The sequence below is a fragment of the Sciurus carolinensis genome, chromosome 12 (genome assembly GCF_902686445.1).
Source record: "Sciurus carolinensis chromosome 12, mSciCar1.2, whole genome shotgun sequence".
Classification (NCBI taxonomy): Eukaryota; Metazoa; Chordata; class Mammalia; order Rodentia; family Sciuridae; genus Sciurus; species Sciurus carolinensis.
Window position 1 is genome coordinate 93,473,644 of NC_062224.1, and position 72,089 is coordinate 93,545,732.

Below are 72,089 nucleotides of genomic sequence, written 5' to 3' on the forward strand. Positions count from 1 at the left end.
AAAAATAGAATATTGATTAGTGGATAATGAGAAGAATGCATTGAGTGGGTGGGAAGAGCAAGGTTTTATTTGACCAGTGCATGTTCCAAGCATGTATGGAAATATCACACTGAATCCATTCAAATGTTTAATCAATATGTGTTAACATTTGAAAAAAAACATTGGGATTATGAATAGATTCACAATAAACAGCTTAATAAAACCACATGTTTTCAAAATGCTTAAACACTAAGATGGTGAGTTTCTACAAGAGCAAATGTGTTTGTTTTAATTTTTTATTGGTAATATTATACATAATGGTGATATTTGTTATTATGTATTTGTACAAACAATATAACAACATATTTTTAAGAGAATAATAAAATGCTATTGAGGATAAACTCAAAAATAATAATATCATACATCTATTGTTTTAAAGACATATTTTGGGAGACATCCTGTGGTGTTTTTGACTATTTTCTGAACTATGAAAGAAGTAAACAGGTACCTGAGATTTAGGAGCCATGTTATTAATTTCTAATTCCATCACATGCAAATATCATGACACTTTTCTTCTTCAAATAATTTTATCATATTTTTTTGTTCCCTACTTCATAAATCTTGATGTAGATGAATGTTAGATTGGTAGAATTTATGGTGTAAGAGAAACTTTAGCAAACATTCAATATTTCACATAAATACCAGGTGCTTTGAAACTTAAAGTGGCACTGCTTTTCAACAAAAATCACTTTAAAAGAAAAATCAAGCTCCTACTTAACTCAAATATCATTATGTAAATCCACTCATTGTTTAATGTATCTGAAAGAGTATGACAAAGCCAAGAAGGAAGGTAGCAGCTTTTATACTTTTTCCCTTGAAACACAACTCACATATTCTTCTTCTCTAAGAATCTCATTTTCTCTTACTTCCTCCAAGTTCTCCCTTTTTTACCTAAGGGTGTCTCTCAAATCTAAGTATGCAGCTCAGAATTCTTACAGTATCGGTTGAATACAAAAATCATTTTTCTGTGGCTTTTGAATTTGTCCTTCAATTAAGTACTTTGGAAGAACAGAGGGAAAGAGGTGGAAAAGAGGGGGTAGTTTCAACAGTTACAAGCTCACAAGATCTTGTTTCCAAAGAAGGATGTGGTCAGAATCCTGTTAGACTATGTTAAATAGAGAAAAGAACAAAAGGAATCCAAAATATCTCTTTCTGTATTCCTATTTGTGACTTCTGGGAACCTACATTGCACAAATAAAATGTACATTGCAATGAATGGGCAAAAACTGAAGGTAAGTCCTCTAAAATCAGAAATAATACAAGGGTGTCTACTCTTACCACTCTTATTCAATACGATTCTTGAAATTTAAGCCAGAGCTATCAGGAAGGAAAAAAAAAAAATGGGGGTTGGGGGGGAGGATGGGCACAAAAAGGAAAACAGAAAATTATCCCTATTTGCAGACGATGAGTGTATACTTAGAAGCTCCTGAAGACTGCACCATTAAAAAAAAAAAAAAAAAAAACCTCTTGGAATTGAATTGATTAATTCAGCAAAATAGTAGGATGTAAAAATCACCGTACAAAAATCAGTACCTTTTCTATACACCAAAAACAAACTCTTGAAGAAAGTAAACAGGAAAGGAAAACAAACTCAATAATAGCCAAAAACAAAATACCCGGAAATAAACCCAACCAAGGAGCTGAAAGATTTCTAGAATGAAAATTCTTCAACAATGAACAAAGAAAAAAACACGAGATAATGGAAAGATCTCCCCTGTTGATGGATTAGTATAATTAATATTGTTAAAATTGACATAGTATCAAAAGCAATCTATGGATTCAATTCAAGCCCCATCAAAATACCATTGATACTCTTCACAAAATGTGAAACAGTAACACTGAAATTGCATCTCTCACCTTGTACAAAAATCAACTCAAAATGTGCCAAAGACCTTAATGGAAGACCTGAAACTTTGAAACTACCAGAGAAAACCAAAAGGGAAACACTTTAAGATACTGGCACAGGTGGTGGTTTCCTGAATAGGACTCTGAAAGCTCAGGAAATAAAAGAACTGACAAATAGGATTATATCAAATTTAAAAGTTTCTGAAAGCAAAGCAACCAGCAGAGTACAAAGACAACCTATAGACTGGAAGAAAATCTTGCCTAGCTAGTCATCTGACAGAAGATTAATATCCAGGATATATTTAAAAAATTCAAAACAGTTAACAAAAGACCATGCAATCCATTTATTGCACAAGCAAATAATCTGAACAGACACTTCTCAAAAGAACTGTAAATGGCCAATAAATATATGAAAAAATACTCAACATCTTTAGCCATTAAGGAGATACAAATCTAAACACACTGAGATTCTATCCCATCCCAGTCAAAATGACTATTAACAAAATAAAAAACTTAAAAATAACAAATTGTAGGCAAGCATATGGAGAAAAAGCAACACTAACACACTGTTGGTGGAAATGCAAATTAGTACAGTCACTATGGAAAACGATATCAAGTTTCCTGAAAATAAATCTACCCTTCGATCCTACACCACTACTGGGTATACACTTGCATACTCACATTTATCACAATAGCCAAAATATAGAATCAGTCAAGGTACCTCTCAACACATGAATGGATTAAAAATTATATATTACAAAGGTATTCCACAGAATTTAATCCAGTCATCAAGAAAATGCAATCTTGGTCTTTGCAGGAAGATGGATGGAACTGGAGGTTTTCAAGTCAAGTGGAATTAACCAGACATAGAAAGATAAATACCACATTTTTTCTGATATATAAAAACATTAACAACAAGACTATTAACAACAAAAAGACTATTACGAAAGAAGAAGGTGACACAGGAGGAAAGGGAAGAAAATGGGAATAGAGTAATAGAGAAAGGGAAGGTGAATATAATCCAAGCATGATACATGCATGTGGAAATGTCAGTCTTAGCCCATCAACTTGCACAATTAACATGATTGAATAATAAAAGTGATTTATGATTGAATAATAAAATCTTTATCAACTATTTTCTTTAAAATGAGAAATAGGATGCTGGTAGGAAATCTCCTTTGCTTCCATACATGAATTATTTTTTTCAAATACCAAAAATAGTATCCAGGTATAAAATTTGAAGCTGACAGCCAAAATCATACTTAGTATGTACTTAAAATTTTCTTCCTTCATCAAAAGGACATCAGCCACATTTGCAACATCCTAATCTCATGATATATATAAGTATGCATGTACACATACCTGTCAAAGGATAAGCCGTGTGTATTCTTGATAATCCCCATTGTGCTCAAGGTGGAGTGGAGGTTAGAAGTCAGAGGCTGCTCTGTTAGCATGGCAGAGCAGTGAGACTGGGGATAAGCAACAGTGCTACATTGACAACTTGAAAAGGGCACTGAGAAAGATTTAAACAGAATATATGATGGCATTTGGTTGAAAAGAGGAACGGGAATCAGGAAAATTTAGGAACTTTCATATGTAAGGATGGAAAGTAGAGCAAAAGATGCTTTGGGAAATGACAGCTGAGAAAGTTCATGGAAAACGAAGAAACTAATACGGAGGTCATAAAGTTCCTTGCTTTGTGGCTGGTGACATATTCTCCTTTTTGATCCCAATAAGTCTTCAATAAAATTTCCATTACTCATGTGTGTTTGAGGAGTACGTTTTCTTTTGAAGTGTAAAGACATGGAATGAGTCCTGCGTCAAGAATAATATTTTTTTAAAAGTCCACTAAGATCACAAATAGATTTTAGTTTACCTAATTTTGCATTCCCTCTGTAACACTGTACTAAATAGGTATCTAAATGCAACCCAACAATGACAGAACAAACAAAAATGCAAATAAAATTTTCTACCTCTAAAAATACTGATTTTGTAAAATTATCTAATATTTCCAAAACACTCACAACTTTGTTTTATTAAATCTGACTCCTTGTAGTTGTTTCTTGGCTTACTCATCACAGAGGAAAAACCATACGTCTTTCTAAAAATACATTAATGCAATTATTATGGTTCTCACATCTTCAGATTTCATAAAAATAGTTGTTTTTGGTTCTGAGTAGTCTTTCTAGAGCACAACAGCCTGACAAAGGCCATCACAAAAGAGTACAATAGTTCATTAGACAAGCATGAACACTATTCAACAATAGCCAATACCATTTCCAAGTGGGTAAGCGGTGAAATAAGTTATAAACTAGAACCAAGGGAAATAACAGTAAAGGAGATAATATGCCTCCAATGTCTCACCCAATGGGATGTACATTTCAGCTTTGATAGTAAAGTAGAAGGTGGCAGAATGTAGTTCTAAATAGTGTCAATGACCCAGCTGCGGAACAGAGAGTAGAAAGTAACTTTAGGATCACACAGACTGAAAGCAGACAGTTTTAGAGAAATCGTAGGAGTTGATAGTAGAGTGTGGTGGAAGAGAGGTTAGTCTGTAAAACTTTGGATGTGTTTTGAGCAGCGTATAAACTATGTGACTATGAACATGCCACGTAATCACCCCGAGTCTGTTTCTTCATTTGTAAATATGAACAAATATATGACATCTTCCTGATAGCATCAGTGTATTACATAAGGAAATACATGTAAATTGTACTCCACAATTTTAAAAAATTAAATTCAACAAAGTACTCCCATGTGTTCTCATTTTATTATCACCACAATTTTCAACATAATTATTTATTTCCCCCACTAAACTCTGAACTTCAGGAGGATGGGAATTCCGTCATATTGATACATGCTTAAGAGTGCTCATTTAGCATTTCTTCAATGAAGATGGAGAAGTTATAGATGTAGGATTTTAGAGTTTTCAGCAATAGGCAAAAATAATTTTAAAAATCCATTCAAAGGTTAGACAACAAAAGTATGGGATTCATAAAATTAAATCACACATAAATATGAACTGAATCATACTTAACTGTATGTGGTCCAAGAATTTGTAGCAACCCCTTAATGAGAATTAAATATAAGTATATATCTGAAGATTTGTGGTATTATTCAAATTACTGCCCCTCTCTGATATGCCCACACCCACCATTCATTCATCTCTTGAGGATTAATTCATCACTATTGCTGTTGAATTCAGACATGAAATATGAAATACACAGAGATGAGATGTTTCTTCAGAGCTGAATCTTAAATGTTAAAATTCATAGTTTGTCATTTTTCTCCCTCTGTTTTGACCATTAATATCCCTGGGAGAACCATTCAGTCAGTGTGGGTGCTGGAGTGGAGAAAGAATGAAGCAAAGAAAAATTCAACTCATATTAGACAGTAAGGAAATAAATGAACTTGGGTGTATTTAGCAACTGAGAATCTGTGTCCAAAGCATAATTTAGCATAAATTAACTGAGAGAATAACAAAACCTAAATGTGATTTTTAGTATTCGTACAAAATTATGTCTAATTTAGTTTTATGAGAATATGCCGATGGTTTTCATTCCACACTGTAAATGCAGGCATTCTATGATAGATCTTCAGATATTTTATGGAGTGTTTGAAAAAATACTCTAGCAATTGCTAAATAAACCATTTGTCATCATTGCTAGTGAAAGTTCAGTATGTGGGGTTGGGGAGTTGGGTGAGGAGTAATATATTAATAATTCCCTTAAAGAATGTGTTTAAATAAAAGCCTCCCAACCAAGCCCCAAGTACGTTATTAACCTTCAATATCACGGGTATACAATTACATATAAACCTATCTTGTTGCTGAAGTATTTAAATGAGGTTTATACAAAGAAATTCAATAGGACAAAAAAATACGATACATCATATATTCCTTTGAGTTACATATGTAAAACTACTAGGATCATACAATGTAGCATTTTATAGGGTTTAACAAATATTTTCAATCTATTATAACATCTATGGTGATCTTAATAACCACTCTTTTGTTATTCGAAGTGAAATGCCTTGCATTTTGTCAGTAACAAGCAACACAAAAATTATTTTGGGCTAGAAAATAACTAAAGAATGCTTAAAAAGCATTTCACAAAATATAGCATATATTCATGCTCAAAACACCAGAAAAACTAGGGTAGTAGGAACTTACCTCAACATTATAAAAGTTACATATGCTAAACTCAAAGCCAACATCATTCTAAATGGAGAAAAATTATAAGCATTCCCTCTATAAACTGGAACAAGACAGAGATTCCTTACTTTGCCATTTCTATTCAACATAGTCCTTGAAACCCTAGCCAGGGCACTTAGGCAAAAGAAAGTAAAGGGATATGTTTAGGAACAGAAGAGCTCATACTATTTGTCAATGACATGATTCTATCTATAGAAGACCAAAAAAACTACACCAGAAAGCTTCTAGAACTCATAAATGAATTCAGCAAAGTATTAGGATATAAAGTTAACTCCCATTAATCAATTGCATTCCTATAGACCAATGATGAATCAGCTGAAAATTAAGAAAACAATCCCATTCTCAATAGGCCCCCAAAAAATAAAGTACTTGGGAATTAATCTAACAAAAGAAGTAGAAGACTTCTACAATGAAAACTATAGAACACTGAAGAAAGAATTAAAGACTTACAAGATGGAAAGACTTCTTGGTTAGGCAGAATTAATACAGTGAAAATGGCCATACTACCAAAAGGGCTTTCCAGATTTAATGCAATTTCTTTTAAAATTCTAGTGACATTCTTCAAATGAATAGAAATTAATTTGGAAAAATAAAGGGCCCAGAATAATTAAAGCAATCCTTAGCAAGAAAAGTGAAACAGGAGGCATCATAATATCAGACCTTAAATTGTATTATAGAGCCATAGTAACAATAGCGTGGCATTGGCACCAAAACAGACATGAACATCAGTGGAACAGAATAGAAGACACAGAGACAAGCCCACAAAGGTACAGTTATCTCATCCTAGACAAAGGTACAATAAACAAACACTGGAGAAAAGATAGCCTATTCAACAAAAGGTACTGGGAAAACTGGACACCCATATTTAGCAAAATGAAATTTAACCCCTATCTCTTACTCTGCACAAAAGTCAAATCTAAGTGGATCAAGGATCTAGGTGTTAGACCAGAGACCCTGCGTCTACTAGAAGAAAATGCAGACCCCCATCTTCACCGTGTTGGCTCAGGAACTGATTTCCTTATCAAGACTCCTAAAGCACAAGAAGTAAAATCAAGAGTCAATAAATGAGATGGTCTCAAACTAAAATGCTTCTTCACAGCTGGGCGTGATGTGCACACCTCTGATCATAGCAATTCATGAGACTGAGACACTAGTATCACAAGTTTAAAGCTAGCCTCAACAACAGGCAGACCCTATCTCAAAATAAAAAATGAAAAGGGCTAGGGATGTGGTTCAGTGGTTACACAGCTCTGGGTTCAATCCCTGTACCTAAATAAATAAATAAATAAATACTTCGCAGCAAAGGAAACAATCAAGAATGTGAACAGAGAGCCTACAGAACAGGATAAAATCTCTGCCACATGTACTTCAGATAGAGCATCAATCTCCAGAATATACAAAGAACTCAAAAAACTTAACATCAAAAAACCAAACAACACAATCAATAAATGTGCAAAGGAACAGGCACTTCACAAAAGAAGAAATACAAATGAACAAAAATCATGAAAAAATGTTCAACATCTCTAGCAATTAAAGAAATGCAAATTAAAACTACACTAAGATTCTGTCTTACTCCAGTCAGAATGGCAATCATCTAGATTACAATAAATGTTGGAAAGGATGTGGGAACAAATGTACACTCACACGTTGCTTGTGGGAATGCAAATTGGTGCAACCACTCTGGAAGCAATATGGAGATTCCTTAGAAAACTTGGAATGGAACCACCATTTGACCCAGCCATCCAACTCCTCAGTTTATACCCAAAGGATTTAAAATAATCACACTGCAGTGACACAGTCACTATAAACATCAATGTTTACAGCTACTCAATTTACATAGTCAAGCTATGGAACCCACCTTGACAGATTGATAAAGAAAATGTAGTACATGTGCACAGTGTCATATTACTCAGTCATAAAGAATGAAATTATGGCATTTGCTGGTAAACAGGAGGAACTAGAGAATATCATGCTAAGCAAAAAAGACAGTCCCATAAAAACCAAAAGTCAAATATTCTGATATGTGGATGCTAACCCACAACAAGAGAGGGTGGGGAGGGGAAGAATAGAAGTCCATTGGATTAGACAAAGGGGAATGAAGGAAAGAGTAGGAATGGGAATAGGAAACACAGCAGAACGAATCATACAAAACTTTCCTATGTTCATATGTGAATACATGACCAATGAAACATACAACTGCAAGAATTGGATCCTAATGAGAAATAAGCTATACTCCGTGCATGTATACTAGGTCAAAATGCACTCTATTATCATGTATATCTAAAAAGAACCAATAAATTTTTTTTAAAATAACTAATGGTAATACAAATGCAGTGATTCGAATCACCATATTAAATTGCATTCCATGATATAAATGGACAATTCAATTAAATATCTCATAATAATTATTTTAAAATAAAACATCATAATGCATGTTTTATATAATCATTTTTATATAGTTTTATTTTTCTTTGATGACACAGAACTTAATAATTTTTATTATACCTCTGATACAATCTATAAACATCATGTATCATTGTGCCAAAAGAAAAAAATGCCAATTACCAGAATAAACTCTGAATGGAAGAATTAGAAAATAATAAGTATAAAAGTGAAAAGTATTTTATATTGTAATTATTAATCATTCATCATGTATATTTAAAAGCTTAAACTTTGAAAATTTCTTCAAAGTATGTTGTATTATTTCTAAAATATTGGCATTGTTCCATAAATAAAGCTGTTGTTTTCAAGATCATCCTGTTTTTCCCAAAGACCTATTTATTATGGTCCATAAACACACAAAAAGGAAACTTTCATTTTTGTTCTCAAATGTCACTCATATAATAGCCTCAGCCAAGAACAGGGTGAAATATTCTGGTGAGGAATCTTACAGTAAGATCAAATTATTCAGTGCATTCTCTGATACTTCATAATGCTTTGATTTTATAGTACCGAGTAACTCTAAATAAGAACAGGAAATCTCTTAGTATTACAAACTTTTCCCTGGGGCAGTTCTACAATATCAGCATATTACCATTGTACTGCAGAATAAGAACTTGAAATGAATTGTAGTCAAATATCTTTATGTGATTTTTACTGGCATGTTACTAATTTTTAAAGGGGGAAACATTCTGATAACAATGTTTTAAACAATAAAAATGAGAATATCTAAAGGATTCAATGGTACTATATATGTAATAGTCTTCACTCGGACTTCACAGAACTGTCAAACCTCTGTGCAGTCTTCTTGGCTGATATGTTACACTTGTTTGTTGAGTGATCCATACATCGATTACTCACAGACACCCATATGTCTCCCACAATGCATTGTTAGTAAGACCAGAACACTTCCTGAACCATCTCTGGTCAGAGTTGTTACCATTCTATTTTCTGTTTTCCCTCATTTCAAGTTATCACTTATTTCCCAAATATTTCTATATTTTTAGTATCCACCACTACCAGAATATGACCAAAGAGTCAACATCTTTATTTCATTTTCATCACCCTCTCTACCTTGCCTTTTTGAGGAAAGATTCCTAATGAAACAGGACACGGCATAGCATGGGCAAAGACCTACTCGTCCTCCAGAATCTGATTCACATCCTTGAGTCAGGATTAATTTCTTCCTTTCATCTACTAGAAATCACTGCCATTAGGAGTCATGTTTACTGATGGCAGGGATCCCAGTTCAGAGGGAAGCTCATGACTCTTCCCCATCCACACTCTATCCCCTCATGGAACATCCTGAGGGAAAAACTACAGTCAGGACTGACCAGGTTTCAGAACATTATATGAAACTCCATGTGGAATTAACAGTCACAGCACATGTAAACCGATTGACTTTCCTTGGATGCTTGCTTTTTCTTCTCCCACACAAGGTGTTTGTCCTTGTAGTTTGGGTCTGGACTGTCTCACTAAGGCCCAGGAGTCAAAGGCTTGGGCACCAGCCTGTGGTGCTATTGGGAGGTGGTTGAACCTTGAGTAGGTGGGGCTTAGTCAAGGCAGTGAGGTCATTGGGAGCAAGTCTGTAGAGGAGATGCTAGCCCCTAGCCCCTAGCCCCTTGCTCTCTCTCTCTCTCTCTGCTTCCCCACCATGAGGGGAACAGTCCTCCTCCACCAGGTATAATATCTGCCACCACAGACCCAAAGTAATTACTAAGTGGCAAGGACTAAAACAATGAATACTCTAAGCCAAAATAAATCTTTCCCCATTTAAGGTTCTTTGTCACAGAGACAGAAGGCTGACTACTGCATCCTAGATCTCCAAAGCAACTACTTCAAGAACCGCCTGCTCCCCACCAGCCCTAATGCAAGCAGCACTTGGCACTGCAGGTGGTATGCGTGCACAGGCAAGGTCTCTTGGTGCATGCGATCCATCTTTTCTCACATCAAAATAGTCATATCCAGGTTTGAGATTTAGTTTAAAAGGGTAGAAAGGAAGATTAAATCTACAGTCAGCTTTACTTCTGGGCTATCAAGGTTTTAATTCCTTCTCCTCTTCCTAGAAATTGGGGATAAGTTAAGGTCAACTGCTCCAAGTAGGTATAAGCTTCATATAGAATTTATCTCCTGAAAAGCATTTTCTTCACTCAAGACTAAGCTGATCTATTCCTTCCCCCAACCATCTGCAGGGATTCACTCTACCTTTAGAATTTATAGAGAAAGCACTATTTTCCCTTATTTGCATGTTATACACACTGCTTTTCATTTGTATATACATTCGAAGATTGCAACTGAGAGGGCTCAATTGTAATTTTTAAAATCAAAGAGTATATCTGGTACCTGAATAAATTCACTAACATGAGTATAAATAATAATCATAACTAATGCAATCATGAACAGAGAGGAAAACAGATGAACAGTAAAGTTTGTAATTCTAATCAATCTTTATATGAAGGTACTCATCATCTGAACTTCTCATGTCTACACGGTTTTGCTCTGAACCAGAAACAAGAGCCAGATTTGGATCTTTTTAAATATCCTAATGGTATACAAATACTTAGAACTTAATGTTAATGACTTAATTTTTTAATTGACTTTATCAACCACAAATCTAAAGATTAATTGTTTCACTCAACATAAGTTAATGGGTACATATCTATATTGGCAGTATTCTGATTAGAAAGTATATTTACACATTGTACGCTTATTTATTAATATTGGGCTATCTCCTTAAAGGATCCTAAGTCTTATAGAAATGATCTTTTCAACAGATATTTTTTTCTTGTTGAATTAGAAAATAAGGAACCAATTTTACAATTACTGATAGAATGTACAAACCACAATGATGTTTAGAGTTGCTGAACTAGAAAAACCACTATTACTTTCCATGTCATAGGTTTTGCTATTATACAAAGTACAGAATAAATATTCTTTGCTGTGTGTAGCTGCATGATTTCTTACTATTGCTGGTTGAAATAGATATTATTTACCAGATATTCAGTTTTAGCTATTTTTCTCTGTTCTTATTCAGAAATGAATGTGTGTAAGTTTTAACTTTTTTTAAGAGAACTAAAAAAAATTCTGGAGGAAGATTTGCTTTTTGCTGGTAGATAAATCCACATGAAGCTTACATCTACTTGGCTCAGTTGACCTTACCTTATTCCCAGTCCAGTCTGAAACATTTGCTTTGCATTAGTTTTTTACCATTCCATACTATCCAGAGTTCTTACAAAAACAAGTTAAAATTTCACAGCAGCACCTTTCCTTCCTTCTCTTTCATGTGACCGAGAAGATCTATTGAGGTGGTGGCTTAGAAAAAGCAAATAACAAATAATTATCAGGAAAGGGCAAATGTAAGAATTAAGATGTTAAACAGAACAAAGCAAAATCTCAGCTGTATACAAGACTGGAGTATTGTCAGAATCTTACTATAAGCTAGAGGTCCACTTTTATTCTTCTTATATTGAGTATTTTTGAAGCATCCTCTATATTGTAAAACACTACCTCAGATGATATGTCTCCATACATTTGTATTAAATATGTATGTGTGCAATGTGTATATATATGTACAGATATGCATGCATGCTTATATATACTATACATACAACAAAGATGTTATATGTATGTATATATACATATACACAACACACACACACAACAGAAAACCATACTTATTCACAGAATAAATTAGAGATTTTGTAAAGTACTCCCTTAACTGTATCACTGTATCAACAGAAAAGACAGGCAGATAATATTTCTAGACAATATTTCTCTCCACTTGGAATTTATATTTAAAATCATATAACAATCTTAATTATGCACATTCATTTAAAAATGTTATTTGATGAACACAGTGTACCTGAGGTACTGTCATTGGCATCCAGATTTTAATGAGATAGAAGTTGTGTTATATTTACAGCTGAATCATGGCTCTAAGAAGCTCTGCTCAGCTCAGAACACCCAGATCAAACACTGAACAGAAATCATCTTTTCCTGTATTGAAGGTCACAGGCATTGCATCAAAGAGAAAGCAGAGTTTCATAAAACCAGAGATTTAAAGTAGACTCAAGAGCTGTCAATGAGATGCAGGACTGGGAAACTAAAAAAAACCTGTTAAAAATCTCCTCCTTGAAAATTTGTGTTTTTAATAAAGCAAGGTATTTTATGATTACTAGAAACTTCAAAGTCTCCACACTTAAAAATTCACAGTGAAGGATTAGAGAGCACAATATGAACATCAACTAGCAAATTGTTCACTGGACACATAACAACAAACTGGTATTAATACAACAAAGAGAAGTCAGATTACGAAGTCACTTTTTTAAAATAAGTTATTTTGACGGTGGATTAGAGGAAGGATGCCCTTCTCAAGCAGCTCCTTACCTCCAGACTTAAAAAGTGGGAAGACACCTCCTCAGAAAGGTGGCTAACTAAGGGAACTCACTGAAATTCAGTATGATCAGTAAAAGAAACCATAAAGACACAGAAAGCCAAAGACTTCAAACATAATGTAAGAAATAGTACATCAGAGTTGCACCAGCTTGCCTGGCAGCTGTGGATGCTGAGGAGAGTGAAACTCAGGCAGAGAGAGAACCGCAAGGTAAGGGAAAATTGACTTGAGGAACCTGTGGGATAGAGAGGAAAGCTGATCTTGAAGGGCCCAGAGTTGGTGGAAGTTGTTTACTGAAAAGCAACCAAAATCATTCATCCCATGAGCAGATAGTTTAGTGGAAACCATGGTTGCTGGCATAGAATTAAATTTTAAGCACACTGCAGCTGGGAGCAAAGGCAGGAGACTGGGATCTCTTAAAGGAAGTTTTCAGCTGACCCAGCAATTGCCTTTTCTGAGCCCCATAGTGTGGCTGGACCAGTATGACTGAAATAGGTACAAAGAAAATTGTGCCTAGGGCATCCAGGCTTGGGATACTGAAGAGAAATCTCCCTTTGTTGCTCAAGTTCCACGAGAACTATTGGGAAGATGTCAGTAAGGGTGAGAGAGGAGCATCTGCACTCTATATGTGATTCTGAGTAATTCACCTCACAGTAGGTCTCTGAGACATAGACATCCAGGAGAGATCAGCAACAGGGTGTGCGAACCAAATATCAAATACCCACCAACACAGTGCCAAAGGTCAACCAAGACTAAATCCCACCTACTGGAACTTCCAATTTAGGTTCTACACCTGGACCACTCTGTGAGTATACAATGGTCAGTGCACCCCAGCCTATCCCATTCTGTACTGGGAAATGGGAAGCTGAGAACTGCTACAGCCAGTTCTGCCTACTAGCCATAATGAGTGACAGTTGGGTGAGAAGCACAACGATGTTGAACTTAACATCCCCTAGTCATTAACCTAAAGGTTGCAGAGACCAAAAATAAATAAAAAGAATGAAAATCCATCCTTGCAACAACTTTGACTACTTCAACAGAAATAAGCCCCTTAAGATCTTTTTTTTTTTTTTTTTTACTTCTTTAATTTTAGTTTTGTCAAATTTCATTTCAATATATTTTATTATTTTTTTCATTTTTTTCCATTCTACATGATCGTGAGGGGGAGTGTGTATGTGAGTGTGTGCATTCAAAGAAGATACATTTAAATATGTAAAATTTTATATTATAGTGCTTTCATTTTCATTGCTTTCTTCTTCACCTGTTTATTATTCAGCCTTGGTTAGACATAGGTGGAATACATTTATACGTGAATTTGAACTGTTTTGACCTTACATTTGGTTTCTCATTCATACTTTAGTTTGTTCCTCTTATTGTCCACTCTTCACTCTCTTCCCTCACTACTAGCCGAATTTTCCTATTCCTTTTTCCTCTCTTTTATAACTTTTAGTTATTTTTATTCTTTTTCTCTGTAGTCATCATCTGCTACCTATTTCCTGTCTCTCTGTTCACTTTTACAATATTTCAAACTTTCTCTTTCCTTCCTACCCATTTTTTGTTCATTTAACAAACGAATTCCACTGAGACAACTATATAGCTTATGTATTTTGCCTCATTCATGTTGTACTGTTAATACAGTGGATGATGTAGTAGACACCTGTTGATTAGTGTCTGATATAGTTAACAGTTGGCTATTGTTGGTGCTGATGTTAGATATTGACCCCACTATTCCTAAACCAGTGGTAATTAGTGTTAGAGATGTCAAAGAGAACACTGAATATTTATCTTAAGGCAGTACATCTGTTGCTAACATCATTGCAATTACTGGCTAATGGCTTTCTTCCAAGACGGGTTGGAAAATGATTGGGACATTTCAAGTTCACAGAGTACAGATTCTCCCGCTGAGCAATACTCACAACAAAGTAACAGTTAATCTCACTCCACACATAATCTAGGCTTACCTGAGCTTCAATAATAATTTAAAACAAAGTAAGGGAGACAAAAATCTCAAAACCAAAATCCAGGTCTCAAGTAGGAACAACCAGAAGGGGACTTTAGGTCCCAATCCTAATCATCTAATTATACATCAAAAATGGAGAAGATGCACAATTAATATCATCCAGTGTCTGATCACAGAACCCTTTTCAAGGTCCACACATGGCTCTCCTCTTTGTAATACACAGGGTGAACTCTACTGATAACATGCAAAACATCTGTTAAAAGTGAATCCAGCACTTAACTGTCATTACACAGAATTTATTGGATTAAAAATTTATAATATATAGTATTTTAATAAATTTTCTGTATTCAATTTCATGCACTTATATATAAATAAACCTATCTTTAAAACTAAAAAAAAAAAAAAAAAAAAAAAACAGAGAAGACCCAGAAGAAAAAAACAATAGATACACACAAAAGGACATACATATAGAGGAAGGGGAATTCAACCCCACTTCTGTGCAAGTCCAAAACTTCTAAAAATATGAGGAAACAGGGAAACAAATCTCCCCCCAAAATTCATAATTAAGGATCTCAAAGATATGGAAATGGATAAAATTCCAGAGAAATTTTATAAAAAAACTATCAAAATGTTCAATGAACTAATTGAAGTTCTAATGAATGGATGAAGATGAAAGATCATTTCAATAAAGAGAGGTGTTATAAATAAACCAATCAAGACTTCTAGAAATGAAAGAAACAAATTAAAAATTCACTTGACAGCATCACCAACATATTATACTATATAGGAGTGGAACTCAAGACCTTAAGACAGAACTTCAGATCTTGAAGACATGGAATATGAACTTGAATACTCAGCATGCAACAAAGGGCAGGGGGCCAGGGGAAGACCATGATGAGAATGTATAAAAACTTTGGGATGGCCTTAAGAGATCAAACCTGAGGGTCTCTGGAGTGGAACATGGAGATATGGGCAAAAGGAATTAAGAATGTCTTAATGGAATTAAGAAATTAAGGAATGGAATTAAGAATGCGAGAGTAGTAGAAAAAATTTTCCATATTAGAAATAAGATAGACATTCACATACAGGAGGCATAGAGGACTCCATATAAACAAGAGCAAAACAGAACCTTTCCAAGACTCATCTTAATGAAAATGTCTAATGTAGAAAATAAAGAAGTATGTTAAAAGCTGCAAGAGAAAATTACCATGTCACACTTATACACAAACCTAAAAGGCTCACTTCTGACTTCTGGACTCAGAGCCTAATATTAAATAGGGCTTGGAATGAGATATTCCAAACTCTAAAACCAAACAATCACCAGCCAACATTGCTGCAGCCAGTAAAAGCATCCATAAAAATCCATGAAGATACAAAAACTTACCAAGACAAAGATAAACTACGAGAATTTATAATCAATAAGCCAACACTACAAAGGATACCCAAAGAGACCCAAATGCAAACCCCAAAGCTCCCATATTGGTGAAGATCCCTAGAAGAGAAACAAACTCAATGAAAATCAAGACAGAATTAAAAGTACCAAACAAACCAAAATAGCAGGAAACCACAGACACTTATCCAGAGCAACAATGAATACAAATGTTCTCAACTCTGCAATCAAGAGACATACATCACCATAAAAATTATGAAATAATAATAAAAAAGGCCTAACTATATTCTGTTTTGAAAAGACTCATCTCAGAGGCAAAGACACTCACAGGTTGAAAGTAAAATGATGAGAAAAAACATTCCTTGCAAATAAGAGTCCAAAAACAAGCAGGAGTAGCTGTTCTTACATCTGACAAAGCAGATTTGAGGTAAAAATTAATCAGAAGAGACAAAGAGGGTCACTTCTGGTAAAAGGAACTATCCAACAAGATGTAATGATACCAAATATATACACCCCAAATATCAGTGCACCTACTTACATTAAAAAAAAATACTTCTTGACATTAAATCCCAGACAGACCCCAATACAATACTCAGTAACTTTAACACACCTTTATCACCAATAGGTCATCCAAACATAAAATTCAAGATTTTTACAACCTAATTAATAGTATAAATCAAATGGTCCTAATAGACCTCCACAGAAGTTTTCACCCCAAAACAGGTGAATTTACTTTCTTCTCAGTAGCTCCTAGAATCTTTCCCCAAAATAACATATTCTACATCACAATATAAGTCTTAGAAAATGCAGAAAAAATATTGATATAATCCAGTTCCTTCTATCAGATCATAATGGAAAGAAACTAGAAATGACGACCAAGAAAAATAAAAACCTCATGAACACATGGAGATTGAACGATATTCTTTAAAATAAAGAGTAGATCATAGAAATGAGAGAAGAAATCAAGAAGTTCTTAGGAACAAGTAAGAACAGAGATAAAAAAGAAGAAATCAAGAAGTTCTTAGGAACAATTAAGAACAGAGATACAACATATCAACATCTCTGGGACAGTATGAAAACAGTTCAAAGAGGAAAAAATGTAGCATTAAATGCCTACATTTTTAAAAAGTAGACCACAAATGAGCTTTTGCTCCATCTCAAGGTCTTAGAAAAGGAAGAATAAATTCCAAAATCTGGAGAATACAAGAAATAATTATATCAGAGTCAAAATTAAGGAAATTGAGAATGAAAAACAAAATCACTACTCAGGATCAATGCAATAAAGAGTTGATTCATCAAAAAGGTTATTATCTATAATCTTTTAGCCAAACTAACGAAAAGAGAGATAAGATCCAAATAAACAAAGAAGTATATATTACCATAGATGCTTCTGAAATCAAGAATCATTAGAAACTATTTTGAAAATTTATACTTCAAAAAACTGCAAAATATAGAAGAAACTGACAATTTCTATATATATGACTTGCCTAAAATGAACCATAAAGATACAGAAAATACAGATATACCAAATACAAGAATTAAAAACCCTCTAATGATGGAAAGCCCAGGATCAGAGAGATTCTCAGTTGAGTTCTACCAGAACTTTAAAGAAAAATAACAGTCTCTCTCAAATTATTCAATGAAATTGAAGGGAGAGAATGTTCCCAAATACATTCTGTGAAGTCATTATAACCCTGATACCAAAACCAGACAAGAACATCAAGAAAACTATAAATCAATATCCCTGGTGAACATAGATGCAAAAATACTTAATAAAATATTAGCAAACCACATTTAAAAACATATCAAGAAGATAATACACTATGGGTTTCATTACAGGTATGCAGGGTTGGTTCAACCTATGCATATAAATAAATGTAATTCACTACATAAATAGAATTCAGGACGAGATCATCTCAATAGATACAGAAAAAGACTTCAACAAACTCCAACACACATTCATGCTAAAAATGCTGAAGAAATAAGGGATAGAAGGAACTTACCTCAACATTATAAAGGATATATATGACAAACCCAAAGCCAACATTATACTGAACAGAGAAAAACTTAAAATATTTCATCTAAAATCAGGAACAAGAAAATAATGTCCACTCTCACCCTGCTATTCAACATAGTTTTTGAAATTGTAGCCAGAGCAATTAGACAAGAGAAGGACATTAAAGGGAAACAAAATAGGAAAAGTAGAAGTCAAACCATCTGTTTGTTGATGACATGATCCTCTATGTAGAAGACTCGGAAAGCTCCACCAGAAGACTTTCAGAACTGGTAAATATTCAGCAAAGTAGCAGGACACAAAATTAACATTCACAAATCAATAGCTTCTCTACATTCCAACAGTAATTCTGCCAACAAAGAAATCAGGAAAGCTATCCCATTCCAATAACTTTAAAAAATAAAATACTTGGGAATTTATCTAACCAAGAAAGTAAAAGAACTCTACTATGAAAACTACAGAACACTGAAAAAAGAAATTGAAGAAAATCTTAGAAGGTAGAAAGACCTCCCATATTCTTGGATAGGGAGTATTAATACTGTCAGAATGACCAAACTACCAAATGCAATACACAGATTCATGCAATTTCCTTAAAAGCATCAATGGCATTCTTCACAGAACTAGAAAAAAAAAGTGCTAAAGTTCTTTGCAAGAATAAGAGACCCAGAATAACCAAAGTAATCATGAGCAGGAAGAGCAAGGCCAGAGGTACCCACACTACCTAATCTCAATTTATACTACAGAGCTATACTGATCAAAATGGTATGCTTTGGGCATTGAAATAGACATGAAGACCAATAAAATAGCATGGAAGACACAGAGACAATTCCACATGCTTACAGTCATCTGATACTTGACAAAGGGGCCAAAAATAGTTGTTGGAGAAAGATAACCTTTATAACAAATGGTACTGGAAAAACATATCTGTAAGTAGAACAGCAAAACAAGATTTTTATATCCCACTCAAAAGTCAACTGAAAGTGGATCAAAGACTTAGGAATTAGATCAGAAACTCTCCAACTGCTAGAAGAAAATAGGTTAAACACTCCATTATATTGGTACAGGCACTAACTACCTTAAGACCCCTAAAGATTAAGAAATAAAACCAAGAACCAGTAAATGGAATGGCATCAAATTGAAAAGCTTCTGCATAGCAAAGGAAATGATTAAGAGCATGAAAAGAGCCTACAGAACAGGAGAGAATCTTTGTCAGCTATTCCTCTTACATAGGATTAATATTCGGTATATATAAAGAACTTGAAAACCTCGACACCAAAAAAAATAATAAAACTCAAATAATAAATGGGCAAAGGAATTAAATATGCATTTCTCAAAAGAAGAGATAAAAATGACCAGCAAATACTTTTTTTTAAGTTTAACATCTCCATCAGGGAAATGCAAATTAAAACCATACTAACATTTCATCTCACGCCAGCCAAAATGGCAATTTTCAAGAATACAAATAATTATAAATGCTGACAAGGATGGGGGGGGGGGAGTATACAATGTTGGTGGGACTGCAAATTAGTACAACCACTGTGAAAAGTATGGAGATTCCTCAAAAAAATAGGAATGGAACCATCATATCACCCAGTTGTCCCACCCAGCAAAATGGAGACAATCAAATTCCATGCATGTATGATTTTGACAAAATGAATTTAGTAATTATGTATAACTATAATGCTCCAACAAAAATAAGTTATTTCTGCTATAAAACAGACATTAACATGGTAAAAGTATGAAGGAGGACAAGACAGTACAAGTGAAAAAGAAATGTCTCACTTGCTAGGACATAGATTATTTTTATTTTTCCACATAAGCCATTGTTACTCCAATACACATTATTGAATAAACACTATTCTCCCCATTGAAATGAAAAGAAAAGACAGCTTTACACATCCAAACACTCATATGAATCTGTTCCTGAATCCTATTTTTTTTTGCACTGAGTCAGATATGTCAAGACATATATATTTTAGTACTAAATATTCTGTGGGTTTAAAATATATTTCAGTATTTAGTAAGATAATTCTTTGCCTGCCTTATTGCTCTTTTTCATAATTGTCCTGCCATTTTAGCAGATAAATTTGCAATTAACTTTAATTCCAAGAAACAAATTCTATCTTGCAATGATATTGATACTATATATCTTATTAATTTAAGGAGATTATGTGTTTTCATAATCTAAAATATCTCTCCTAATGATTGAGGTATTAATTAAGCAAACTTATGAGAGAATGAAGTGGGATGGAGGTTGTATATGGGAGGCAAGTTATTAAAATGGCCCATAAATGTATTCTGTCACTTCAAAATAACGTAGTTACTCAGAGCCAAACTGCAAAGCAGGTATGTATTGCTCAATAAATAAGCAGTGACTATAATAGCATTATTCAAATGAGAAAACATGTTGGCTTCTTCAGGTAAAAATTATATCACCATTAAGTATATTTCTTTGGAAGAATCCTCAACATTCCAAAATTCTAAAACCATCAACCAACAGTTTCATAACCAAAATATCCAAAGGGGAGGGGATTACTTGATCTCACACATAAACAATCCTAGCATTAAATCATATGGTGGCATTATAGAAAGCACCATGACATAATATTAAAATATATAAAATGGAACAACAGAGTCATGTATCATTTTTGTATCACATGTTATGAGGTGGAGTGCAAATGCATGCTATGTCCATCTGTTTGCATCAAGGGGGAAAAGCCACACTCCATAATAAGCTGCAAGAAAAAGATATCAGAGTAGATATTTTGCTTGACCAGTACAAGATGCTCTGTCAAAATGACCTCTACTGTCTCACACATGTAAAAATTTAGGCAGCGAAAATGTTAGCACAGTTCTGGATTTTCAACCAGAATATCAGGCTTCAGTTTGTAGTTGTTCGGCAAGTGACTTAATCTCTATAAACTTCATCTATCAAAGGGGATGCTCAAGCCTCGCCAAGTTCCTGTGAACATCACAGGAGATTATATGTTAGATTTGCTCCATGAAACATGTAACTCCTTGCTAAATATAAAAGCATCATCATTTGTCATTAGTTAGGCAGAATCCTTTTGGTCAAAATTATGAAGATCAATTCTCAGAGGCACTATAATCCTTCACCTGTTGGTTACAGCACAATAATCTGCACGTGGAGGTCGCTGCGTTGCCTCAGTTTCTCCCTCACAGCCTAGTATCTTCTTCCTTGAAGCATCAGTCACCATCGTGACTTTTATTAACCCAACTACCAGAAATGCTGAAGAGGAATGGAGCAATTTGAGGAGGCATTTACTTTAATTACAAGTTTCGAAAGCCTCTTAGTCAGGCATCTCACATTCAATTCTGTTGCCGAGGTCATTTAAAAACAATTCTGGATCTAGCTGTAGACACTAAGATACATTCCTCAAATTAATTGTGTCATGTACCTTGCATAAACAATCCATATGATGTGGAATTTGAGGTTTCATTAAAGACAAACGCTATTTCTTTATCAAGAAAGGTTAAACTAGTTCCTTTACCTTGTTTTAATCAGAATCAAGTGTGTATGACAAGCGGAGGCAAATCACTGCTGCTCAGGGGGTTGATGAAACATACTTCTTCCCACCTCAGATTGTTTGTTTTTCAGTTCATTAGGAAGCTCTCAGCAACACTGCGTATACACTTGGTGTGCTTCATTTGAAGCAGGGAATTAACACTTCACATTTCTTCAAGGTTGAGTAAAACAGATTTATACAGCCCTCTCTCTATTCCTTCTGCTCATGCTGCCTGCCCAGAACATAATTCAGTTTGTCAATACACAGCACTCTGCCCAGCACATTTAGCAGGGTAACTGAGGAGATGAACCTTAGTCCTATGGAAGGAGCAAGATTGCACAACCTCCCAAGAAAAGCATCCTTCAGTTTACTGTGTGAGAACGCATGTCCACATGGTACTGTTATAAAATACAGTAATAAACAATGAATTCTCGCTCTCTTAGAAACAGACTTATCAAGAAGGGGTAGGATTATCACTAAAGATGGTCAAAATCTGAAGTTCAATACAAGGACTTAGTTTCTTAAACAACAGTTTCCTCACCTGCGAGCTAGGAGAAACATATTTTAACATTCACACAGCTTCACTGAAAAAAAATTGTTATTATCAGATTCACAAACAGGAAAGGGTAGGTATAGAATGATACAGACTAAATTAGGCTATGTGCACATATGAATATATCATAATAAAGCCTACAATTATAATAATTATAATTCATCAATAACATATTTTTAAAATACCATCCCAATTCTTAAAGTGTTCTAATCATTTGACATACACAAAAGGATATAATCATCTTTCCATAAACAGGACTAGAAGTTAGTGATAAAATCATCTACTTATCCTTTCAATTTTTGTTGGTTTATTTTGCTGAAATAGACCTAGCTAAGATAATTTCAGTAAGCGCATGCTTATAGTCCATGATAGCAGATTGTTTTAGTAAGGTAATGAATTTATAATTGAATAATATCAAAACAATGACTGCATTGGCTGATATAATCAAGAATTCAAGGAAGACACAGCAAACCAATATCATAAACTTAAATGTTCCATTTATCAGCTTGTTAATTAGTTAATGCAATTAAATACAAACTATGACAGCCCCAACTATTCTCATGTTCTCTCAAGAAGAAAGAAAATATAGGAAAATCATTAAATCAGAAGATTTTGCTACCATAATCAGACACACAGGCAGATATAGGAGTATCAAAAAATAACAATGACATCTCTCACATGAAAACTTTATATTTTAAAAAAGCACAGCATCTGATGTACTATAACCCAATATTCTTCAATAAACATCAGTAATTATCTTGTCATAACTTTTCATTGAAAGCAACCAAGACCATGTACTGGTTGGTTCTTAAACATAGAATACTATGATAGATGTTAGAAAACCCATGATAAATGGTACCTACCTCCATAGTATTTACTATGCAGTATTAGTATTTATTAGAAGGATAACAAATAAGTAGCAAGTAAAATATAGCATCATGGACAATGTGATGGTGGTCATCAATGTTCTGCAGTAGATTGATGGAAGAGAGGTGATAAGGATGAAGGAAGACAAACTTGCCTGCTTACATCAGTTGAAATATTTTGATTTGCACATAAAATTGTACATATTTTACTATGTAGAGTGGAATACTACACAATAGAACATCAGAATTTGTCTTCTATTTAAATGTAAACTTATACCTGTTGATCGGTCCTCCAGATCCCCTCCTCCCCAAGTATATATCTCTTATATTTAAGAAATGATTGAGATTTGACCAAGTCAAGATAAGTGGGGTGAATTCCAGGAAGAAGGCACACTATGGATAACAGTGAAAACGGAATGAGAAGTGCATCTCTTTGCCCAGAAATCATGGCAGAGGGAAGCATAGCTGAAGGAACAGACAGAGAAGTTCCCAAGGCCTAGACATGTTTCAGGACTTTATCCCGAAAGCTGAAAGAAAACCACCAAACTTGGTTCAAAAAGTTTAGGTATTTACTCAGATGTCTCTGCACATCTTCTGGAATGTGGAATTGACAAGTTTAAGGTAAAAGACTGGATATGATTCGGGATTCAGAGACTTCAGAAAAGGATTAAAAGAATGTAGCAAATTAAAAATAGTTATAGTACTTTTGAAAGCTTCAGTGCTTCAGTCAGTCATCTACAGCTCTTGACCATTTAGAAGTAATTAATAAAAGTCAAGTTTAAAAACATTTTTTCTTTGGAATAGTTTTAGACATACAGAAAATTCACAAATGTGGTCCAGAGAGTCCTCATATACTCTTCACCCCACTTTCCCTCTGAAGTGTTTTCAATGAAAAGAAATCAAATGTGAGTTTCCTCTGCAACTTTCTATTGGTTTTGTTTAAGATGCCAGCATTTTTACAGCTACAGAATTTAAATTGGCTGGGGAAAAGTAAGGTCAGAAAAAAAGTAAAAGGAAAATAAAAAATCTTTAATGAAGGAGATAACTTTGTTGTCAAAAGAATTTTTAATATAGCATCAACTGTCCAGATAGTACTGTAATTTAGATGGATTAACTAATTCTAGTCATGTGATTTTTTTTACACTCCTCTTATATAAATTGTAGCCCCTCTGTTTTCCTGAAATAAAGTAAGAATTCATAACCTGCATCATTTCCCTCAATTTCCTATTATAAATCTCTAGGAATATTCTCTGAGATTAAGCCTGAAGCTATATTGGTTATATAAACCAGACAGGTCAAATCATGATGCCCCAAACCAGCTAGTATTACTAAGAGTTTTGTTCACATAAGATCCCAAGACTGAGATTTTTTTTTACATTGGTTTATATTCTAAATGGTTAATAAAAACTGAGTAATTACAAAAATTAATATAACTACTCTGGATTTGCTCTAATCAGTAAAGAAACACTTAAGCATTAGGAAAGTTCCTGTCACAGTTCTGATTTGTATTTTTCTACATTAATTAAAAGTTGATTTTAATCCAAGTATCAAAGAGAAAGATGAGAGACATTTTGGAAGATTAATAAGGTCATTTAAGAAAACCTGTGGAAAACTTTGAGATGTTGTCATCTGAAGTATTTCCAACTTTTTTCAAAAAAAAGTAAATATAATTATGAACAGCTTTTCAAAATTTAAGTGCTTACATTATGGAAATATGTTTCAACATATGTATATCATTCACTCAATGTTTTCTTCCTAAGAAAACAAATCTACACTCATTTTGTTTCTCTGCAGAATCTTGACTAATAAACCTTGTTTCATCATCAACAAAAACAACTGAAAAAAGAATGAGCAAGGGTGAGGAAGATAGAAGGGTGTTGCAGGCAAAGGAAATAAGTTAAAACATGGTGAAGAGACAGCCAATAAGAACGCATGGACTTTATCTGAATCCAAGTCCAAACAACTGAAGTGTTAATGTGTAAGACAAGGTAATGTCAACACCCAATGGACATTAAATGGGATTTAGGAAGAATTAAGGTTTGACACTGATATGATGGATGTTTTATTTCTATCAATTAGAGCTACATGTTTGTATTAGAGCTAAAATGTTTGTAACTAAATTGCATGATTTCTAGGATTTTCATAAAAATAATGTAGGTACAATACACTATAGTGTGGTATAAAGCAATATTGATTATTAATGAAAAAAAATGCTTGAAGCCGATGACGAAAATATGGGATTTGTTATACTATCTCCTTGATGTGTGAATTTTTAAATTTTTCCATAATTAAAAGTATTTCAAAAATGTACTCTAGCATCAGTTTTGTGGTTTATCAGATATAGAACTATTAGAAAATCAGTCAACCTTTTTATGCTATTTCCTCACTGTTAAGACCACGGACAGATCCATCTAATGAATTTTTGATATTCATTCCACTCCAAATAATGTAATTTTCAATTCTCAAAGTCCATCACAATTGCTATTAAGACAGACCCATCTCCCAGCAGCTCAGGAGGCTGAGGCAGGAGGATTAAAAGTTCAAGACCAGCCTTAGCAATTTACTAAGGCCCTAAATAACTTAGCAAGACCCTGTCTTAAAATTTAAAATTAATAAAAATTAAAAAAAAAAAAAAGGACTGGGGATGTGGTTCAGTGGTTAAGTGCTCCTGGGTTCGATTCCTGGTAACAAAAAAAAAAAAAAATTCATCTACAATATCATTTTAAGAACCAGTAATTGTTCATTGGTTTGTTTATTCATTGACAGTCAACATGCTGGAAATAAAGATAAACAGAAGAGAATACTTCCATAATTTTCACTGAATTGACTAAAAATGTATACAATTAAGACAAGTGATGCAGTAAGGTGAAACTTATTAACAATTTAAGAATGTGATTTAAACTTAACTTGTTTTTCTACAGCAGAAAAACAACAAAATTTCAGAGACCACCCCTACTTCCTCCAAAAAAGCCTTATTCATAATAAGTATCTCTTCTCCACTAAAAAAGAAGAAACTTTCTTTCATGTTGGCTAAGGAAGAAACAGTCTTTTTCCTTTCCTGGAGCTAGAAAATACCCATCATCCTTAGGGCAAGATTCAAAGCTGAGTTTAAGAACAGAGAGATCCAATAATTCAGTTTCTGCCCCTTTGCCACTGCCCCCCGCACCCGTCCCTCATCATTTAATCTTTAAAAAATGCAAACTATTTCACCAAGGACAATGACCGAACACACTATGGGGGCACAGGCTGTTAAAACAATTCTAGCTTGATGTTTTCTAGCATCACCGCCACAGTGAGTCAGTGCGTCTTTAAATTCTTTTTTCAGTGATTAGAAACAGGTTAGCTGAGGTGATCATGCCCCAACGTGCACACAACAGATCTGAACCTGTATCTCTGTTGATTGAACCAAGAGCTCCCTCAGCTTGTTCACACTGGGGCATAAGAATGCAAGGTTATAATGCCCATTTAATTACGATACAGCATCATCCTCTAATGCTTAGAGAATGCAGATGAACACAGCACACACACACACACACACACACACACACACACACACACACACAGATCTTCCCTTTCTCTCCCCTCTCCCTCCCTCCCCCACTTAGCTGATCCAAACCAAACATGAGAACTGGGAAATATTTGGTTTACCAAGCTTTTTTCACATCACTGCCTGTACACAGTAATAATCTCTGAATCCTTCGACCTTTTTGAGATGCAAAATATTCTGTTAAAAAACCAAGACATATTACATCATGTTCTATAAAGCAGGCTTTCTTTTTCTATTTTAAGAAATGTTTCTTTACAATGTCATGCCTTGTGGGTGGAGATAGACAGATTTAAGTAGATGCCTTATTGAAAGCAGTGTGTGACAAACTCAGATTTCAAGAACTGGGGAGATTAAAATGCAGATATCACAGACGCAAATTCACAGGTGCATCGACAGTTGAATCTTCTAGTGACTACTCATCTACCATCTTTTAAGCATTCCTTTTTTTCTCTTGGAGCATGACAGCTCCTGAATTCATGGATACTATAATTTGTATCATTTTCTACAGTCTAACACAGTTCAAAAATTGTGATGGTTTCTTTAAAGCTTCCTTTGCCAAAGTAACAATGTTCAAATTTTTTTTCATTATTGTATATGAAGCAAAGAAACATAAGTAACTATATTGTGCCTGTTTACTTCTATTTTAAATACTTCAAAGGCTTGTCATTTCTCTGTTTTTGTCATCTTTCTTAGATCCCCAGACTCCAAATTTTTTTTCTTTTTATTAATCTGTACACTGTATCCATCCTTGTCCCTACCTCTGACCTGGGCTCTTGATTATCACACATCTTTGTATTTTATACTTAGTATTTGTATTCATGCATATTGAATACTTTCTAACCTGAACCATTTATTGAGATTTATAACTAGACTAACAGAAAAGAATCAGGACACTTGGAAGCACACAGATAGAAATGGTATCCTAACTCCACAATCAAAAAAAAAAAAAAAAAAAAAAAAAAAAAAAAAAAAAAAAAAAAACCTCACAGATGTGCACTTTCTTTCTCATCAGTAGTTCCCACACTGTGGAGTGCATCTGAATCACCTGTGGGGCGGCTTCTGTCACAGATTTCTGGGCTGTGCCTGAGTCAGCAAGTCTGAGGAAGGCCACAGAATTTGCATTTCAAACTAGTTTCCTGTTGAATCTTTGGCTGCTGGTCAGCATTTCTCTTTAGAACAGCTCAGATTGAGGCTCCGTGATTATTGCAAATCCCTGTCATTCCCATCCAACTTTCTTGATACTTAGTTCTATTTTCTTCTATATCTGGAAGAATTCAACAAATTTTAGCCCAAAAGTGGCCACAACCCACAAAAAAAGTAAAAAATTAAAATAATGCTCTCTACAATTGTAATTTCAAAAAGCATTTATATTTATAGTTAGTGACATGGTCCAAAACTCTAATTTTCTGATCTCTAATTTTACTATTAGATAGGTTTGATTTTACAGGTAAGCTAGCTAAAGATCAGAGAGGTAAAGAGAAGTTGCCCAGGAAATCAGCTAGTATGTGGAATTAGAATATAATCTTGAGATTTCTGTATATGTGTGACTTTCCCTCTAGTTCTTCCTACTTAGTGTGATTCTCATACCAGCAGTACCACCCCCACTTAGAAGCTCATTAGAAGTATTCAGGTCCCACATCAGACCTACTGAATCAGAATCTGCATTTTACCAAGACCTCAGGTGACTCCTATGCTTATCACAACCTGAGAGACACTATTCTACACTAAACTGCCTCCCTAAAAATAAATAACTTTTGTCAACTTTCTCCCATCAATTTGAGTGTGGGTTTTCACTTTTCAACAAAATTCTGAAGTTTTCTGAGACTCAAGTGTGAATTTTAGTTACTGTATGTACACAGATTAATACCTTCTAAGTGGAAACAGCTCTGTTCTATCCTTCATGTGAAGTAATGTACATCTAACTATTTGGAAATTGGAGATAGATACTAAAGGTTTTAAGATCATTTTAACTGCAAAAAAATAAACAGACAAAAGTTGTCTTATTAATAGAAGTTTTGGCTTCTTTATTTTTGCTGCTTTGTTGATGGTATTTCATTCTCCAAAGCACTTCACAAGGGATCTCCTACAAAGTCACAACCTAGTAATGTCTGCTTTCTTGTATCATATTGAATAAAACATACAATTATAGTTTACTTTTGAGCACTTTACAAATTAAACATGCTTGGATCAACCCTATTTTTTAATAAAATCCTTTGCCGAAGATTAGCTCAAGGAACTTGGTTTTCAAACAAATGATATTTTTTCAAGTGAAAATAAATACTCAGGGTAAGCAAAACTGTATCAATACTCTGCCAGAAGACTTCAGACAGACCTGAAGATCTACAAAGTAAATTAAATTTTCTGTTACTATCTCAGACTCATGACCCTCTCCCTCAACTCTTCATCTAAAATTGCCACAAATGTTCTGTAACTGGGTCAGGGCACACTTGCTTGGGGGAAGAAAGACATATTAAAGAACATTCAATTATGTCTCAGACATAAGGAGCAAGTGAAGCAAATGTAATATCCTGTCATAAGATTCGAGCATAATTTTCTGCTGTGTCCCAGCTTTCGTCCTCAATTGTCAACATGTGACTCTCTCTCTCTCTCTCTCTGACACTTGCCAGGAATGCCTCACACAAATATCTGTAATTTATTTCCATTTACTATGTAGTTTTGGTTCCATATGTTATTTATCTATAAAGTTGGCCTTCCCTGGGGTCAGCATGATTTCTACATACTAAGGAAATTTGTTCCTCAATTCTAACACCTTTGTGATTCACCAAGAGTACAGTTTGATTGCCCTTAAATCTAGGGCAGAGGACTTGCTAAACTCAGGGTATCGATGAGGTCATAACAAGGGGGTCACTTGAACTCAGCAACTGAGTGCTAAATTACCTGCTTAGGACTGAAATTACTCAAGGTCAACAAAAAAGTGCAGCTACTGGCAAACCTGGCTTCATCATTCATGAGACTTGTGCCAAATCATTAGCTCCTTGCTGGCATCAGCAGCAGCTTCTTATGTCAGATGTCCCAAAAACCACAGTCTCTTGACGCACACATATACCCCAGGTCCTCAGTGAGCCAAAGAATCAACAAAGGAAGAATGGAAAAAAAAAAAAAATCAGTAAAGAAGTCTTTAACCTAAAGTACCAAAACTGATTTCACAATCAAAGAAATAGGTCTCATAGAAATATGGTTAATCAATTATAAAGTTATTTTAAAGATATAAATATGGATAGATATTGATACAAATACATTAAATTAAACAGCATTGGAGTTTGCCTATAACCATTTCTATGAAATTTCTCTTAATAATACTGTCAGCAATAATAAAATCTCAGGCATTCCTTGATCCAAAATACAGAGAGAAAGAAATCAAAGGTAATAAATAGAACTATAAGTAATATTATGGTAGAAAAAATCCAATACTTTAGTCCATTTTGTGTTTCTCTATCAGAATATCACAGACTGGATGTTTTAGAAAGAACAGAAACATCGGATTACAGTTCTGGATCCTGGGAAGTCCAATACCAAGGCACCAATTGAAAAGTATGTCGTCTGGAGGAGAGAAAGGCTTCATCTTTGCATGGTGGAAGGTAGAAGAGCAAAGAATGAGACCATTCCTGGAAACCCCTTTTATAATGGAACTTGTCCACTGGTAAGAGGAGAGTCTTCAGGGCCTAATCACCTTGACAGTTCCACTTCCCAAATGACACTGACAATTAGACTTCAACAGTGCTGCAGCAGACAAGAACATTCAAACCAAAGTGGGGAAGGAGGAGAAAAGGCCCTTAATGCCCAGATTCCCATCTCACAATGTCATCAGAAGAGACAAAACACAATTCTTATCCATCATGATGCTAACCTCGAAGTCACATTCATACCCTGAATACAACTCTCTTCCTCTTAAACTGATTACAGATACAACATCCTGAATTTCACCTAAAAATGCTTTAATTGATTGTATTTTCAGTCTGTATCTGTGTTTAACTCCCTGATATGGAAACTTCAAACCTCCAACACCTGTTTTTAATAACTCCTCAAGTTCCCTCCCTCAAACAGAACAACCTTCTCTATCATAGACTTGTTCCTCTCTGGACTTCAATCATATTTCTCTGTTCACCCTGTCTTTTAACACTTTTATATACACATAGTCTGGTCCTCTGGGGTGTCTTTATTTTGAGAATATTCTCTCTTTCATTTATTTACCCTGGACTTTCTTTTCATACCATTATGTCTGTTTAAGATGAAACAACCCAAACTTCATTTCAGGAAGAAGAAGAAGATGATATCCTGAATTAAAGGCAAGGAATTTTAAAAACCATAGAGAAGAGAGTTGTGAGGCTAACCTACAATAACCCACATGCTAATGGCTAAATGAAATGTTCTGAAAACAATTCCCTAATATTAATCATTGATGGTTCAAGCAACAATTTCTATGGTTAGACCCTTGGAAATAGATTTTAGGATCAACATGTGAAGAAAGGGATCCTTCTCAATTAAAGTGTGTGGGGAGGGCACTTTTCACTGGACTTTATAGAAGAGGAAATTTACCTTCTTGTTATTTTGGGTAAAGTGTTACTACACAGGTCATCTCTTTACTCCACCGTTCAAGAGTGCTTACAATGAATTGGGTCTTTTTTTCCAGAAATTTTAACTCAAGGAAGCAATGATTTCCAAAGATATCCCCATACTTATTACTGAATGGAGTATGCAGCAATGTAGAAGAGGTTAGCTGTCAGATGAACTTTAATTAGAGTACAGTGTATTTGTATTTCAAGCTTTCCTAAACACTTTGATATTAGCAAAAATGCTATAAGTTTGAAACATGTAACTGAAGAAAACAGTCACATCCTATGATCTCATTCCTTCTACCTAATTCTGGCCTCTCATTGAGTATTAGTGTGGGAGACTGTGCTACAGAGTGAGATACTATGGAGCAAGAAAATGTGAAATACTCAATGACATAATTTTCGGTAGTAAAAAAAAATTATATAATTATAAATAAATAAATATATATATATATATATATAAACTGTTCTCTGAAGTCACTCTTCATTCACAAAATGTGGACAACTCTTACTTCCACATTTTCATGAGGAATAAATGAACCCATATCTTCCAAGCATTTCCTTAAATATTGATTTCATCCCGATACTTCTGTATCATTAGCCATGGTGCACAGTCCTTCTCCACAAGGCACCTCAGGCAAGGCTGGAGCAGAGCAGGACACCATCCTGGGAATGAAGCTGAAGTAATAAAAAGGTAAATGAGACTGTTTCATATTTCAGATGTCATAGAAGAACAAAGAAAGAGCATTAAAATAGGCCTCTCTGGAGTTACACGGCTTGGGTTCAAATGCCATCTCAGCTCAGCTATGTAACTTTGAAAAATTATCCACGTATTTCTAAGCTTCTCCATTTCTAGGACTGACATAAAAAAAGATCTTTTCCATACAGTTACTAAGGAGATCCAAAATGATAAACCAGAGGAGGAACACAGCACATAGTAAAATCCCAGTAAACACCAACTATTATTATTACTCCACAACCCATGTGTACATGCATCTTAAGATATCGCCTAATAGACTTCTCCACTAACCTCAATGCTTGATCCAGTGGATGGATAACTTAATGGAAATAGAGCAAGGCTGTCAGAATGAGTGTAGTCAAGCTCGCTTCATATCTCAAGCACTAAATTATATTTGACATTTCATTTAAAAGTATCAGAGTAACATAATGTACGCCAATCCCCCACAACCACTTCAGAAAGATGTGTTTTGTAAAGGCGCTGAAGTCTTCCTCATTTTTATATGGGAAATGGGAAATTTATGATGGTTTCTTTTTGCCCAATTTTCCTTCTTTAACTCAATTTTCCTTGTTTAACATTTTTGAAAACATATCGTTTTAGGTTATTTATTTATTGCTAAAATATAATAAACCACCATTCTACATTGTCAATTTTTACTAACATTAGAGAACAGATTTTAGAGCACTGATGAAAAGTGTCAAGTATCAGACTCAGAAAAAAAAAAAAAAAACTGTGTTCAAATTCTTTCTCTAATGGGGAAATGAGGAGGCATCAAAGAGTACCAAGTTCTAGTAAGGCAAGATGAGTAAGTTCCAAAGATCTGCTGCACAGCCTAGTGCCTACAGTTAACAAAACTGCATTATATTTTAAAATTTGCTAAGAAGGTGTAACGATTGTTCTTATCACAAATAATAACTGATGAGAAAAAGACTTTTGGAGGTGATGGATATATTTATAGCACAAATTCCAGTGGTTTCACTAGTGTATTCTCATCTCCAAACCCACGGAGTTGTACGTAATAAATGTGTACAGCTTTTTGTACATAGACCATACTTCAATAAAATGGTTTTTAAAATTCCCTATGTTCTGTTACTCACGATCTCTTTATTTTCCAAAGATGACTGCAACAATATTGGCCTTGACATCTTTTAAGCGGTGGTATAAAAAATATCTGCTCCCTTGAACCTGGGCAGAACTTTACAACAACCAACAGAGCCTGGTCAAAGCATGACTTGTAACTTCCATGCCTCAACATAAAATCTGGCCATGCTTCTGCCTCACCTTTTTGAAGCACTTACTCTAGGAACCCAGCCAATGCTCTGAGGAAGTCACATGAGTGCATGTGAAGATCACATGGCAAAGTCACATGTAGCTATTTAGCCAACAGATGAGCTCAGAGCCCAGTCAACCACCCGCAGCTGCCAGACATGAGAATGAAGCTGTCTTCCAAAGCCTTCAGACTAGGCATCTAGTCACCCCAGCCATCATGTCCCTGCTGCACTCTGTCCCAATTCCTAAGCTTCAGAAGCTGTAAGATTAATAAAATGTTCATGGCACTAAGCTCCAGGGTGGTCTACTGTGAAGCAACATTACCTGGAACAGTGAACAAGGCAAGATATATAGTCTAACCTTCACTTTCCTTAGTCTCTAATGTGGGGATAACAGCACCCATCACCCAGACCGAACTAGAATATATAACTCAGATGAAAACACTAAAAAAAAAAAAAAAATTAATATTCAAACTGTCTCCATGACCAGACTGCTCAGGTGATCTTTGTGCTGATCTGTTCTGAAGATTTTCAGATGCTGATCAAGATAATGAATAAAAATGGAAGACAGGAAAAACATGAGAGAGAAAAAAATAAAAATACCAAAACACTGCTACAATGTAGATCTTAAGTATCCCCCAAAGATCCATGTGGTAAAGCCTTATTCCCCAGCATGGTGTTGTTGGGAGGTGGTAGAACATTTGGGAGGCAAGACCTAGTGGCATGACTTTAGGTAACTAAGGACATGCCACAAACGAGATTTTAGAACCCTGGTTTCCCCTTTTCCCTTCCTGGGCATCAGCACAGCAATTTTACTCTGCCACATTCTCACCCTAATGTGCTTGATGCCTCACCCAAAGCAATAGGGCCAACCAATCATAGACTGGAATCTTCAAAATGGTGAACCGAAGTTAACCTTTCAGTTTTATTTTTGTTTGTTTGTTTGGTTGGTCGGTTTATTTTTTGTTTGTTTGTTTTGGCAGTGCTGGGGATTGAACCCAGGACCTTGTGGTTACAAGGCAAGCACTCCACCAACTGAGCTATATCCTCAGCCCTTAACCTTTAGTCTTTTAAATATAAAACCTTACTCATTTTGTTATAGTGATGGAAAGCTAATTAACACAGACTTCCAGAAAATAAAATTCAGATATCTAAAGAGGAATTTTAGGAAGTTTTGCTGAGAAATTTAAGGATAAAATTTTAGAAAGTTTAGTTATGAAGACCTTCAAGACAGTTCTGGGAAAAATCAGACATTATGTTCCAATGCCTTCTATAAATGTTTATTTTGGATATGCCATTGTAGTAAATGGCCTTAAATCAAGTCAAAGGACCCAATATTTCCTGAATTGCACCAAGTTAAATTTAGTGATTGTTAAGAAGTAAATAAGAATCTGATGAATAGGATCTCAAATAAGAGGATAATAACAGTACATATTTAACTATCATAGTTTCTAATAGAGAAATCCCTATAAGCATTTTCTGTCATAAAATTTTACTTCATAATACCTAGCTACATGGAAAAAAAAGTGTTTTTGACTTTTTTCAACTTTGACAACAGCAAAGTATTTTGTTTTGCCTCTGTGAAAACAAAATGTTAAAAATAGAAATTGTTTCAACAAGTATTTATCGACTTACCTTTTTGCATAAACATCATGCATGTGCTGAGCATAACATAAAGAAGTATATACATATGTACACTTCCTCAAAAAGCCTATATTACGTTTGGAAAGAAAACTTGTAAGCGCCTGATAAATATATAAGGGTTGGATTGCAATATAAGCCAAAAGTAGAAGATTCCTCAGAAGAAACGTCAGGAGTAAAATACAGAACACAGCCGTTAACGTGCTCCAGGAAGTACTGATTGGATTCTGGAAAGGTTCAGAAACTTTTCCTGTAGAGCAACTGCTAAATAGGACCTGGCGAGAGAAATATAACTGGGTCTGTAGAAAGGAGGAAAGAAGGCATCCTGATCCAGGAATAAAGTTGACAATCCACTCTGTGTGTTGTTTGATTGGTTCGTTTTCTTTGTTTTGTTTCTGTTCAAGAAACTGACTGCAGCAGAGAAGATATGTATACGACAACTCAATAACAAAAGTGAAAAAGGCAAATAAGAGGCCGGGGTGTATTTAAACTGTTCCCAGGAATCAAAGAATCAGTCACTTAAGAAGGAAATAACAAAATAAAATATTTTTCAATGCTTACTCTGCAGGATACACTGGTAAGAAAACTGGAAGCAGGGTAACTTGTTACTCGTTAATGCCAAGTATGTGATAGTAAGGGCATGGATAGTGCAAAATTTGTAAAACTGTAAAGACTGGGAGAGGATTTTTACATCATTGAATATAGTCCTTAGATTTAGAAATTGTGAAACTTTAGACAATTTCCACAAATGCATGAGCCAATAAGTGGCAAAGCTAGACTAAAAACAAACTTCACAGATTTAATTCTCCTCCTCCTTTGATACTATGTCATACTTCCTTGCTATACTTTACTAGTTAAATATCCTGGCAATTGATTGTATAACCCCAGGTTTAATCTGAATAACCACGTCTCACTGGAAATCAGGACTCCTCCCACTTCAAGAGAGTCTGAACTCTGGAGATCTGGAATTTCTCTCTAAGGTAACATTTCAGTCAGGAGATTACATTAGAGTAATATATTTATATGGACCTTATCACAGTGAAGCTTATATAAATCATGGCTGGAAGTTCTGTCTCAAGTTTAGTTTTGAGATAGTGACCACTACTCATTCTTGATATTTAAGAATACCTCTTAGGCATTCAGAGAGTCTATACAAGACCACTGAAAAAATTTTTACATGTCTCAATTACCTTCAGATATGAATGTCTGCTTTGTTTCCACAATGTGTTTAAAAGTCAAGAAGCAGAGAAGGGCAATAGAAATTAAAGCCCATCCTGCACTGTGACTGATATAGTGAAAACTTTATCTCAGTTGATGCTACAGAGCTAAGAGTTATTCCCAGTCTTAGAAAAGTTGCAATTCCATGGTAAATGTTAGAGTACATTATAGAAAGAGGTTTCTGACACAGACTGGAGAAATGAATAGGTTAAGACTAAGAACAATTTTGTAATTTTAGGATTAAATGTAGGTAAACTTTGTTGCTCTAAATCTAGCTCTAGTTGTGTCATAAAATACTCAGTGTTAATATTTACCAATTTATAAAGAATTGTGAGGCCTGGGATTGCAGATCAGTGGTACAGCGCTTGCCTAGCATGTGTGAGGCACTGGGTTCAATTCTCAGCACCAAATATAAATTTTAAAAAAAGTCCACTGACAACTAAAAAAAATAAATTAAAAAAAAAGAATTGTGAAATTTTTTATTATAAACAATTGATTTTCTTTTTCAAATGAACATGAGGTTGTACAATGATCATGGCCAAAGCTAAAGCTGTACTACCAATCAGTTGCAAAACACTTATATGCCAATTATTTAACATAGCAAGGAATTTTTGAAAATACGTATCATAAGCTAAACTTATTGAATCCCAAATAATCATCCTCATTGTCACAATTGCCTATATTTTATAAAAAAATTTAAATGTTCAGATAGTGGAAACAAACTCCATCTCACTTAACAAGTCATATTTGTACTGGTCTACTCCCCAAATGAAACTATTTTGAAGTGCTAACAATTTGCTACCATTGCATTTTTTACTCATATAGCACACATTTCCACATACACATATTTATTTGCATATCATGCATGTCATCTAATAAAATATTTTACATACTTTCAGCACTTTATAAATTTGAAAGCAATTTAATATTTACTATCTCTAAAATCTTTTAAGTGGATATCATTTAAAACACTGCCAAAATTACCTTTTTGCTCTAAGTCAACCAAATGCTATGTACATCTTTCACTACATTGTCTCACACTATTTTGCAGTAATCTATTTCACATTTTCACCATTTCACCAAATAGCAGCAATCCTCAAATCAGTCCATTTTAAGATATGCTCAGACAGTAATATGTAAATATATATGAAGATTCAGAGCAAAGGGCTTTCTAAGGCTGCTTTAAACAGAGAGAATAAAGGAGAAGTGATTTCAGCAGTAAAAGAATCAGCAGGGACCAGAAAAGTGCCGACTCTGATTAGAAGCCTTGAAAGCACTAACTTCGGCATCTCAAGGTACAATAGGATTTTCAATAACTCAACCTGCATCACAGTGCTTGTAAGTGGTAAGAGGTGATTGGAGGGGGAAACAGAATTTGACCTTTCCTTACTGAAGTAAAAGAAGAAGTTCATCCATTGAACTGGAAGCTTTTAGTGGAGTTACTAGAAGACAAAGCTATATGCTTGAAAGGAACAGAAAGTGCAGAGCTTCACAGTTTTATCAGAGAAGGTGCTTCAATCAGTTTGCATTTGATTGAAACTCAAAAGATTTCCTGCAGAACCACTGAACAGTCACCTTTAAGATTCAAAGTTTATCATAAATTTCTCCTTATTAAATTCAGCACAGAGAACATTGCCAAATGCATTTAGTTCTTCAGAAAAACATTATTGCGCTGTATAACATATCAAAGCATATTTAAAATTATCTCTAAAAAAGAAACATAAAAATAGGATTTGTGAGATGTTTTGTACAAAAATCACTCTTCTGTTGAGCTGCAGACAAAATACACACCTTGCTCTTTCCATGTCACTTTGCCCTGAAACACCGCCTTCATTGAAAGCTATTGTTAAAAAATCCCATTGGAGTATCTTTTTCGACTTGCCCATAAAAGATGCAGTATTTTAAAAATAAATTTGAAATCCTTGATGGTGCTGAAAAGATAATATACTACACATGTTGAGTTTTGTTTTCATGGGGTTTTTTTTTTGCTTGTGTTAAATTATTTCTTTTCTTAAAATGAAAACTGAATTTCTATGTGGGTTCTCTTTTCCTTCTCAGTCAGGGTAACTGCTCAAATCTAAGTAACTGGAGGGGAGTAATGGTTCATCAACATGTATTTTGTATCCTGGAACTAACTTTTTTTTTCTTTTCTTTTTTTTTTTATTATTTTATTGTAAACAAATGGGTGGAACTAACTTTTGATCATTGAAAGGAAAAGAAGCCATTCTGGTCTGCTTCTAAAGAAGATGAGTCATCACTTATTCATTTCTTTTTACCCAAAATTTTGCTCAAAAAGGTAGTAAATATATATGAGGTTCATGAATAAATAAAAATGGGAAGGAGATAAGTGAATGAATCATAATAGTACTAAAAGTTAAGACAGGCACATTCGCCAGAAACTCACTAAGAACTCACAGAAAACAAATGCCACACTCAGCAATGTAGGTGGATAGAGGTGCCCTGGGAATGATTGAGAGAACCAGGGTAATGGAGGAAAAACTATTCCAAGGAGGGTACTGAAGGAGACTCTGGGAATCAGCAAGGAAGTGATGGGACTCCTAAGCAGCAGAGAGAATTGGAAAGTCAATCATAACACACACATACACACACAATTTGCAACTTTGCTGGAGCTCCCTCAGGGAAGAGTAAGTAGGAAAGTCCAGCAACCCCCACCAAGCAGGACACAGGCAGTCCTAACTGCAGAATTCCACAGTCTTTACAAGCTTTAAATACAGTATGGATATTCAGTCTTATTCCTGGTCTAGACTACTTCTCTGCTCCAAACAAGGAACCCAGTTTGAGCATCCCTCGACCCCAAAACACTAGTATTACAACAACCACTTTTGACACATTCTTGGCTCAGGGGCCAGCCACTAAGACCCCCTGATGTTGCCAGAAACCTTGGATGGGTGCTCAACTCAGAGAACAGAAGATAGGCCCCACAGCATTGTGAGGTTTCAGGACCAGAGATTTCAAAGTCATCCAAGAGCCTGAGTCCCACATGAACTTTCCCTACAGGACAAGGAAAGGTGTCTTCCCTGGCCACAACCTTATAACTATACACTAGGGTTGCAAGGTCCCAGTTCCATCTGTGCCTGTCCATTGGGCGCTGGGAAATGTTCCACCTGTTTCCCTGTAGCTCCAGGAAAGCTGCTATTAGTGGCTCTAATCTCCAGTAGAATGTGCACTCCTCCAGAACTAGGGAAAGTCTTACCATTCCACAGCCTGGGGACTGCAGCTGCTGGTGCAAAAGGCATTGACATTATCCAAGATTGCCTCTGGACACTGAGGAAGGTCCTACCCATGTCCTGTAGTTCTAAGACTATGACTGCCAATACCACAAGTCTCATCCACACCAGAGTTTGTCTCATATGAGCTGGGGACATATTCATTCATGTCCTATAACTCCAGGACTGCAGGTATCTAAGACACAAGCCTCAACACCACCTGTGCTCAGGCTATGGGACCCAGGGAAGATCTTCTCTATGTCCTACATATCCTGGAGCAAGGATACATACCAGTGTCATGAGCCCAATTATTCCCTTCACATACCCTAGGAGGTTCAGGGAAGCTCTCCTGTATAACCCACAGATTTTGGCTACTGGTGTCAAAAATCCTGGCTATTTTTGTAATTGTTCCTTGAGACCCAAAAAAGATATCATCTGAGTTCCACAAATCCATGAAAGTGGTTAACAGACTTCAAACCCTGGCCTCAACTATAATTATCCCCCCAAGACCTACTGAAAGTCTTCTTTGTGTCCCAACTCTTAGTCCACAATTACCAGTGTCATGGAACCCACCATCACTGTGCTCATCCTTCAGTACATAGGAAGATACCAACTGTGGCAGCAGGTATCACAGACACAAGTATCTCATGCTAGACATCTAAGGGAAGTCCTCCTTTACATTCTGTGGCCTGGGAACCACGGTCGCTCCACATCACCTGTGCTTGCCCTAAAGGACCTGGGGATGGTCCTCTGTACATTACACACCAACAATACTACAGCAGCTGCCATCACAAATCCCAGTGCCATCAGGGTAACTTGAGTCTGTAGATATAAGGACACACACCATCCTCCAATACAAAGTACAACTACCTTCAAGAACTGCTCCTGTTCAGCCTACTGAGGCACCCATAGACACTGTTGACATCAAAGATGAATGAACCACTCAGACAATGCTCCTGAGCTTCCCTACAATCAAGCCCAGAGAATCTATCAAATGGACATGCTATATCCCATCAACAGGAAAATATTTTTCCTACAAAATCTACTTGATAAAATTTGAAGAGGAGAACATTACACAAAATGCACAGACCTCAGTGTAAGGACACAAGAAACATAAAAGGAAACACAACACCTCCAAAGGAGAACAATTATTCTTCAGAAACAGATGTAATTTAAACAAAATCTAGGAAATACCTGAAAAAAAATCAAGTAATAATATTAAGGAAATTCATTAAGGGGCATTAGAACACAGAAAAACAATATAAATCAATAAGAAAAAATTCAGAAGAATGAAAAAACTAAAGAGATATCATAAGTAAGAACAAGGTAGAAATCATGGAGCTAAAAACTTTCATCAGAGAAATAAAAAAAAAAAAAAAAAGGTAACAAAGAGCTAATACAAAGGACTGGAATAGGCAGAAGAAAGAATTTCGATCATCAGAGCAGGTCTTCTGAAAAGTTGACCCAGTCAGGCCCAATTTTTAAAAAGAGAAATATGAAGCACTGTTAAGTGAATCAATATTTGCATTATGGGCATTCCAGAAGGTTAAAAAAAAAAAAAAAGATGACATGCTTTGATAACCTATTTTATGAAATAGTAGCCAAAAAGTTGTTCATATCTTTTTGAAAATTGGACTCTAGATACAAGAACCTTCAAGTGGCCCAACTAGAAGCAACATGTAATATCAAAATGTCAGAAGTACAAGACAAAGAGAAAAATCTTTCTAAAAAAAAAAAAAAATAGCAAGAAAAAAAGGTCAAGTCATATATAAGGGAAGGTCTATTAGAATTACAGCAGATTTCTTATCAGAAAGATAATGAGCCAGAAGAGAATGGAATAATACATTCAAAAAAGAGAAAAAAAGAAAGAAAGAAGAAAAAGAGAGAGCAATGGCGGGGAGGAAAGGAAAAGAAAGAAGAACGGAAGAGAGAGAGAAAAAAAAGATGGTAACTATCAACCACTGATATTGTGCCCAGCAAAATTATTCTTCCAAAAGAATTGGGAAATAAAATCATTTCCCAACAATGAGAAACTAAGAAAATTTATTACCACAAGACCAGGACTACAGGAAATACTTCAGGGAGCTTTATACTATAAGTGAAAGGATCATAATTATGAAAACACCTGACTATATAAAATTCACCAGAAGAGATAAATTAAAGAAAAGAGAAACCTTATCATGACAGAAACTATCAAATAAAAATAAATTTTAAAAAGATGTGGAAATGAACAGACACAGATCAGACAAAATACAATTAACAAAATGACAATAGGAAGTTCATACCTATCAATAACCATTAGTAGATGAATGGATCAAGAAAATGTCACAAAAATGCAGAATGAAATCCTGTCATTTGCAGAAACAAGGATAAAACTAGAGATGGTCATGCTAAGTGAACTAAGTCAAACAGAAATACAAAAACTAGGTGTCCCCACTCATTATTGAAAACTAATATAGCAATTGTGTAGAAGAAAAGAATTGAACAGTGGTCCTGGAGATGAGAAAGGGGAAGGATAAAAAGTAGTTCAATAAGCAGCATCAAGACACAGAATAGACGGGCATGGCAGCATACACCTATATTCCCAGTGGCTCCAGAGGCTGAGGCAGGAAGATCTCGAGTTTAAAATCAGCCTCAAAAACTTAGCAAGGTGCTAAACAACTCAGCAAGACCCAGTCTCTAAATACAATACAAAAAAGGATTGGGGATGTGGCTCACAGTTAAGTGCCCCTGGATTTAATACCTCATACCAAAAAAAAAAAAAAAAAAAATGGCACAGAGTAATCACTTCCAATTTTTCTGTAACACAGGAGGATAACTATTAGTTAAAACATTCTATGTATATTAAGAATGACCATAAACTCCCAATACACAGAAATCATTCATGTTTGAAGAGATGGATATCTCTTACCAAACTAATTTAGTTATTGCACATTGCACACATGTATTAAATTGTCATAGCATGCCCCATAGAGACATGCAAAGGTTACATCTCAATTTAAATATTTCAAAAGATAAATGTCACATTCCACAAAGGCCCTAAGAAAAAAATAATGTGTATGAATAAAATGAGCAACTAGAAACTAAATAAGTGAAGCAACTCCTGAGAGTGCCAATCAGAATGATATCTTGCCAAGTATGCCTACCTTCTAATCCTTGAAACCTATAACAATGTCTTCTGTGGCAAATATATTTATTAAGTAAATTTACTATTAAGGGTGTTGAGATAGCAATATCATTCTTAATTATTCCTGGTAGACCCAAAGTTATTGCCAGGATCCCTGAGAGCAAGGTAGTATACTGGAGACAGAGCAGGGTTTGTGGTGATGAAAGGAGAGGTCTGAGAGAGGCAATCAGTTGCTATGCAGATAAAGCACCAGGGTCCCCATCCAGGGATTGCAGCAAGCTGGAAAAGCAAGGAAACACACTCTCTTCCGGAGCCTCCAGATAGGCTGTAGTCCTGCCAACACCTGGATTGTAGCTAACCCAGTGAAATCTGACCTACTGTAACACAAAATAATTTTGTTTTCTTGGAAACCACTCAATTGTTGCTTTGTTACAACATGGATAGGAAAATAATACACTGGGCTATTACCTCCTAGTTCGTAAATATGTTTTCATTAATGACTCAATTAAAAGGAGTCATTTTCATTTAAAAATAAGAATGAGCAAAAGAACATGAAGAAATGTGCATCAAGTTCTAAGCTGTCCACTTTAAATGATACTGCTTAATCCAATTGGGTATATAATGCAGAGGACGTACATGGGGCAGATGTGATGTGTTAGGCAGAGAATCTACTCACTTGATTTTTAAGCCAAAGTTAATTAAGCTGGAAATGCCAACCCACCATTTGAAGATTTCTGTCTTGCTCTTTTAAAATGCAGTGGTTAACAATACTTCAGATTTTCAATTTAGAAATGACTACTTTCTTTTCTTCTTTGTCAGATCCTAATCAGCAAGGGAATTCATAATTAAAAATAACTCTAAACACCTTGAAAGATAGGAAGCCATCAGTCCCAAATAAATATGCAAATTTTCTTTATGACTCTTTTAAATTAACCTGCTTTCTCCATTGTGCAAGGATGATAAGTATCCTATTGCACTAATAACCTTTCAATATTATTAACTATGTTTTCCTTTTAGGTCTAAAATAAGTACCTGGTTGCTGGTTAAGAAAAATCTCTTGAGAGGAATGGCTGCTAAATGGTGTTTGTTTCTATAAACACAAAATATGTCATTAATCCAGTTTTATCCCAGAGAGGATAGTTGTTTACATGCATTATGGTGATTTTATTGTATCTTATTAAGGAATAATGGCAAACTAAAGCAACTGCATTAACACAGTCTTGTAATAAAAAGTAACGTTTTGCTATTCTAATTAGTTACACTCATTTTATGAGAGAATGAAGCCAGATATGTTTGGCTATGTTTGAGTCTTTAAAAAGGACTTTTTAAATTTTTTTTCTTTTGCACAGATTTGAAATTCACTGGTTTTTAGCACAGGTGTGCTAAGCTGCTGTGCAGGACTGTTCCAGAAAGCAAGGCCAAACATCAGCTGAGAAGAGCTGCTCACACCTCAAGATGCTTCCAACAAACATGTTGGAGGGTAAAAAAACCTGCCCTCACAAAACTGTAAAGAAAAAAAGAAACTATAAGAACTAATTTCTCCTTGTATAATTAATGAACTCAGAAGTTGGCCACTTGCTCTGCTGTAGGACTAAATATAGGCATAATTAGTTACACTCCAGCAGCTATGTACCTGTGGATTTGTATTAAGATATTCTAAAACGGTAGGTGCTTCAAAAAATTTGCTCTCAGTAATTTGCATCTCCTTCCAAACATGGCTGTGTATGTATTTTTAACTTACTGTTCTTTACTAAATGCAGTGGGTGTGTCAAAGAGTGACTGTCCCCTCCTCAGCACCTGCTCCTTTTCTTTGTCTTCACCATTCTCATAAATGAATGATGAGATCAACTCTGCTGAGAATCTTTTTGTGAACAAATATGGGGAAGACATTTGCATGGAAACAGTTACTCTGATCATTATAAGTGTCAGTTCCGTTTTCTTTCCTATAATATGAAATTGAATTCTTACTTTTTAATACAGGGAAGGATCTCCTTTTTGCATGACCTTAGGAACAAAAGCATGCCCTTGATTTAAGGTGAGATTTGTATTATCTTGATCCCTTTCATAGAAATGAAGGCCAATGAGCCAGGATATATGGAACTCAAAGTGGGATTTGTTTCAGCATCTAGCTAAAGTTAACAGTTGTGGTTTTATCTTCACGGTGGCCTGCATAAATGCCACTGGCTTTCTTCAAGGTCACAAGTCAAAGTAGCACAGTGGGGTGGGGAGCAGGGCGATGGGGGGTGGGGACTCAAGGACAGATTAAGAGAAACAGTCACACAGAATTAGTTTAGGAATGGTTTTAGCACACTCTTGACATACAAGTAGGTGTTATGTGTGAGTACATCACTGTTTACTTGCACGTTCCTATAGAAAAAGGTTCAAGAGCAACTGTCAGTTATCTGTGGAAAAATGTCAAGACTAGGTGAGAATTTGGGGGTTTAAAATTGAAGTGTTCATAGTAGAGAGAATTTCACAGGATCAAAGTTCTGTGAGGACAAATAAAAAGGAAGTTAGAGCTGTGTCTCTCTTGGTGACCAATCCCCAGACACCAAGCACAATGCCTGGTATTCAGTAAATAGTTATGGAATAGTGATTATGTGTAACTAATACAGGTAAATGTCTAATAAATGCACCATCTGCTCTTTATGACCATGAAAAAAAAAAAAGCAGCTTTGAACCAAGCTATGAATATTAGACCTACTATGTTAAGGGGAAAAGTCACCTTGATACAGTTATTATAGTGTCCAGAGGAGCAAGTTTGTAGAGGGGCAGATTTATGGTTTTATGACCCAGGATGGGTAATTATAAGGTGAGTCTAAGAAAGCAGGGAGCTGGCTAGAATTGAACTATTTGTGACATTAACATCTTTGGACCAGTGGGACAGTGCAGTAACCACCTTCTACCAAGTATTAATGAGCCAATGTGAGGATTCTCTAGAGAAATGGCACAAAGAGGAGGTATACATGTGTGTACACATGTACAATACACACAGAGATTTATTATAAGACATTGGCGTATGAGGTCCTGGGGTTGTAGCTCAGTGGCAAAACACTTACCTAGCACATGTGAGGCACTGGATTTGATTCCCAGGACTACCTAAAAATAAACAAACAAATAAAATAAAGATATTGTGTCCATCTACAACTAAAAAAAAAGGGAAATTGGCTTATAAAAATTTCGAGACTGGTAAGTTCCAAGATCTACAGAATGAGCAAGCAAACTGGAGCTAGATAACTTCCAGTCTGAGTCCAGAGGTCTGGGAACCAGGAGAGTCCATTTTACAGTTCCAATTCAAAATCCAGTAAGCTGACATTTCAGTAGAGTCAGAGCTGGGCAAGAGAAAAGTGGATGTACAGGAGGATCAGTCTTTATGATCTATTCAGGCCTTCAACTGACTATGTGAGACCCAACTATGTTACTGAGGACAATCTACTTGGCCCAGTTTATTAATTTAAACATTAACCTCATCTAAAAACATTATTTCAGAAATATGCAGGGTAATATGTGGCCAAATATCTTGACACTCTGGTTAAGTTGGTCCATAAAAGTAACCATCATACTTGGTAAGCTATTTTGTTTCACATGTTATTTTCCAGGAGTTGGTAACTAAGTTATGTCTGCATAGCCTCAGTACAGTTTCACATATAAGCCTAAAAGTATACCCTCTCCTCATGTGTTTTAATTATGCAGGTTTCAGTTCCCAAACTTTTATCTTACAATTAGAATCTTACATTAAAAGTCCTTAAACCAAGACAGTCAGATTTTGTGTTCAGGATGTCTTGAGGTTATCCTATGGCTAGCAAATTTGGCATTGTGCTTCTAAATGTGAAATCTATGTGAAAGGGTTGGAGGTATTCAGATATCATACAATAGTCTCACCTTGTCAATTCAGGTAATTGAGGAAACATTTTGGAGTTTAACACATCCAGGTAACTATGTCAGTCCACACCTGACATTGAAGGTGCACACTTACCTCACTGCCACAGTCCCCAAAGTGCAAACAAAGTGAAGTCTGGTAATTTTCCCACTTAATGGGATGAAAATAGAATTTCTAATCAAGTAATATAGGCCCTAAAGGAGAACTTTTGCTTTGAGCAAATGAGCTGCAGTGATTACCAAATTTCAATTGCTGTAAACCCAAACTTGGCAATCTACAGCCCCATGAGCGGGTGGATTTACGGGGACACAGCCACTCCCATTCACTAACTCATCATCTGGAGTTGCTTCCATACTGCGACAGTGCCAAACCAAGGCTCTCTGGCTCTCTAGAAAAGAACTTGCCAAACTCCAAACTAGATAGATAAAAACAGTTTTATAAACTGTCATCCTATATAGAACAGAGTTGAATATTAATTCTGTAAAGGACTTTTTCTCAGCTAATTATAATCTGTCAGAAAGCTTTTTTTATCTTAAATATCATTTTGTTCCTTTTTCATACTTATTTTACATGTGACTTGCCATCAAAATTCTAAGCTCACTTAGCCTTCTGTTCATGGCTTCCTCAATGAGAAAAAACATTAGGACACAATAAATGTGAAATGGTAATTACAAGAATTTAGTGTATACAAAATAAAAAAAGTGATATAAGACATTTAGCTCTAATACACCTCAAAGTATCTTACAAAATATATGGCATATTCATAGTTTTGCTTGCTTGTATTGCACTTTGGGCCAATTATAAAATATATCCAATAAACCATTACAGGTATGTATTTGTCTCCAAGATGCTCACTTATTGTTGGCCTATTACTAACTTGTTTTAATAGTAACAAAGCACCAGAGCAAATATTCAATGAATATTCATTTACTTCATGTCTTCACAAGGAGTTTCACAACTGACAAGACAATAAGCAAGTTTTTTTCATGCCCATTTTAACTCTGGGTTCACTTGCTTTATCCACTACAAAGGTTTAGTGAGGTACATTCTGTATTTCATGACTTGACTTGGCAAGTCTTAGTCTGATCTGTGTCCTACATTAGCTCTCTGAAACACAAAATACAACTCCAAGAACAGTGATTAATTAGTTCACAGGTTTACCATCTGCTTCATTGAAGTCCTACAAGGTGAGAAATGACAAATTTGGACTAATGAAAACGAATGTTAATGAGGTTGTGATTCTACTACCCTTTAAAACAAAAAGAAAGAGGTGAGCCTTCTCAGCAAGTCAGAGGTGTGCTATTTTCTTCTTTGACAACTGCCCTTTTTTCCCCAAACTTTATGGAGAAATGATTGACAATTAAAAATCATATATATTTAAGGTACACAATTTGGCATTTTGATATATTTATGCATTGTGAAGTGATCACAGCAATCATGCTAATTAAGATATTCATCACTCTCATAGTTATCATTTGTGTGGAGGAGAGTAACTTTGAAGACTTACCTCATGCAAATTTCAAGTGTACAATAGCATATTAATAACTATAGTCACTATGTTGTATATTAGGTCTCCAGAATTTATTCATCCCACATGATAGAAACTTTGTGCCCTTCGAGTAACAACTTCATTTCCCCCTACCTAGCCTCTAACAACTGTCATTTGACTCTGCTTCTATGAGTCTAACTATTTTAGATTCCACATGTAAGTGACATCATGTAGTATTTGTCTCATTTTCCTTTGCATAATATCTACCAAGTTCACTCAAGTGGTCACAGATTACAAGATTCCCTTCTTTCTTATAGTATTCAATTATGTGTGTGTGTGTGTGTGTGTGAGTGTGTGTGTGTGTGTGTGTGTGTGTGTATACCACATACACATTTCCTTCATCCAATCACCAAAAAATACTTTATTTCTACACCTAGGGCTAGAGTGAAAAATAGTGCAGATGTCTCTTCAAGAAACCAATTTCATTTCTTTTGGATTTGTACACAGAAGTGGGATTGCCAGATCATATGGGAATTCTATTTTTAATTTTTTGAAGAAACTGCATATTCTTTTCCACCCTCGTTGTGCCAATTATTATTTCCATCAACAGTATTCCAGGGTTTTCCTTGCGCCACACCCTCTCCAACACTTGACTGCAAAGCTAGGAAGAGATGCGCAATGGAACATAATTATATCAACTCTACACACAGAGACATGTACATAAACCCAAGAGTATGGACAACAGTAAAATGTAGCCATTAGGAAATCTGTTACTTCTTAAAAATATAATGCTTAATGGTAAGGTTAGTATTAATTTTGAATAATGGCTATGTTTAACAGGTACCTCACAAAACTCTTGAAAATTTAACAACTTTCTCCTCTCAGGAGATAAAGGTAGGAGAAAAGGGAAGCCTCCTCCAGCACATCATTGCTGTGAGTTCATATTTTACTAAATATACTACTATACTATGCTGCTTTTATTTTTATGAATGGCAACCCTTTCCATCATTAAGTCTTTAAAATTCTCTCACCTGTCACTCTCTACCACTCACATAGACCCATACATACAGTCTTAATGAATTGAAAAACTCTGGTCATTACACTGAGTTACTGTCACTATGAAAGTGACAATGAACTAGACTATTATCAATGGTTTTATGAGTCAAATGTGAGGCATCATTAGTTTCTAATTTTGATTGTAGATTCCTACATATCAAACTGCAAGTCAGCAGGTGAACTTCTTGCACATCAAGATAAGAATTTCTTAGTAACCTTTGCATACTAAGTACATGACATAATGTACAAGCCAGCATAAGCACTAAAAACCTATTAAATAAAAGACTGAATAAATATTGCTCTGAATGAAGTTCCCATATTATTCCCACCCACCCAAATTTCCACAAAAAAAAAACAGAATATAACTAGTTATCTTGGAAATTGTAAATGAAAATATTTTACCCTACACTAGGGTAGAATATCCTTAAGGATTTTCAAGGAAGCTACATACTTCAAATATTCAATTTGAATACTGAATTTCTAAGACAGATTAACCAAACTCACCACAGACCACCATAATAAAGATTTTACCTAGTTATATAGCACCTACAAGAGTGTGTAGCATATAGAAGCTTTTATAAAGTTTTACTCAAAGAAAAACCCTGAATTTAGTTAACAAAGTCCTATCATGTCATCATATTACTAAGAGAGGGGCTCTTCATTTGTAAAATATTTCTTATAGAAGAGAAAAAAATAAAGATGTAACCTGACCAAGTTCTTTTTTTCCCAAAACACTTAAGAAGGTGTATTGAAAATGTTAAAATACAGAAACACCAGATTCTCAATTTCAGGTAAAAATGACAGCATCTTTCAGAACTTTCCTAATACTTCACCAAAAAAAATGAAAAAATGAAAAAACAAAACAATAACAACAACAAAAAAAACCATAATCAAGTTCTGGATCCAAAATAACAAATGAACCCACTCTGACCAACTTCTTTTATTGCATTTAAAAATAATGATCAATGGCCTTGATCAGGCCTTACTCAAAGTTTCAGAATCTAAATCTTTGTTTTTCTCCCTTTTGAACTAGATGGCTTTCAAATGTTTTTGAATTCTTATGAAACACATCTTAAATTAATTTCTGGCTATAGGGTAGAGATGGGGGATAGGGAAATATTTTTGTTATTCATTAAATATTGACTGCCATATTCTATACTCCAGGATAGATTTCTAAGGTAAAGCAAGAACTACCACCGATTCCCCTTTCCAGTACCGGGGCATTCTACCACTAAGCTACATCCCCTCCCCTTTTTACTGTTTAAGACAGGATCTCTGACTGACCTCCAATTTGCAATGCTCCTGCCTCAGCCTCCTGAATGATTGGAATTACAGGCAAGTGCCACCACACCCAGAACCAATCAGTCAAGGGAACTTGGAGAATGCATTCACATCATTATGATTTCTGAACAGAAAAATGGATTTTGAGGTCACAGATACCATACCAGTCCTTCCAAATACCACAACAATGTTTAGTTTTTATTTGTTTGGAGAGAACTTGATTTCTGATTCCCCCTTCCCCAGGAAACTTTTCAGACAAGAAGTTTTTGCTCTTCTGAGTTTCGCCTCTGTTTGCCTTGAGCTTTGCCCCCATTTCAACTACCCATATTAGCAGCTAAGAATTGTTTTCCTCACCAACATCCACCTCCATCTCTGACCTGTCCTACATCCAATCCAGGTGCTGAAACCTGTTCTCAAAACTGATTAACATGTGGGCTTAGGACCAGACTTCCTCAACAGGATTCCCATAGCACAAGAAATAAAAGCAAGAATCAATAACTGGAATAGATTCAAACTAAAAAGCTTTCTCTCAGCAAAGGAAACTATCAGCAATGCAAAGAAAGAACCTACAGAGTGGGAGAAAATCTTTGCCAATCATACTTCAGATAGAGCACTAATCTCCAGAATCTATAAAGAACTCAAAAAACTCTACACCAAGAATGCAAATAATCCAATTGACAGATGGGCTAAGGAAATGAATAGACACTTCACAGAAGAAGATCTACAAGCAATCAACAAACATATGGAAAAATGTTCAACATCTCTAGTAATAAGAGAAATGCAAATCAAAACCACCCCAAGACTCCATCTCACCCCAATTAGAATGGCGATTATCAAGAATACAAGCAACAACAGGTGTTGGCGAGGATATGGGGAGAAAGGTACACTCATACATTGCTGTGGGGCTGCAAATTAGTGCAGCCATTCTGGAAAGCCGTGTGGAGATTCCTTAGAAAACTTGGAATGGACCCACCATTTGACCCAGCTATCCCACTCCTTGGCCTATACCCAAAGGACTTAAAATCAGCATACTACAGAGATACAGCCACATCAATGTTCATAGTTGCTCAATTCACCATAGCTAGATTGTGGAACCAACATAGATGGCCTTCAATTGATGAATGAATAAAGAAACTGTGGTGTGTATATATATATATATATATATATATATATATATATATATACACACAATGGAATATTACTCAGCCATAAAGAATGATAAAATTATGGCATTTGCAGGCAAATGGATGAAATTGGAGAATATCATGCTAAGTGAGATAAGCCAATCTCAAAAAACCAAAGGATGAATGATATCGCTAATAAGTGGATGATGACACATAATGGGGGGTGGGAGGGGTTAGTGTTAGAGTTAGAGTTAGGGTTAGGGAGGGGGGCAAGAATGGAGGAAGGAAGGACTGTATAGAGGGAAAAGAGGGGTGGGAGGGATGGGGGGAAGGGAAAAAAATAACAGAATGAATCAAACAACATTACCCTATGTAAATTTATGATTACACAAATGGTATGCCTTTACGCCATGTACAAACAGAGAAACAACATGTATCCCATTTGTTTACAATAAAAAAAAATAAAATAAAATAAAAACCACATTTCTAAAAAAAAAAAAAAACTGATTAACTGCTTCAAGCTCTAAATGCTTAATAGTTGAGTGTGTGTGTTATCTATAATTCCACATTCCCTTAGCTCTGGTACTGTACCATATGCCCTTAAAGGTACCATTAAAATTAATCAAATTAGTAAAATGGTAAAGAATTCAAAGAGAAAAAACATCTGTTGTCAAACAACAACAATTCAGATGGAAATTCAAGAAGTTGATTGTAACCCAAATTTACATCTGTTGAAATCATTTCACAACCTCGTTCAATTAACATTCCTGATAGGTAAAATTTATCTTATTTTAAGAATTTTAAGTAAAAATATGATTCCATAGATGTGGAACTTATTAACCAGTAATAATTGGATGCAGTTATTTAAGAATCTGCTTTTCTACTTTTCTTCAACAAACATTTCTTTACTCAACTTGCAAAGCCATGTTTTTTGTTGTTAAAAAAGTTTTGAAATTTTTAAGCAAGCAAATTACTACCCAGGTTTGAGAAACTTTTAGAAGTAGTATCATATTTTATACTACCATACTATTGTCTATAAAGGTTTACTATACTAAGTGAGCCAACGAATGTTAATTGAGCATCGGTTTTGTGGTAAAATGAGGAACATGAGATGATATCTAAGTGTGAATTCGTTGCCAAAATATTAGTCTGTAAAGTAGAAACAAGTCATACTTAGATGAACTCATTACTTCTTTTAAAATCATATCATTGACACTTGAAAAAAACAGGTGACAGTATTAACTATCTATGTTTTTAAGAAGTCACTTGGTATGGTATCTTTTAGGACATGGTTCAATTATTCTTCCCAGTTAATTGTCTAATCCTCACAGAAATACGGTGGAAATTTCCATCAAGAGAATATCAAAATGTGGATTAAAATGTGGCATTTTGGGTTGGTATAAAATAAATATATTTTATGTATGTGAAATTGTTTTATACCAATTTTATGAAAATTAAGAGATCTAAATCACAGTGAGTAAATGACAGAAAGCAAATCATTTGACCAAAAGTCACTAACTTTTCTGCATACCATTCTGTAGTATATGTTTCATTGTTCTTTATAGTTCCTTCTTTAGGATATTTATAATAAATGAAAAGAAATCTACTTAAAATTGCCCAGTTCATTAAAATTATTACTCTTTTTTCCAGATTAGGGTGATAGTTTGCTAGGTTTCCATTTAAAGAAAGCTTATTTTTTAAACATATTTTATTGCAATATTATATGCTTACAGAAAAGTATACAAATCATTCAGGAATTAGCAAAAGTGAATAAACCTATGTAGCAACAACCCGGGTCAGAAAAAAGCATGTACCCCAGGAACTCTGTGTCCCCTCCCAATCATCCCTGCCTTCCTCCTCCCTTAAGGGAACAATGGTGATTTGTAACATTTGGTGTAACTGGAACTTTAGTAAGCAGAAACGTGTAGCAAGTATACTTTCCTCAGGCTTCTTTTGCTCTGAAGTGCATGAGGCTCAGTATGCTGTAGCCTGCACCTTTAGCTTGCTCATTCACATTGCATGGAGCATTCCATCATATGAACACACCACCTTTTGCTGATCCATTTAATTTTCGAGTGACACTGAGTTATTTTAAATTTAGGTTTAATATTAATAATGTTATATTCATTTATGCACATTTTTCTTAGGCATATGTCACTGAGTAAAATTACTAGATTGTTAAAATAATTTCAACTAAGAAAGTTTACTCTATTACCTTTAAGGATTTTGTTTCTTTTCCCAATTTATATCCTAAATGTTCTCCTGGACTTACTTATTTCTAATAAATGAACTAAGAGAAACCACACACACACAGAATATGAACAAATGGAATATATATGTATTAGGTCAAGTGAATGTGTGTATGTTTAAGTACATGTATGTATGTGGGCATGTGTATATATACATATGTGCATATATACACATATATACCTATATCTCATAATTTTAAAATATGGCAGTTAACCATAATCCTGAGTTGCAAAAATATAAACAAAAACATTACTAGATTTGAATGTGGTTCTAACATGTTATTGAAATTATTTAAAATAGTCATCAAGGACCAAAAAAAAAAAAAAAAAAAAAAACCCTGAAAGTTTCTTAAATCTTGAAGTAGTAATTTCAAATTGTTTCAGTTACAAAACAGCCTATTTAATTCTTATAATTCAAGTGAACTTTATCTTGGTTACATCAGTCACCGGTCTGAACTTCCTGAACTTGTGGTTATTACAATATTCTAAGTGTTAAATAAGAATCATGTTTTTCCCTATAGGCTTTCTCTGCCTCAAGTAATCAGAATCTTTCTTAAATCCACCTCTGTAAGAATTCTTTTGAAGTATATTCCTTGTACAACTGATGGTTGGAATAGCAAATTGAAGACCACGGCAGATAAAGACACTTGTATACCTTAATCATGATACATTTAAACTACAAAGAGTTTCTAAAAGAAATTGCTACTATTAATATACCCTAGGAAATACTCACTTCAGGATTACATAAGTTAAATTTCAGTGACTGTCCATATTTCATTCATAATCCATGAGAGTAAGTTTTAGGGATCTGTCAACCATAGCACTTAACAATTATTAGTCTTTTTCTTAGCCTATGTTCAATGTTTGGGTTTCTACTCTTAAAACAAATGTACCAGTATGTACTTAGGGAAGTCAAAATGCTGAAACTTTTCCTCAGTATTTTGTTGCCACTCTATCCATTATCAACAGACCAATGACTTATTTTTAGAAATTCTGTAGCTTGCAAATATGTCATATACTACATGCTTCTTTATGCAGCACCCACTCTATACTTAAAGCAACACTTGCTCATTTTTTTTAAGAAGTAACACTTATTTCCTAGAATATAACTCAAGAATAAAAAAAGAATAAACAGTCAAATTTATGCAGGTGGCCAAACATCTGTTATTTTCAAAATCATAATAAGAAGTCAGCAATGGATGTTCAGAATGATATAACCAGGTTTCTCAAGTACTACTTGACAGAAGTACTACCACTTAACTACAGATACTCTGATTAAATTAAATGATTTATTTTTTTAAGGCTGTTTGAATCTCCCTATTCACATGATGAGAAAAGCCTTCATGTATCACCAACTACAGTGACCTTGCTCACCAGTGATGGAGAATTGAATATAATGCAGTCTTAGCAATAGCCTGCATTATAATATGGACAGGATTAGACATGACAGAAAATTGATCATTTTCCAGATAGTTTAGGCCAGACACAGAGTAATCAATCAGATTGTTGTACAACTGATGACATGGAGGTCAGACAGTCCATATAACCAAGTTCTTTTTCACCACACTCTGGTTCACCCAGGTAATTCAGTCATTATGACAGCCCAAAATTTGTGATTGATTAGGTGATTTTCAGTTCAGTTTCCAGAGAGCCTGCATCAACCTCATTGTTTACCTTACAATACATTATATTTCCATTTGAAAGCAAACTGTCTTCAAGTAAGTAATAATTTCTGAGGCCAAATAGCCTTAATAGCTACTCAACAGAAATACTGGGTGAATAATCATCAGTCTAGCTTAGTCTTCACACTGCTTTAATCCACCTCCATGGGTATTCTGGCTTTATAACTTAGTAATCATAGGACAGAACCATAATAATGCAGCTAATTATCCTAATTAATTGTGTAATGATCAAAGGAGAATTCTGATCTTTCTACTGATTCATAAAAATCGAAAGGTGGATTGGAATAATCCAAGTCTTCCAAAAAAAGTATTCATGTAGTCTAGTAGTCTCTTTCTATTAATAAAGATTTCCTTGAGGATATACTATTTTAAAAGAATTCTAAAGGACTTACATGCTAACAGGATCAAATACAACAGGAGTTTATTTCTATCAGACAAATTTTAAGAGCATAGACATAGCAGCACCAAGTAACACTGCATCCAGTGAATATCACCCAGTTTAATGGGATGGGAGCAGTAGAGATGTGACCAGGAAAGTATTCCAAAACTTCAGTGCTAAACTGTGAGGTTAAAAGGGCATCGTTAACCAGGGCAAGAGATAGACGTTAGACAAAAGATGTGTTCAAAAATATCCTAGACATAATGTATATGATTGATAAGTGGGATGTGTCTACAAATAGAAGGATCTGTGCAGGAAAGGCATTGCAAAAACTCAGGAAACAAACAGGTTAAAATTTATGCAGTAACTGGAGGTGGTTAAGAGGGTTCAGACTAGGGTAGCTGAAATAAATGAAAATGAATGATCAACTGATTACGAACAGAATAAAGACAAATAGGATCACAGAATGATACCTACATATTTGCCTCAAAGGGAAATACATGGCCATTTGGAAATATGAAAAGTTTTAAGTACCTGGGGTATATCCCCACAGCAGTGTCCAGTAGGCAGCTGAAATGTAAGATTCTGGGTAGACATGAACAAGCTATTCATTAGCATGCCAATGCTAGTGTAAGGCATAGAGGTGGATAATTTAAATTCAGGAAAACCTACTCAGAAGAAAAATAAAAGTTAGAACTCTGAAAAACACAGATAAGACCATAGAATATCAAAATGAGGAAGTAAAGGAGTGATACAGATTTGTCCCACAGATAAGCCCTGACAGAACAGTAGGGGTAGGAAGTAATTAGTCATTTAATAGCCCCAAATTTTTGATCATTCAGCTAATCATCAGTTCTACATCACAGGAATGTTGCCAAACAATGCACGGAGGTGAAGATTTCAGGTTGTTAAGTACACTGTCAGTGCCATCAAGTCCTAGATTATTATTAAGACACGAATACAGCCATTAGGAATGTCAATGTGGGAGTCTGTTGATTTCAGTAGTGGTGAGCAGATGTGCATCCTGATAACAGAGACAGGTACTTGTTATATGTTGAATTGATCCCTCCAAAAGGTATGTCAAAATTCTAACCCTCAATAATTCAGAATGTGACCTTATGGGGAAGAGGTGCTGTTGCAGATATAATTAGTTAAGATGAGATCCTCATGGAAGAGGGTGGGCCCTTAATGCAGCTGGTGTCCTCATAAGAAGACAGTCATGGGAAGCTACAGACAGAAAACACCACATAAATTGCAGAAGCATAGACCAAAGTGACCCAGCTGCAGACCAAGGAACACAAATGACTGATGACCACCATCAAAAGCTGCAAAGAGAAAAGGAAGGACTCTACCCAAGGTCTCAGAGGGAGCATGACTCTTCTGACACCCCTATTTTTTAGTCTTCTAGTCTCCAAAACTGTGAGACAATCAACATCTGTTGCTATTTTAATCTACCAGTGTATAGGAGCCTGTAACAGCAACCTTAGAAAACTGATAAAGCACACAACTTGGCTCAAAACTCAGCCCTGATCAGATGCTTATGAACACTTCTCAACTAGGGTGCCCATGATCAGCTTTCCCATGGACCCTTCTTACTCATTGGATAACGGTGGGTTAATCTCAAAGACCTCAGTTAGTTCAAGTCAAATTGGGAAATTCTTTCTCTTTATATTTTTACTTACATAACGTGAGTAAACAGCTTAACTGAATTTACACTTTAAAAAACGTATGCTTCTGGTCTTGTGCCTTGCTTAAACTTTGTTACACATGCGAGGTTAACTGGATAATTAAAGTCAGTTCCCAAAAGATTTAGGTCAGAAAAATAATTAACCTGAATCATCTAGGTGATGAATTTTTTTAAAAAAGAAGGGAGGGTGATATTTTCTCCTGACCTGTATATAAAAATGCTTCCATTTTTATATGACTTTGATGCATAGACACAGTCCCATTTAGAAACAAATAATAAAAGGTCCATATAAATATCATGCATTTGCAAATGTTCTATTTTTCTTTTGAATATATCCATTAAGCCCTCAGCTGTCTGACTTTCCATGTATTTTTTATTATCACTGTAGTTCTCCTGGCAATGAAGAATATCTCAAAAATGTTTTTTCACCAAGCATACCATACCTCAAAGTTCTTGGAATAACCTATGTGTTTTTTATGTTTGCATTCTTTCAGAAGAAAGAATATATATATTTTTCAAGATAGAAAAAAAAAAACAGCACCTGAGGCACAATGTAAGGGGAGAACACTCCAACAAAATCTAACTTGCACAATAAATCTGTTCTGTCAGATCCTTGACAGGCATGTTTATGTTGACCTCTTTCTATTTGGAGAGAGAGGAAAGAAACTCATGTTGATTGAAGGTTATAGCAGAAAAAAAAACTAAATTGGGACACAAAACAGTGACATGAATTTTTCCCACTAGGCAGAATTCTATATTATTTTTATTTCATTATGCTTAGAAAACCATAATGAATTTTCCTTCATATTTTCTTAATAAAAAATGTTCCTTTCTTTACAATTCTTATGAATGCTGGGAATGCTAATACTATGAATGTTTTAATGCTTGAATATGAGTCTGTCTTCCAAATGCAAAATGTCTTATTCTGATCAATGAAAACCTTAAGATATTGTGCATCCTGTTTCTTATAGCACAAAAAATAGGCTTCAATCACACCTCTGCCTCCAACAGTTTTTAATTACATTTTCAGAAATGGTATTATTCAAGTGTATCTTTAAAAAGTTTCATGACTACAAGCACAGATATGTGTGTCCTCTGACATGTGTTTAAGATGTTGCATGAACTGATTAATACAAAACGTTGTATTACTGCCTTTTTAATAAAACAAATGGAAGTCTCAGACTTCTTTTAATCCCCTTAAGGTGATAAAATGCACAGCATCTATAAATAGTTCTGGGTTTCACGAATCAATTCTATAAAACACAAAAATATCAAGCATAATAGCATGTATGCAGTGTACAGCTTTGTGGAAAGAAGGAAAGATTTGACATGAGACTTATTTTGTATATATGACATTCCCAATATTATTTTCATGAGGGACCAATTACTATCACATTTTTGCATGATAATTCCATGACACAAATTATGAAATATTATCAGTCATCAATATAGGTATACTAGGAATTAAGTGTAGGTTTCATTATTAAATGAATGTTTCTGCAGGATAGTCTGAGTATATGTGGGGAGTAAGCCATACAGAACACACTGTTGAGATACTGCTTCCATAGTCTTGCAGAATGGCAATTAGCAATATGGCCACTTGTATGCCCTCCATGCAACAGGCACTATGCTGGGTTCCACAGTGATCTACAGACCTTGAAAGATGTAATAAAATGCAAATTTTGCACTCTCTTCAAGGGATAAAGACAAAAACAGTAAAAGAGAAGATTACTTCTTTCAGTGAGTTGGGGAGGTCCAGAAATTCTATGGGGTAGAGGTAAAATTTCAACTGACTTTGAAGGATATGCAGGATTGAAAGATACAATGATGAGGATAAAAGGGTACCTTGCAAAGAGGCTTTCTCTAAAAATGGGGATTACTGAAGCATCCACTTCACAATGACTGAGATGATAAAATAAGATGTTTTATTTTATTTTAATCTGCTTTCTAAAATCTATTTTTATTATGATGATTAGTACCCAGCTATGCTATCGTTTGAATGTGCTTCTTCTGAAATTCATATTAAAACTTTAGTTTCACTGTGGTGGTATTAAGAAAAAGGACCTTTTGGGAAAAGATAAGTCATCAGGGCTCTACCCTCGTGAATGGATCCGTGCCTTATAAAGGGCTGGAGGGAACTGGCTGCCGTTCTTGCCCTTCCACATTCTGCCATGTGAGAGCACAGCAAGCCTCATTTTGGTAGCAGAGGGGCTGGCTCACTCCAGGCCCCCAGCACTCTAGTGCCTTGGTCTTGGACTTGCCAACCTCTGCAGTTGTGAAAAATAAATTTCTGTTCTTCCTAAATTACCCAGTCTCAGACGTTTTAACAGTACGAATGGGCTAAAGCAAGCTGAAATGGCAGGGTGAGCCCTGTAAATTCACACATTAGATAATTCCAGTAATTTCCCAGTTTGTTTCCAGTACCTATCAAAGAAAATTACCTTCAAAATCCTATTTGGATGAAGAGCTACTTGAAGAAAACTGCAAAATTTTGTTGAGAGATATAAGTGACTTCCAGGAACTTGAGAAGTAACTACAAAGATGCAATAATCTTCAAATTAATTAATAAATTTAATGAAATTCCAATAGATAATTTTTAGAAGTTGACAGAAGTATTCTAAAATTCATCTAAAAAAAAAAAAAAGTGAGAGAAAGAGGGGAGAGAGGAATTTCATTAAAACTTGGGGAGAAAGAATTAGAGAAGAATGGCTGTCTTAAATATTAAAACCTGTTATAAGGCCAGAATAGTTAAACTTGTTAGACTGGTCAATAATAACAAAGGCAATTCTGTTGATCATAGGCAAAAAAAAGTTGCCAAACATCAAACTAAGTCAACTCTACTTGGTAAATTTAAGATTTTAGATAATTTGAGAAGGAAATGATATTTATCAGTAAGTTTTGTTACATCAAAGTTCCCACCAGATGTATAAACTTCAGAACAGACAATATCCTTAGTTTGCAGCTGAATTACCACAACATCTATTAAAATTTTAAATGAAACAACTAATCTCTGGCTAGAAAGTGAAAAAGTTACCAGCCAGCTTTCTGAGCACAGGCCACCCTCAGACAGTTCAGAATTTCTTGAACCAGAAGGTAGGAATGAATTCTTCAAGTATACATTTACTAATAACTCAAGATGCCAAAGAACAAAGTCCCAAATAAAAGATACAGACAGAAAAATAGGTACATATATACAAATATAGATTTTTTACAAATACACACGTATCACAATCTTAAAGTAAAATTCAGAGCTGTAGATACTGCTGAAACCGATTATGGCAGATGAGATTCCAATAGCATTTATCCATCTAAGGATCATACATTCAGGCCTTAGATAAATTCAACTAGCCAAGTTATCCCATCTACCAAGAGGAACTATAATAATAGGAATTACTCAAGAATATTCTACAGTACTCTATATTTCCTTATTTTTTCTTTCTTCAACAAACCAAGTCCCCTTAAGAGTTAGGGGTCTTTCTTATCTGTGGATCTCCACTTCCTAGTAGAGAACCCAACGCATGGTTAGATGTCAGTAAGTACTTAAATAAGGAAGATCTCAATTAAACTTGAACACTTACAAGATTTGTCACAGGGGGTTTCTGCATTCTCCCCAAAATCTCAGTCATTTTTATATTTATCTTTTTAAGTGTAAGAACTTTCTTCCCTGTGCTTATTGCTTCATACTTCCTGAAAGTGCACTGGTCATGACTGACAGAATTGACTGATAAAGATAAATCATCATGTTTTATGATTCAAGTTATCAAAAAAAGTGCCTTGGAAAAAAAGTCCAGATCTATATGCATCAAGGTTACCTGGACAAATATTGCAGGTTTGTGAAAATCAATACAAATATTTAAACCAAGCTATGTCTTTGCTTATTGTGCAACTACTTAAAAATAACATGACTTGTTCCTTACAGTATATTCGTGCATGTGTTTGGAGTAGGGGGCATTTATATCTTTTTCTTTCTTTGGGTTTTATAGTAGTAAACACTCTTGAGCCATTTCAAATTATTCATGTAAAATTATATTGCTAATATTTTGAAGGGAAAAAAAACGCAGCTCTCTCTCCAGTAAAAATAGAAGTCTCAAAGAAACAAGAGACATAAATTGGTTTTCTCATATTCTGTTCACATTAATGTACCCCAAAGATAAGATTTTTAATGCAAGTCTTTTGCAAAAAGAACACATTTCAAAAACACTAATTTTCCTCTGAAGAAGTACAGAAAACTGATAATATTTAATAATTGCCATCAAACACTATGTTCTCACAGTGCAACTTCAGCCCCTCCTGATCTGGTCCACTGTGATCCACAGCTGTGTCTCCTGTCACCTGATTTATTCACCACAATATCAAAGACCTATTATAATTCTTACTCCTCAGGAGCTCTGAGAAAATAGCAGAAACGTTTTACTTCAAAGAGCCACTGCTGCAAAAGCACAAGGCCACCACAGAAGCAGTCATCAGATCTTTATTTCCCCTTTTGGGATGACTGTCTTAGTCCATTTTGTGCCACTATAACAAAATACCTGAGACTGGATAATGTTTCAAAAACAGAGTTATTTCTTATAGTTCTGGAGGCTGGAAGGTCATGATCAAGAAACCTCTACCTGGTGAGAGTTTTTATGCTACAGCATAACATGGCAAAAGATGAGAGGAAGGCACAGAAGGGAGACCTCACTCATTCTTTTATCAAGAATTAGCTCTCAGGTTGACGGCATTAATCCATTTATAAGGGAGGAGCCCTCATGAGCTGACCATCCCTCAAAGGAGCAAGTAGCAGCATAACAACATCACTTTGAAGCTGTTATCATACATCCGTCCTCTTCACGTCCCCATCCCACTTAATCCTCAAAATAACCCTTGCTGTATCATCACCTCCATTTTATGGCTGAGGAAGTGGAGGCTTACAGAGTTACATAGTTTTTTTTTTTTTTTTTTTTTTTTTTTTTTTAGAGTATCAATGCTTTCCTTCTTTTTTTTTTTTATTTATTTTTTACGTTTACATAGGGTAATGATGTTTCTTTTTTTTTCCCTTCCCCCCCCCCCCTCCCCTCCCACCCTTTTCCCTTTATACAGTCCTTCTTTCCTTCATTCTTACCGCTCTCCTTAGCCTAACTCTAAACCTAACCCTAAACCTAATGCTAACCCCTCCCACCCCCATTATATGTCCTCATCCGCTTATCAGCGAGATCATTCGTCCTTTAGTTTTTTGAGATTGGCTTATCTCACTTAGCATGATATTCTCCAATTTCGACCATTTGCCTACAAATGCCATAATTTATCATTCTTCATTGCGGAGTAATATTCCATTGTATAAATATGCCACAGTTTCTTTATCCATTCATCAACTGAAGGGCATCTAGGTTGGTTCCACAATCTGGCTATGGTGAATTGAGCAGCAATGAACATTGATGTGGCTGTATCTCTGTAGTATGCTGATTTTAAGTCCTTTGGGTATAGACCAAGGAGTGGGATAGCTGGGTCAAATGGTGGTTCCATTCCAAGCTTTCTGAGGAATCTCCACACTGCTTTCCAGATTGGCTGCACTAATTTGCAACCCCACCAGCAATGTATAAGTGTTCCTTTTTCACCACATCCTCGCCAACACCTATTGTTGCTTGTGTTCTTGATAATCGCCATTCTAATTGGGGTGAGATGAAATCTTAGGGTAGTTTTGATTTGCATTTCTCTTATTACTAGGGATGTTGAACATTTTTTCATATATCTGGTGATTACTTGTACATCTTCTTCTGTGAAGTGTCTGTTCATTTCCTTAGCCCATTTGTTGATTGGATTATTTGTATTCTTCGTGTAGAGTTTTTTGAGTTCTTTATAGATTCTGGAAATTAGCACTCTACCTGAGGTATGGTTGGCAAAAATATTCTCCCACTCTGTAGGCTCTCTCTTCACATTTCTGATAGTTTCCTTTGCTGAGAGAAAGCTTTTTAGTTTGAATCTATCCCAGTTGTTGATTCTTGCTTTTATTTCTTGTGCTATGGGAGTCCTGTTAAGGAAGTCTGATCCTAAGCCAACAAGTTGAAGATTTGTACCTACTTTTTCTTCTATAAGATGCAGGGTCTCTGGTCTGATTCCAAGGTCCTTGATCCATTTTGAGTTGAGTTTTGTGTAGGGTGAGAGATACGGGTTTAATTTCATTCTATTGCATATGGTTTTCTAGTTTTCCCAGCACCATTTGTTGAAGAGGCTATCTTTTCTCCATTGCATATTGTTGGAACCTTTGTCTAGTATGAGAAAATTGTATTTATTTGGGTTTGTGTCCATGTCCTCTATTCTGTACCATTGATCTACCTGTCTATTTTGGTACCAATACCATGCCGTTTTTGTTACTATTGCTTTGTAGTAGAGTTGAAGATCTGGTATTGCAATACCCCCTGCTTCGCTCTTGCTACTGAGGATTGCTTTAGCTATTCTAGGTTTTTTATTCTTCCAGATGAATTTCATAATTGCTTGCTCTATTTCTGCAAGGTACATCATTGGGATTTTAATTGGAATTGCATTGAATCTGTATAGCACTTTAGGTAGTATAGCCATTTTGATGATATTAATTCTGCCTATCCAGGAACATGGGAGATCTTTCCATCTTCTAAGGTTTTCTTTAATTTCTTTCTTTAGTGTTTTGTAGTTCTCATTGTAGAGGTCTTTCACCTCTTTTGTGAGATTGATTCCCAAGTATTTTATTTTTTTCGATGCTATTGTGAATGGGGTAGTTTTCCTAATTTCTCTTTCTGAAGATTCATCACTTATGTATAAAAATGCATTGGATTTATGAGCATTGATCTTGTAACCTGCTACTTTACTGAATTCACTTATGAGTTCTAAAAGTTTTCTGGTGGAATTTCCAGGTTCCTCTAAATATATAATCATGTCATCAGCGAACAGGGATAGTTTGAGTTCTTCTTTTCCTATTCGTATCCCTTTAATTTCTTTGGTTTGTCTGATTGCTCTGGCTAGAGTCTCAAGGACGATGTTGAATAGAAGTGGTGAAAGAGGGCATCCCTGCCTTGTTCCAGTTTTTAGGGGGAACGCTTTCAGTTTTTCACCATTTAGAATGATATTAGCCATGGGCTTAGCGTAGATTGCATTTATAATGTTTAGGAATGTTCCCACTACCCCAATTTTTTTCTAGTGTTTTGAGCATGAAGGGATGCTGTATTTTATCGAATGCTTTTTCTGCATCTATTGAAATAATCATGTGATTCTTAACTTTAAGTCTGTTGATATGGTGAATGACATTTATTGATTTCCGAATGTTGAACCAACCTTGCATCCCTGGGATAAAACCCACTTGATCGTGGTGCACTATCTTTTTAATATATATTTGTATGCGATTTGCTAAAATTTTGTTGAGAATTTTTGCATCGATGTTCATTAAGGATATTGGTCTGAAATTTTCCTTCCTCGATGTGTCTCTGTCTGGTTTAGGTATCAGGGTGATATTGGCTTCATAGAACGAGTTTGGGAGGGTTCCCTCCTCTTCTTTTTCATGGAATAGTTTGAGGAGTATTGGAATGAGCTCTTCTTTAAAGGTTTTGTAGAACTCGGCTGAGAACCCATCTGGTCCTGGACTTTTCTTTGTTGGTAGGCTTTTGATGACCTCTTCTATTTCATTGCTTGAAATTGGTTTATTTAGGTTGTGTATGTCCTCCTCGTTCAGTTTAGGTAGTTCATATGTCTCTAGAAATTTGTTGATGTCTTCGAGGTTTTCTGTTTTGTTGGAATATAGATTTTCGAAATAGCTTCTAATTATGTTTTGTATTTCACTCGTGTCTGTTGTGATGTTTCCTTGTTCGTTCTGAATTTTAGTAATTTGAGTTTTCTCCCTCTTTCTCTTTGTTAGTGTGGCTAAGGGTTTATCAATTTTATTTATTTTTTCAAAGAACCAACTATTTATTTTGTTAATTTTTCCAATTGTTTCTTTTGTTTCGATTTCGTTGATTTCGGCTCTGATTTTAACTATTTCCTGTCTTCTACTACTTTTGGTATTGGTCTGCTCTTCTTTTTCTAGCGCTTTGAGCTGTAGTGTTAAGTCGTTTATTTGTTGATTTCTACTTCTTTTTTTGAATGCACCCCATGAAATAAATCTTCCTCTAAGTACTGCTTTCATAGTGTCCCAGAGATTTTGATATGATGTGTCTTTGTTCTCGTTTACTTCTAAGAATTTTTTTATTTCCCTCCTGATGTCTTCTGTTATCCATTCATCGTATAATAGTGTATTATTTAGTCTCCAAGTATTGGAGAAGTTTCTGTTTTTTATTCTGTCATTTATTTCTAATTTCAATCCATTATGATCTGATAGAGTACAAGGTAGTATCTCTATCTTCTTGTATTTGCTAACAGTAGCTTTGTGGCATAAAATATGGTCTATTTTAGAGAAGGATCCATGTGCTGCTGAGAAGAAAGTGTATTCGTTCTTTGTTGGATGGTATATTCTATATATGTCCGTTAAGTCTAAATTGCTGATTGTGTTGTTGAGATCTATAGTTTCTTTATTCAATTTTTGTTTGGATGATCTATCCAGTGGTGAGAGAGGTGTGTTAAAATCGCCTAGTATGATTGTGTTGTGGTCTATTTGATTTCTGTAATTGAGAAGGATTTGTTTGACGTACGTGGATGAGCCAATGTTCGGGGCATAGATATTTATGATTGTTATGTCTTGCTGATTTATGCTTCCCTTAAGCAGCATGTAATGTCCATCTTTATCCCTTCTGACTAGTTTTGGTTTGAAGTCCACATTATCTGAGATGAGGATGGATACTCCAGCTTTTTTGCTGTGTCCGTGTGCATGGTATGTTTTTCCCCATCCTTTCACCTTTAGTCTATGGGTGTCTCTTTCTATGAGGTGAGTCTCTTGCAGGCAGCATATTGTTGGATTTTTCTTTTTAATCCAATCTGCCAGTCTGTGTCTTTTGATTGATGAATTCAGGCCATTAACATTCAGTGTTATTATTGTGATATGATTTGTATTCCCAGTCAATTGACTCATATTTGTTTTTGGCATGATTTGGTTTCTCCTTTATTTGGCTATTCCTTTAGGCTAGCGCCTCCTGTTGCTGATTTGCATCGTTGTTTTTCATCTCTTCCTCATGGAATATTTTGCTGAGAATGTTCTGTAATGCTGGCTTTCTTTTTGTAAATTCCTTTAGCTTTTGTTTATCATGGAAGGATCTTATTTCATCGTCAAATTTGAAGGTAAGTTTTGCTGGGTATAAGATTCTTGGTTGGCATCCATTTTCTTTCAGGGCTTGGTAAATGTTGTTCCAGGCCCTTCTGGCTTTTAGGGTCTGGATTGAAAAATCTGCTGATATTCTTATTGGTTTCCCTCTGAATGTAATTTGATTCTTTTCTCTCGCTGCCTTTAATATTCTGTCTTTATTTTGTATGTTAGGTATTTTCATAATAATGTGCCTTGGTGTGGGTCTGTTGTAATTTTGTATGTTTGGAGTTCTATAAGCCTCTTGTATTTGGTTTTCCATTTCATTCTTCAGATTTGGGAAATTTTCTGATATTATTTCATTGAATAGGTTGTTCATTCCTTTGGTTTGTTTCTCTAAGCCTTCCTCAATCCCAATAATTCTTAAATTTGGCCTTTTCATGATATCCCATAATTCTTGTAGATTCTGTTCATGATTTCTTACCATCTTTTCTGTTTGGCCAACTTTGCTTTCAAGATTAAATAATTTGTCTTCAATGTCTGAGGTTCTGTCTTCCAGGTGCTCCATTCTATTGGTTATGCTTTCTATGGAGTTTTTAACTTGGTTTATTGTTTCCTTCATTTCAAGGATTTCAGTTTGGTTTTTTTTCAGTATCTCTAACTCTTTATTGAAATGATCTCTTGCTTCCCGTATTTGGTCTTTTAACTGTTGATTGGTGCGATCATTTAATGCCTGCATTTGCTCTTTCATCTCCTCCTTCAATGCCTGCATTTGCTCTTTCATCTCCTCATTTGCTTCCCTGATCGTTTTAATTACGTACATTCTGAACTCCCTTTCTGACATTTCTTCTGCTGTGCTGTCATTGGGTTTTATTGATGTAGTATCTAGGTTTGTTTGGGACATTTTCTTCCCTTGTTTTCTCATATTGGTCAGTTGTCAGTGGGACCCAGAGATATTGCAGTTTTCCGCTATTGGCTTATAGTGTCCCTGTAGATTTCCAGTGTATCACCTCCCAGCCTTCAGTAGCCTGATGTCTTGGAGGAATCTGATAAAGCAGCGTATCCGAAGAAAACTGCCCCTAGCCCCCTACTGGTTCCACGATTTGGAACTGGCTCTGTGCTGAAATGCTCTCACTGTGGGCCTGCACCGTGCAGCTGGCCATGTGGGAGGAGCTCACTGCCGGAGTGTGGAAGGCTACCTTGGGAAGACTCTAGCTGCCCTGCCTGGCTCCAATAAGCCACCTCTATCTGGGCCTGCCACCCGGGCCGAGCTTTACCCAGTGGGCAGACTCACCTGTGGCTCTATTTCAGTCCCAGTCTCTCAATGCCTCCCCTTCTTAACTCCTGGGTTCTGGAGCGACAGGGGGTGCAGTCTCCCTCTAGGCCGCCATCTTGGATCGCCCCGAGAAGAGAGCCTGCAGCCGGAGTGGGCAGAGCCGCCTGAAGAGGTGTCTGGCTGCCCTGCCCTGATCCCAGAGGCTGTTTGCGGATCAAGGCTCTCCGTTGGTTCGGGGGCTTGTGGCTGGTTCTATGTAGAAAGTCTCTCACTGGGCGGTCAGCTCCGAGAGGCTAGCCTTGAACGGCACCTCCCACCGCAGGGGTCCAGACTACTTGGGGAAGTCTCTGGCTGCCCTGTCTGGACCCTGAATCTGCTTGCGTGCCAGAGTACGCTGAGCTGCACTGACTCCGGGACTCGGAGCTTGTTCTGGTCAGACAGGCTCTCACCAGCAGGCCAGTTCCGTTCCGAGAACCTGGAGAAGCTGGCTGTGTGGGCGGGGCCCACCACCGGAGTGCACAGGGCTGCCTGTGGATGACTCTAGCTGCCCTGCCCGGCTCCGATAAGCCACCTCTATCTGGGCTTGCCCCCCCGGGCCGAGCTTTACCCAGTGGGCAGACTCACCCGTGGCTCTATTTCAGTCCCAGTCTCTCAATGCCTCCCCTTCTTAACTCCTGGGTTCTGGAGCGACAGGGGGTGCAGTCTCCCTCTAGGCCGCCATCTTGGATCGCCCAGAGTTACATAGTTGATGACTGACCACAATGGAACCCTCTTCCTATGATCCCAGGACAGACATTATTCACACAGGGTTCCACTGCCTTTCTATCCTTTCCAGACTAAACAAAAAGATGATTTTCCTCCATTCTTCCCTAAATGACCACCCATTTTGAATCAGAAATTGAGTCATTTCTATTTTTAGATAGTTAAGTGGCTGAGGGTTCTCTCTCCTGTCAAAATGCTGTCCGCCATGTAGCTTGTATTGAACAAACTTATTAACAGTAAATTTTCCTCGAGTAAGCATGAGCTCTCACAGAAATACTGGTATCCATGAAAGATCACCTTTAATTGGTTTTATTCACAGCAGGTACCACTATATATTCAAGATGTCTCATTACAACTCGAAAGATGACGTCTTCTCTTTAGCCAGGGCTTTATCTCTTCATCTGTCCCCCTTAACTCCCATAAGTACATAGGACTTTCCATAGGAAGTCCCAGGCCCGATCAGAAAGGTCATTCCTACATTATTTCCCTTGACAAACTGTAAACTTGGCTCCTGCTTCGACAGTTAAGCTTACTGTGTCTCCAACAACCTCCCAGTCAGCACTTTCCATAGATCTTTTTTAAAAGTGGAGAGAGAAGAAAGCAATTGACACCTTCAAATCCTACAGGGGGAAAACTACTTATTAAGGAAAACAATATATACATCTGGATAAAACAGAAGATCTGCTTTTGAACATGAAATCCAAGTAACCATTTTTCATGACACAGTCCACTGGGTATCTTCTTCATGCCTGTTTCCTGACTATGTTTGTTCAATGCCTACTGTATGCCACACATTATTTTAGATGCTGTCAGACAGGATATAGGGGAAACCACAATTCTTTAATCTTATGAAATTTACATTCTATGGGAGAATAGAAATCAAACAAGTAAACAAAAATAGGAGCAGGATAATTTCACATAGTGAGGAGGACTATGAAGGACATAAGCAGAGTGCTGTGACAGAGCACCACACGGGGCCTGGGTGGTGGAACATGGAAGAGGAAGGCCTGGCTCAGGGACAACCTCTGGCTTGAGGTTTGAAGGGTAGAAAGGAGTTGCCTTTGAAAGGACTGGACACAGTATTGAGGCATTGCCTCATTTGTTCTTCCATGTGACCAAACAAAATGGATATTTGACAGCAGGGGACACATTATCACAATTAAGAACACTAAACCTGAAGAAGTTAAGTGATTTACCAGAAACTCCTGCCCCCATGTATCTATCAAACATGAGGCAGCAGCTATGACTCACAGAGCAGGGCCAGACCCTTTCTTCCATCAATTCTCAGTCAGAAGCATGCCTACATTACACTAATTCCTGATTACCAAGAATGGTTTCCAAAAGACCAAAAAATGATAATAATAATAATCATGATACTCTCACCCCTGTATTAACTATATCTAAAACTTGCATCATCTTATAAGTGAATTATGGAGATTTATCTGAACAACCTAGAATGTATGAACAAATAGTACAATAAAGCATAATTCTTGGTTTGAGGATGTCCTATTTCTGTGATCTATTTGCTTTTTATTAATTGCTGTTAAATAAGCTACAGTATAATATGAAGTAACATGTATTTTAAATGCTTCAGAAATGTAATCATTGTCATCCATCATATATAATGTGCAGGAAATACATTATGAAGGAACTACTTAACTACATCCATGCTATGTTTACAAACATATTATTTACCTTTTGTAAATGGTTCAGTTTAGGTGATACACAAAAAGAAAGCTAAGACAATAAATTCCTTGTACACTAGGTAGGATCCCTTCCAACCTACTGATAAAATAAGTACTTGCTTTTGAGAACCCTCAAATTACATGTTCGAGTATTCTAACAACCAGAACACAGATTTTCAGAATTTATAAACTTGTATTTTTCCTGCACCTACCACTCCCTACACACAGATGACATACACCTCCACTTTCCTTCCTATAGCCAAACACCTATTTTGCCACCTTCAAAAAAAAGGTAGAGAAAACAGGATAGGGAGGTCTGCACTCCTGTGTAATTGGAGACATGAGAGCTACAGAAAATATAATAGCTAAAGTGTTCAACACATAATACTGAAGTGAGAAGTCTGGGGTTTCTTTGTCCTTGGGGGAGAGAAAAGGAAAAAGCAGCACAGAGACATTTCTTGAGGACAAAGAGGTCCTTAACTTCTATCCAGGAAGGCACTTGGACCCTAAGAGAACCCCATTCAACCTGTGTTTGCTACCTGCATCTAGCTTTTGGTCAGAATACACTAGTGGAGTGTTTTTGTTTTGTTTTGTTTTTTTCTCAAAGTACTCACAAGTCATTCTTTTCTCCATTCTCTTGACATAGGATTTTAACACTTCATATTTTGAAAGCTGCCATTTTAGTTCAAGTGAGTAAAAATGTACATGCAATAAGGTGTTCAGACAACTTAAAGTGTTTCTATAATGCTATACTCGATTTCTGTATATTCCAGTGTCAACCAAAGAAGAGTCTTTGTGATAAATTTCAGATATTCCAGCACCTACTCTTTCAAACTAGTAAAACCAGGGTGGTTACTGCTTTTGGAGAAGCTAACAGCACCCCCAGGCACAGGTTACTAAAGACTGTCTCTGAAATTGTAGATAACACATGCTTGGATCATGATGTTTGGATTTTAAGGAGAATCAGGTGATTCCTGATTTTCCTACATGGAAAGTACATGGACTAAGTGTTAAGAGAAATCTGGATTCGTATCTTGATTACAACAATTATACCTATGTATATTTGCTTCCTCTGAGGTTTGATTTCCTTAACTATAAACAATGAATAAGTGCTCTTGATCTTGCCAGTAACTTCTATGATGAAACAACAGAGTACATATAAAATGTTATTAAAGTTTTAGCAAAAACATAAGAGATCTTTAAACTTAAAAGATTCATTTTAAATATAATAATTGTTAAAAAATGACTTTTTCCTCCTGTAGTTTTGGGGAGAACAGAGTTAACATACCTTGTTTGAGACAGATTCATTATGTTTACTATACAAGTCCCTGCAGGAGCGAAAGAAAAGCGAATGGCTGATCTAATCTCTTCGTCAAGAGGATAACTGGACCTTGGAGCAAATACAGGAATGATATCTGCTCCTGGGAGGGAGCTTATCTATTAAATGTTCTTAACAGGATGTCCATGGTTAGGAATTGCTTATAGAAAATAAATCCAGCATCAATGTATTCATGAAAAATGGCTTCCTGAAATAAGTTGCATACACTAGGAACCTCAGTCTTTTCTCTCTGGACTTACTATCCTACCCTCCATTGTCTCTCTCTGGACCTTTGGAAATACCATGACAGAGCTAATGGCAGGTTTAAAAGAATTCCATAACAGTTGTTAGTGAAGTGTGTTTTAGCCTACTGTTGACACTAGATTGGTAAATATGATTACATATCATCCAGTACCATTTGTTATTTTTCACATTTATAGATATTTTTAAACTTAGTATTTTTTGA